At 45.0% G+C, this 72,089-nt stretch overlaps 1 protein-coding gene and 2 pseudogenes across 3 annotated transcripts; 1 reads left to right on the forward strand and 2 right to left on the reverse strand.

Annotated features, from left to right (window-relative positions):
- Window positions 1-11,137: 11,137 nt before the first annotated feature.
- LOC309870337 (voltage-dependent L-type calcium channel subunit alpha-1C-like) lies at window positions 11,138-25,055 on the reverse strand (the record flags this gene model as incomplete). The annotated part of the gene is made up of 8 exons (XM_082742476.1): window positions 11,138-13,176; window positions 14,999-15,333; window positions 17,832-17,935; window positions 18,223-18,329; window positions 23,215-23,565; window positions 23,656-23,722; window positions 24,427-24,448; window positions 25,011-25,055. 8 exons carry the CDS (start codon window positions 25,053-25,055, stop codon window positions 13,170-13,172), a joined length of 1,038 nt encoding a protein of 345 aa, XP_082598602.1. The 3' UTR covers window positions 11,138-13,169.
- Window positions 19,089-23,107, forward strand: LOC309868855 (thymocyte nuclear protein 1 pseudogene; annotated as a pseudogene). The gene is made up of 3 exons: window positions 19,089-19,103; window positions 20,286-21,058; window positions 23,013-23,107. The product of its transcript is annotated as a thymocyte nuclear protein 1 pseudogene (transcript).
- Window positions 25,056-37,039: 11,984 nt separating the features above from the next.
- On the reverse strand, window positions 37,040-37,878 carry LOC309870338 (large ribosomal subunit protein eL8 pseudogene; annotated as a pseudogene). Its single transcript has one exon. The product of its transcript is annotated as a large ribosomal subunit protein eL8 pseudogene (transcript).
- Between the last annotated feature and the right edge of the window lie 34,211 nt (window positions 37,879-72,089).

Raw genomic sequence — 72,089 nt, forward strand, 5'->3', positions numbered from 1 at the left:
TGGGCAAGGGGGCCACATGCCGGCCCTCCAGTACTGGCCTTTCTCCTCCTCTGATCTCTATAACTGGAAAAATAATAACCCTCCTTTCTCTGAGGATCCTGTCCGCATAACAGATCTAATTACCTCTCTAATGAACTCCCATCAGCCACATGGGATGACTGCCAGCAGCTGCTCTCAGTCCTCCTCACCTCTGAGGAGAAGGAGAATGTCCTCCTGAATGCCCAAAAGAATGTGCCTGGCCCCGGCGGGCAACCTACCCAGCCTCCTAATCGGATTGATGAATATTCACCTCTGATGTACCCTGACTGGGATCCTAATCTGCCTGAAGGTAGGAGACAACTCGAAATCTATTGCCAGACTCTAGCAGCGGGTCTCAGGGCAGCGGGCCGAAAGCCACTAATTTGGCTAAGGTAAGAGGTATGACCCAGGGCCCTATTGAAAGCCCCTCTCTATTTCTAAAAAGGCTTTTTGATGCCTACCGGAGGTATACTCCCTTTGACCCTCAGTCGGAGGAACAGCAGGCGTCAATAGCCATGGCTTTCATTAGGCAGTCTGCAGTAGACATAAGAAGGAAAGAGAAAGAGGAAAGAAAAAGAAAGGAGAAAGAGGAAAGGAAGGAAAGAAAAAGAAAGGGATAAAAGAAGGAACAAAGAGTTGACTAAGATCCTGGCCGCAATGGTAGAAACTGGTAGAAAATCAGATACTAAGACTTCAGGAAAGATAGGGAACCTGGGCCACTCTCCTAGGTGATGCCCGAACTTGGCCTCAGACCAGTGTGCCTACTGTAAAGAGCGTGGACACTGGGCTAAGGAATGTCCTAAAAAGAAGAACAAGCCACCACCCCGCACTACCAACCTCCTGGCTCTTGAAGATGATGATTAGGGGGGACGGCGCTCGGACCCCCTCCCCGAGCTCAGGGTAAAATTTCTGGTGGAGGGGACTCCTATCGATTTTGAGGTTGATACTGGAGCTGTTTATTCAGTCTTGCAGCAGGCCCTAGGGCCCCTCTCATCCAAATGGGCCCATATCAGGGGGGCAAATGGGAGCAGGTACCGCCCCTGGACCACCAAGCGGACGATGGATTTAGGGAACGGGAGGGTGCACCACTCCTTTTTGGTGCTCCCTGACTGCCCTGCCCCCTGCTGGGGAGAGACTTGCTGACCAAATTGCAAGCCAGGATTACCTTCACTGATTCCGGGTCTTTGATAGATTTTCTTAACCCCATTGTGGGCCTACACCATTCGGATAAGGATCTTTCCCCTCCACTAACTCCACCTGTAGTCAATACCCTGACCGTCACCCTAGAAGATGAGTACAAGCTGTTTGAAGGGCCCAACCCTACCGGCCACCTCCCGGATCTGGAAGGATGGCTACAGGACTTCCCTGAGGCTTGGGCTGAAACTGTGGGATTGGGATTAGCAACTGCCCAACCCCCTGTAGTGGTGGCACTTAAGACCTCTGCCACCCTTATCCAGGTAAAACAATACCCAATGAATAAGGAAGCTCGAGAGGGCATCCGCTCTCACATCACCAAGCTCCTTCAACAGGGAGTCTTAGTGCCCTGCCAGTCAGCCTGGAGCACTCCCTTACTCCCTGTAAAGAAACCTGGAACTAATGACTATCGCCCTGTCCAAGACCTAAGGGAAGTGAATGCTCGGGTGGAGATAATACACCCTACGGTGCCAAACCCATATAATCTCCTCAGCACGCTAAGTCCCTCCCGAGTCTGGTACACTGTGCTAGACTTAAAAGATGCCTTCTTCTGTTTGCGGCTGCATCCTGACAGCCAGCACATTTTTGCTTTTGAGTGGACCGATCCTGACGCGGGAATTTTGGGTCAACTCCCCTGGACGCGGCTTCCCCAGGGTTTTAGAAATTCTCCCACCCTGTTTGCTGAAGCTGTGCATAAGGACTTGAAATCCTTCCGGGAGACACATCCCACTTTGACTCTTTTGCAGTATGTGAATGACCTCCTACTGGCTGCTGAGACCCAGCAGGAGTATCTCCATGGGACTAAGGCCCTGTTAAGGGCTCTGGCTACCCTGGGATATCAAGCCTCTGCCAAAAAGGCTCAACTCTGCCAGTTAGAAGTGACGTTTCTAGGCTATAAGATCAAGGAAGGTAAACGGTGGCTCACGGACGCAAGGAAAAAGACTGTTACTCAAATACCACCTCCTCAGACTAGAAGGCAACTAAGGGAGTTCCTAGGGATGGCAGGCTTCTGTCGCTTATGGATACCTGGCTTCGCTTCCTTAGCTGTCCCGCTTTATCCCCTCACCAAAAATGAGGCCCCCTATGAATGGGGAGAAGGAACAACAACAGGCTTTTGATGGGATAGAGTGGGCACTGCTTTCAGCCCTCGCCTTGGCCTTACCAGATGTAGAAAAACCCTTCACCCTGTACTTGGAAGAAAGGAACAGGGTGGCATGAGGAGTACTGACCCAATCCTTGGGCCCCTGGAAGCGCCCTGTAGCCTATCTATCCAAAAGATTGGATCCTGTTGCTGGCGGATGGCCAAGGTGCCTGAAAGTCATAGCCGCCGCAGCTTTACTTGTCAGGGATGCTGACAAATTGACTTTGGGACAGAAAATCACTCTTATTGCCCCTCACACTTTGGAAAGTGTGATCCGGCAACCCCCAGACTGCTGGCTCTCCAATGCTCGCATAACCCACTATCAGAGCCTCCTGTTAGACAAAGACCGCATCTCTTTTGGCAATCCAGTGCTCCTTCATCCCGCCCCCCTGCTGCCAGAGGAGCCAGATGACCCAGTAATCCATTCCTGCCAGGATATCGTGGCTGAAGAGACAGGCGCGAGGCCAGACCTCAAGGACAGACCCCTGCCCCATGCTGATGTAACTTTGTTCACGGACGGGAGCAGCTTCCTACAACAAGGGGAGCGACGGGCAGGGGCGGCGGTGGTTGGGCCTTGAACTGTGGTTTGGTCAGCACCCTTAACTCCTGGAACTTCTGCTCAGAATGCAGAACTTATTGCTCTAACCCAAGCCTTGCACCTGGCGACGGGCCAGCAGGCTAATATCTACACAGACAGCCGCTATGCCTTTGCCACTGCTCATGTACATGGTGCCATCTACCGGCAGCGGGGGCTTCTCACCTCCGCTGGGAAAGAAATCAAGAACAAACGGGAGATTATAGATCTCCTTGAGGCTATCCACCTCCCAAAGGAGATAGCCATCATACACTGCCCTGGACATCAAAAAGGTGAAGACCCAGTTGCCCAGGGCAACCGTTGCGCAGACGAAGAAGCAAGAGCGGCCGCCCTGCGTGACCCCCCGGTAGCAAACATCTTGACTACATTGGAAGAAGTCACTAAGTTAGAGACCCCAGAGGAAAAGGTAAATGAATTTTTACTTTTCACCCACCGCCTCTCCCATCTAGGTACCAGAGTGCTGCTGGAATTATTAAAGGACCAAAATCTACCGTCCCTACCTCTGGGTAGGGCAAAGGAACTGGCTCAAGACATCGTTTCATCCTGCAAAGCCTGCACAGTGACAAACGTGCAATGAGCAGACGGCTCCCCCGGAACCAGGGACCGGGGAAACCAGCCTGGAATCTTCTGGGAAGTAGACTTCACCGAGGTAACACCAGCAACATATGGAAATAAGTATCTGCTAGTCTTTATAGACACTTTTTCAGGATGGGTCAAGGCCTTCCCCACCTAGAAGGAGATGGCCATGATCGTGGCCATGAAGATCCTAGAAGAGATCTTTCCCCAATTTGGGCTGCCTAAGGTAATAGGATCTGATAATGGACCTGCATTTGTGACCCAGGTAAGCCAGGGATTGGCCAGGGTCTTGGGGTTTAATTGAATTGGAAACTGCATTGTGCTTATAGACCCCAGAGTTCAGGGCAGATAGAAAGAATGAATAGAACTATAAAAGAGACCTTAACCAAATTAGCTATAGAGACTGGCTTGAAAGACTGAATGGTGCTCCTTCCTCTTCCATGCACGTAATACCCCTTCCCCCTCTAGGAGGAACCTGACCTCATTTGAAATTCTCTATGGGGGACCCCCTCTTTTAAAACACATGACTGAACATGGATATGGGACATCTGTTACTTCCTCCGCCATGCTGATACCCAGACTTAAGGCTCTGGAGGCCATCCAGAAATATATCTGGAAGGGCCTATCAGAGGCCTACCAACCGGGTACTGTTACTCCCCACTCTTATTCTGTAGGTGATTGGGTCTACGTCCGCCGACACCAGGTATTCAACCTTGAGCCTCGATGGAAGGGACCCTACTTGATCCTGCTGACCACGCCAACTGCTGTCAAGGTCGACGGCATCGCGGCCTGGATCCATGCTAGTCAGCATTACACTCGGATGATCTTCACAATCTCTAAGGTTAGAGATACCCACAAGAAGAAGTGGGGAATGAAGAGATCCAGAGCTGAAAGAGTTAAATTGTGTGGAGCTTCTGCTAACTTGCTTTTCTGTAACTGCTCTGCTGCTTTGCCGGTTGAACCTTGAGAAGTAACACCTGGACAATAATATATGGCTAACTGAAAAATGTAAACTGTGCAGAGCATACCAGGAACTGTAACTATGTAAAGAGGTCACTGTGATTGTGGCTTTGTGACAAGCCTTTGTCTAAAAAAAAGTATAAAAACCATATGCTCCCCTTGATCAGGGCTCTCAGCCTCTGCCTGATCTTCGGGTATGTTGCAGAGCCCCAGCATGCTGGAACAATAAAGCCCGTGCTGTTGCAGAAAGAGCTGCCTTGGTGTCGTTCCTCTGCGCCTCCCTAGGTTGAGGTCTTCTCGACCCTAACATGCTCTCCCAATCTGCTCCAGTAGCTACACTCTCCAGCCTTTCCACCCCTGTTATTCTCATGAAACCTTAGACTCCAGAGCTCGGGGTTTGGGTGATAGGGTAGGGAGGATGGGCTCTGAAGAAGCAGGGAGGTTGGCTGATGTCCTGTAATTCCTAAAATGGACTTGATCATCCATGGGGAGAGGGTGGGAGGGTTTCTCTTGTTATAATTGCATTCAACTAAGACACATGGATTTCTGGGACAAATTATTTTTACACAGGGAATTATTCTGGAAGCTTTGTCAGAGCCAGTTTAATAATAAAACAAAACAAAACAAAACAAAAAAGGACCTGGCATTTTTAGTCTTTAAGTTACTTTAATATACATAATCTTATCTCCCTGCTCCCTCCTTTTCTCCCTTCCCCCTTCTTTCCTTCAGTTATTCAAAACCAATTTTGTGCCTTTCCAAATACTGGGTGTGGGGGGGATCTGTTCTTCTGTTTTGTAGATTATCCATTCAATTCCTTCTATTCTATCTCCTTGTCAACCTTTGACCATTTTTCTTTAAGGAAGGAAGAGGTGGGTAAATTGCTGATAAAAGGTTAGAGATTATCACTGGATTCAGATTTCACCTGTTTTTCCCCATCTCCCTCCCCTTTGGAGGCTCTGAGAGGGGAATATGGCAGTTCAGCATATTTTTGTAACCTCTAGGAAACAGAAGAAGAGGAAGGATGTGGAAGAGGGAAGATACAATTAAACCAGGGTAGACATTGTTAAGAAATTTGCAATGTTAAGAATTATTTGCAATTCTTGTTTTTTGTTTTTGATTTTTTTTTGTTTTTTAAATAACATCATTCCTTAGATAAAAATGCAATCTTACAGGAATATACATAGCGTCTCACACAGAGATGACCCTGAAGCTCCTCTCGAAAGGTTACCCCTTCTAGATTCCCTGGCCTTTCTCGAGGGCGAGAAAGCGCAGCAGGCGAGGCCTTTGACAATGGGATTATTTGATGATTACAAACTGTACAATAGTATTTACAACAGTAAGACCATGAAGTCATGGAGCCTGGAGAGGGAGGTGTGGGGTGTGCAAGGGTGTGGGAGTGGTGACAGGCAGTGGGATGACAATGGAGGACTGTCCATCTTTCTGCATTGCGCTGAGGGCAAGCATGATACAGACTGGTTTGGGGGCATGAAGATGGGCCTGAGCAGGAGGACATGAGGAAAGAAGGGAGGAGGGGCTGTTTCTGGAGCCTCTGACGGGGACCCAAGTTCTGCTTGGCAGCTCTAGGGTATTAAAATAAAACAAGCAGATGATGAGAGTAATAGACATTCTAGTGCGTCACCAGCTGGGGACCCGCCACCCTATTTCTTAACGAACTTGTATTTCTCCACAGGTTTTCTCGACTACTACCATAATGGACATGTCCAGATTTGTTTATGCCTTTGATAGCCATGGCCTGTTTGGTCCTAGACCTTATTCCCATGAAGCTCTGGGAGAACAGCACATATTCTGGGCGGGACAGGAAGTGGCTATGGGGTAGTGCATAACCTTGTTGAGAAACCAAGGGGTGGATTACGAATTTGGGAGAATGGGATGCAGCTCTGATGCGTGAGTGGTGTGACATGTGCAAGCGGAAAAGTGCCCGTAACATTTGAGTCACTGGAGTGGCCTTATGAAGGAGCCCTTTGCACAAGGTTGTTTGTTTACAACTGTTGACCCTCCTTCCCAAGTTTTTTTTTTCTTCTTTTAAGCCTTGATGTCATTTCTCCATGTTGGGAAATCTTAGGGGGAGGAGGCTTGGAACAGGACTCAGTGACCTGTTCCTCTTTTGTTCTTCCTATGACTCTATAGAAGGGAGCCTTCTCGTTCCCCTCCCAGTGACAGGCTCAGGGGAGACTTCCGGCAGAGTGTCTGAGATCTGCAGTCTTCAGCCAGTCTTGGCTGTTACTCAATGCCAAGGCTGGTTTCCCGCTCACTGTCATCTTCCTCATCCCTCTGCTTATACGCTTGAGGGCTCCATGAACATCAGAACAAGAGTTCTCCAGGCTCGAACTGAGAAAAAGAACCATCCTGTCCATTTCTGTATTTCTTCAACATCGAAATGACCCTTCCTTAAGACGTACAACCCCTTCCACCAAGAGACTTCTTTGATAATGACCTAGGTGAAACATTCTTATGTATGAAGTACACGAGTAATTTTTAGATGGCAAATTTGTAGGAAATATCTGATTTATGGGAGATTAAATATCATGCTGGAATTCTTTCAAAACAGTAGGATTTTATCAAATCAGTAGATTTTATCAAATCTAGTAGATTCTGGAATGTGGGGTGCATGGGATGTCCCCTCAGAGAGAGCACAGCTATGAGGAGGACAGCATGTGATCTGAAGGGAGAATATTTGACTTGGGTGATGTAACATTTCAAGCTTTTGTTTAATTATCTAGTCTTTGTCTTAATTCAGTAGAGAGAGAGGGGATTTCTGTGGAAGTCCCGACTCTGACTCCACTTTCAGTGTTGAATGGATTTGTTCAACTCAGCTCAATATATGCTGCTAGCAATCTCTAATTTCCTTCCAAAGACCGACCAAAAGGCTTTTCTAGTACACTGGAGAGATGAAGAGCCTTCACTACTGCATCTTCTCTGGAGGAAGTCTCTGGAAATCACGTGAGGGAGAAGTCTGCTTGCAGAAGTGGTTGTATTTCTCAATGCAGATAAATAATATTTAGATCACAGTAATAATAGGGTTAGATGACACTAAATTCTACCCCAGGAGGTTACTCTGCTTCACTCCCCATGTCTCTCTGTATAGTGCTCAGTCCTCTGGGAGGAAGACCTCATTTGTGCAGAGCTCAACCTTAGCACTAGCCCCTGTCCCTTAAGGAAGTGTATGTGTGTGCCTGTGTGTGCATGAGGATGAAAGTGTGTATGTGCATGTGTGAAGTTCAAGTGTCTCCCAACCATGTGGGAGTCTGGCAGAAACCACCTGTTACCTTGGTATCTGGCTTCACAAAGCAATGGTTCATTGTTTTGAAATTAAAAAAAAAAAATAAAAAAGAGTTAAAACCAGAACTAGAGTCACAAAGAAACTGTTAAGAATCTGCACATTGGACTCCTTTCAACCCTCTGTTCTTTTGATTGGACTGGGGGAGGAAGGAAAGTGGGGGCCAGGCAGGAGGCTGGAGTAGAGAGAATGGCTTGGGGAAGGGGATAATGATCCCATATCTGTTGTAGTGACGTGGTCCCTTGTCTCTTTTCCTTGAGTCTCCTCCGAGGGAGCGGATGCGGAGCCTGGATGTGGTGACTAAGAGCTTCACTGTGAGCGACATTAGGTTTCCCATCATGCCTTCTGACTAGCTGGAGCTGATTTTAGGTGGCCTGACAGCTAATATGAGGAGAGAACACTAGCAGGGAGGAAAAACAGGGTGGCAGCTATTCCCCATCTAGCTAGATAGGTTAATTTGTCTGGTAAAACAATGATTGAAATTTCATTCTTCTCTTTTTCCGAAGTTGATGCCTGAGGCATTAGCCTCTCCTCTGTACTGGTCATTTCCACAAAATAGGAACAGATGCACAAGAGTCAAGACATGCCCTTTGCGTTGCCTGCACTTTCCCTGCAGTTCCCTCTGTGCCAACAGTTTCCCCTGACCAGAGCCATGTCTTTAAAATAAGAGAACTGGCCTGCACTCTTATCAGCAAGTACGTGTTTTACTAAATTGAGGCTTAAAGAAGTCCTCTTGAAACCAGATTGCCCTTTTCTGGCCTCTTTGCTAAATGGTTTCTAACTCTTAGACAATGATACTTCATTTTTTCTAGGTCCCTCAGGATTAAGATGCCTTCACCCTCCTTACCAACATTTATAATTATGGTTTGATGAGGCTAAAAATGTGACTACCAGGGTTATTCTGTATGGCTAAACTAGCTTCTTGTTACATGTCTTGACCTTTAGGAAAGATAAAACCCTTTTGATGACTTCCAGACTCTTCATTTTCAGGGTTTTCTTATTTCTCAGGCATTGGAAGGTATCCTTCACCTGTGTTTGCTTTACTATATATAGCTGAATGATCAGGAGATGTTCTGGAAGGAAAATGGCTGTGAGAAAACAATAATTCACTCTAGAAAACCTCCTGAGGTTTGGAAGAAGGGTCACAGGATCAAGATGGTAAGGAAGCCTTGTTCCTTTGTCCTTGGACCTCCTAGTCAGAGTCAGAAGGTTTGGGGCAGGGAGACTATAATAGCCTCTGAAGCAGAGCAGAGAAAAATTCATGAAACAAGCAAAATATAGGAAAAAATTGTCCTCTTTCTGCCTCAAGACCAAAAAGAAACTTCTAGAAACAGGCAGAAAGAAGACAACTGAGAATCTCTCTGCTTAAAATAGCCAGGCATGTCACTAGTTATTAGAAAGCCAAAGTGTGGAAATAGAGGAGTCTGGGCCATTCAGAGGACAGATAAATACCATGTTTATCAACCCCCAGAACTTACATGGCATTTCTTCAAGTCCTGTTGGTCCTCAGCCATTGGCTGCTTTCTCTTGCCACTCAAGGGTTCTCAGAAGATTCAACAGTCATGGGCAAAGTTCTGCTCTAGATGGGGGGTAGACGTCACTTAATACACTGCAGAGGAGGTTCATGATTTCATGATGGATTTTTCCAGTCTGCATGATGACAGGTCTCCTATGTCAGTCCTCTTCCAGTCAGTCATGAGGTCAGGCCAGAAAGACCCATCACCCTACACGGGGAACCTCCGTCTGAAACTCCTTTCCTTCCCAGTCGCATGGGGCCAGGTGCTCCTGTCACTGCTGACATTGTCCTTGTAGGGTGCAAGGCTAGCCGGTCTTCTGACAGAGCTGGCTAGGAAGAAGTAGGGACCCTGTAAGTGTGAGTGGTGAAGGGGAAGGGGCCACACACAGGCAGGGCTCTAGGGGTTGCCCATGCCACTGGCCAATGAGATCTGGTGATGCAGAAGACAAGCCCAAAAGGAAAAAGAAAGCAGCATGAAGATTGAGTGAGTGTGTGAGTGTGTTGGGTGTGTGTGTGTGTGTGTGTGTGTGGTCAGTTAAGATTCCAAATTCCTATCCAGGGACCAAATGTACAGCAAGAACCAGATAATCAATCCAAAAGGGCTCCCCTCTCCATCACAACTAAAATCTTAGCAGCACACTAGTACACATCTTGGGAAACTGGACAGAGTGCATTCATGGCACTGAAAAGAAACCAGGAAGGTTTGGATGGGTTGGGCTTGGAGAAACAGGAAGAAACCCTCCTGCTTCTCGATTGTAAGTTAACCTGGGTGTATCTGGCATGTTTCTCCACTTTTTTATGGATCAGTCCTTGAAAGTGAGACTCGACTTCACTGGGGAATAGACTTTCCCCAACTTTAATTCCTAGGTTGCTCACATAAGGAAGGGCTGAGAGCGCACCGGGAATGGAAGACATTCCAGTCTGGTTAAATCCTGGTTAAATCCTGGATGAATGTTTGGGTCTGTTTTCCCCAAATGACTTCCTTTTCAACCATCATTGTTGAATCTATCTGAAGGAAACAGCACTGATAAGCTGATGTTCTAGGCAAATGTAACCAGGTATAAGAGATGCTCCCACAGAGTCTCTAGTTCCACTATCACTGTGATCCTCTAATGGATCCTCCCTGGTCCTGGTCCCCTTCGTGGCTGCCACACACACTAGGATAGATCTGGAGGAAATCCTGCTTCAGAGCCAGGAAAAGAGGAAGTAAGACAGAGCTGACTTTTGGATGGACAAAGGTTTTACCTGGTGGCTGTTCTCTGGCCCCTGCTGTCTGAGCTTGGGAAGAGCACTTGCCAGAGGGAGGATTCCCTGCCCTCCAGGCAGCCCAACTCTAGTTCCATCCTCTCAGTCAGTGTACGCTTTTCTGAGGAAACCACTGAGGAAAGTTTGTGGAAGTGGACAGAAAAGCCAGCCACCTCTCCTGTGGGGGATGTTGATGCTCATGGTGCAGGACTGCCCCTAGACAAAGTCCAAATCAGAGAACTGGAGCAGAGTGGATAGAATGAATACAGGAATAAGACATGTCCTGGTCTCTCAAAGCAAGGCGTAGTATGAATATACTTATCATGTAGTTTTGGAAAAATGGAGGGAAACAGAAGCGAACACAAGATATGCAAAACAGTAATGTCCAAACCTGTTTGTGGATCGCAGAATAATGATTTACACTGGTGATGCTTTTGCTCATTGTACAAGTTAAAAGAATATCCGTTCCCTTTCCCCCAACCACATATAGAAAAGCACTTCAGAGTTCAAGGGTAAAGCTTGTCCAAATACAAAATGATTTACTTACATGCAGCAAAATATACAAGAAGTGAATTCAAAACCAAACTTAATTCAATTCATTATATTTGCTTGGCACAATTGCAATTCAGTTTAAAAAAATATATTTGTAAAATACTGAAACTGACTTGAATTCAAGTATAAAAGTTTCTTCAACAGAAACATTATCAATGCAATAAAACATTGCACAGAATATATCGAAGCAAAACGCCTTCTTGAGTTTTTCCCTTAAATTTCTCTGTGTGTTTTTTTTTAAATACAGTTTTAATGCCAACACAATGCACAATTGTATTTTTAAAATGAATATTATTGCATTGTTTTTGCATATCTTGTGGGACAGAAAATGCAAAGAGTTACTGATTCCCATTTCAGAAGCAGAGACAGTGGTTTGTTTTTGCTTTCAAATGGCCCCAGATTCAGATCTCCCCACAGTTAGACCAGAAAGGGGGAGGTACACACTCATTCACGCATGGGCGTACTGTGTAGGTGTACATACCCACAGATGACAGATGCCCAGACAACCCATCACACACACACAAACACACACACTCAGACTCTCTCATCCAAGCTTCCTCTCTCTGGCACCCGGAAATACACCCCGCATAAAAAAGAACCCAACTCAATCACCCACATGTGCAAGACCATATCAAATGCATTACCTTTAAATTATAAAACCAAACCAAAAAAATTTTTGTTACTACCTACGGAAATTATAACACATTATTGCGCATACACAATGGCTGGTAAAACTTGCCTACAGCGCCTCCACTGAACCTACCAAAGGAAAAGAAAACCACAACCCTTTAAATAATCAGTAAAACCAAACCCGATTTACAGTTGCAAAGGTGAAAACAATAAGGTGGGTGGCTACAAAGCTTTGTAAACACTTCTTCCTCCCCTCCCCCTGGGAAAACAAAATTAAAATGAAACCAAAACAAACAACCCCCCCCCAAAAAACACAAAAACAAAACTGCAACACGCTATCAAGAAAAACGTCAAACCACAAAACGAAAGAGCACTCAACAGAAGCTCAGCACCACCTCCTCTCGTCAAGAGCGGGCTGCTCCTTCCCTGGCAGGCGGTGCCAGCGCCCCCTCGTCCTGAAGTAGGCTTAGCAGCTGGTCTGGAGCTCGGTGGGCCTGTGCAGGTACCGGGATACTGACTCAGACGCGTGGCGGGGGGGGGGGGGGGTGGCGGTGGCCGCGGAGCCTTGGCCTTGAGGCTGCCACCGCTGGTTGCACTCTTCTCCCACTGGGGTTCCTGAACTCCTGCCGCCGCCTCTTGCTTCACTCTTCACTCTCCAGGACGCTGCTGGGTCCTCGCTGAAGTCACACCCTTCTTCCTTCTGCAAATCCACCGGGCCCTGGCTCTATGGAGACAGTGAGGCTCATACAGAATATGTGCAAAATGATTTTTTTTTTTTTTACAAGCAAAGTTGAAAGACACCCGTTTGACATAGGGTCCTTTTGGTGAGGGCTACCGCAGGAAGCTGAGGTTCTCCTTCATGCCCGGAGGGGAGGGCAGGCGTCTCTTCTCTTTCTCTCCCTCCCTGATCCTTCCACTCCTCCTCACCACTCTACCTCTGTGGACACAGCACTAACTGGGGTTGCTGCCTTCTTTCCCCCCGGAAAACACTCTGCACACCACCCAACTCTGTGTCTTGTCCCAACGAAATGAATGAAGACGCTGTTCCGGTTAACTCCAGGTCTCGAGAACAGTGAGGCACTTCTGAAACGAACCCATTAGTAACATTGAAACAAATAAAAAACCCAGCGTCTCCCCAGCCCTAGCAACTACAGGCTGCCGGCGTGGGCTCTGCTGTCCTGGCGCTCCTCCTCGCTCTTCCGACACGCCCGAGCCCCAGTGCAGCTCATGCCCTCTTGGCCCCCCGCTCTGTCCTGCCCTGGGTCCCTGCAGTTAACAAAAGGTAGTAGGGTGCCGTTGGGGCTCTGCTGGGCGCCCCCACTGAGGATGTTGTCAGCGGCGTTCTCCATCTCCTCTATGGTCATGTCACATGCGTCAGCCAGCTGCTGGGTTGTGACCTCGATAAACTTGGGATCTTGAGCAAACTGCCTCAGTCCTTCTGAAATCAAGACCTGAAGTGGGGAGAGGGGGCAATGAAGAAGAACCAAAGAGGAACGTTATTCCTGGAAGTCAACTCTTTCCTTGTGGGCTGGAGCAAGGGGCCTGTGACTGGGAACTTTGGGAAGGGAGTGTGTGCACCCATGCCAGCGCATGTGGGCATGGGAGGGTGGGGAGGGGTGAGTTGGGGAGGGGTGCTCCCAGAAGGGAGGTGACCTGGAACATTGTCCAAGGAATCAGGGGTGTGTTGGCTGGAGGAGAGCTGTTTTGGCTGGGATACTCAAAAACTGTTGTCAAATTCCTGAAAATTTGGCTCAGAGTGGCCAAGGGGCTGCTGCCGAGGCAGAACGCGGCCTGCCCTATATTTTCTCCTCTCTGGCACCCTTAGTGCCCCCATATTATTTTTGCCCAGAAATCTTCACTCTCCTTTGGGGAAACTGTTAACTTGTGCCCCTTGCCCAGTGCTGGCTGACTGCCTTTGTGGAGGTGAGGATCCTGGTGTAGGATGTGTGCAAAACACCATGTCTGCACCTGTCTCTGCTCCAGCTCCAAGGGACCAGCCCAAGGTCCCAGGGCTGCTCCCTCCTTCCTAGTGGCTGCTTTAGTGACTGGCTCTGGGGAAACCAGCTACTGAGCCAAGGGCAGGGGATTAATAATGAAGCCTGGAATGCCTTTCTCCCAGAGCCATTTGTCCTGCTCCCATCACTCTTTATTTCCTGTCCTGCTTAAGTTTTCTTCAGAGATCTCACCCTGTGGGACACACTACATTCATGTTTATTTGTGATCTGTCTCTCCTCATCCTGGCATGGGCTCTTGTGAGCAGAAATTGTTTCTCAGTTGTTTTCCACACCTACAACAGTACCTGTACCTGGTCGGCACTCATTTGGGATTTGTCAACTGAATGGGGATAACCAAGGTGATGGTGGGCTCACTCCTTTATGGGAAAACCCTCCTCATTTTGGGAAAGCTCTGTTGGAAAGGTCTTCCTCATGGAATCTGAAATCTGCCTGGTAGTCAGGTTGATCTGTCGCTCTAATCCTGCACTTGAGATCCCCTGCCCAGGACATGAGGGAACTTACGATAGAGGTCCTCCTAAGCCATCTTCTACTGTGGCCTCCTAAGCCATCTTCACTCCCTGTTTGCTTTCCTGACTCCCTCGACCAGTACTCACATAAGATCACTTCTAGGGACCTTGTCAACCCTTTGCTGTGTCCCTTTGGACTTGTTCTAATTTGTTGAAGTCTGCTAAAATGTGGTGCCAGGAACACATTGGCCAGATGCTCTGGCCAGGGCAGAGGATAGAGAACCTGGAAGCATTCTTGTTCTAGAATAGTGATTCTCAACCCTGGCTGTGCATTAGGATCATTGAAGGGCTTTAAAAAAAATACCCATTTACTGTGTCCTAGGTTTCCAAAGCGTCCCATGTTATTCTAATGCGTCCCAGGCTGGAGCACCACAGATCCTGAATTTTCTCTGTGTGCAACACAGCCCAAGCCCACCCCTGCACCTGGAGCAATCAGAGCTCCCCTCTGGCTGTACCCTGGAGCTGAGGCCAGGGGAACATTTCCTGGCCTGGGCAGGGATATGCTGCTCAGTCCTTTCTCTCTCTGTGCAGGCCCTACCCAAGCAGAAGCCTCTAGCATCTTGTGTGATCACAATTTTCTGCACACCATGCCCTCCGTCCTGGGAGTGAGAGTCTTTCTGGCCAAGAGAGTTGACATGCACTCCACTGGAAAAAGGACCAGAGACTCCCGTCCCAGTTGTTCCTGCGAAGTCCCCCAGGGCTGCCCTGGGCTTTCCCCTCCCCCACCAGCCAGGCGGTCCAGGGTCACTTACCGCTCCCACCAGGCTGCTGGCACTGCCGTAGAACGGCCGGCCCCGGGCCCCAGCCTGGCTGGGCACAGTGAGGGACACCGGCGGGCTCTCCGCAGGGCGCTGCTGCCCCCACCGCAGGGCGCGGGCTCCCCGGACCAGGAGCTGCAGTGGATGGTCGGGAAGCTGCTGTTGAGTTTCTCGCTGGACTCGGCCCCCTCCAGCCGCAGGGTGGGGATGGGCTGCGGGGGCCAGCCTTGACTGCCGGGTGTGGCTGGGGGCGTGGCGCACGGCCTGGGGAACGTGCTCGGGGAATGGCTTCTCTGGAGGAGGGGGCTCAGGCCCGCCACTGCCAATGCCTGTGGACACACAAAGAGCACGAGTTACCGGGAAGGGCGGGCCTCTGCTTTCTGAGCAGCTTCTGCCCACCGCCGCCCCCGCCTCCCCAATCCCCGCGGGTTCCACCCTGCCAGAGCCCGCGCGCATCGCCTTCCTGAGACGCTGCGTTCGCTTCCGCCACCCCAAAATAGATTTTGTGAACGTGCCAGTCTGAAGGGATCGCTTTCTTCTCTAAATTCGGAAAGCTGGGATGCAGTGGAATCAAGAGCGTCCCCTTCTCAGCGCCGGCCCTATCACCGGCAGCTGCCAATCCTCTGGCTTTTAGGTTTCTCATCAGTAGTCTAGAAAGAATGCTGCCCTCGTCGTCTGTGAAACCAGGACACTGATGCTGTCTCCCTGTCTTGTGTGCTTGACATAAGGTCTGTGGACAAGGACACCATGCGCCACAAAGATGTAGACAACCCGTATTTAGTTTTAATTTTTACCATTAATCAGGCCATGAACCATGTCCTGCTGATCTTCAACTCAGCACCTCTCTGAACTGAGCTTTTTTTTTTTTAAATTAAAAAAAATTTTTTTAATTAAAAAAATTTTACTGCTTTTTGAATCTTACACTGTACTGTGATTAAACCATTTATACACTGTGTCCTCAGGCCCCCACTATGCTTGAAAATCCTGAGGCTGGGGCAGGACACAACGACCAGCTCTGAGCTGGTGTCCGCCGGAGGGTGGCACTGGACGGTAGGAGAGTCCAGCTGGTAGGTAGAGGGCCGGAACGCTGCAGCATGGGTTGGTGGGGGCAGTGGAAATGCACGAAGTGGGGGGGGGGGAGTGTAAATAAAGAAGAGGTTCTTGACCGCAGCATGATAAGAACACATGGGTGAAACATTGTTGGTGGGAATGCAAGCTGGTGCAGCCACTCTGGAAAACAGCATGGAGGTTCCTCAGAATGTTGAAAATAGAACTGCCCTATGACCCAGCAATTGCACTATTGGGTATTTACCCTAAAGATACAAACGTAGTGATCCAAAGGGGCACATGCACCCGAATGTTTATAGCAGCAATGTCCACAATAGCCAAACTATGGAAAGAACCTAGATGTCCATCAACAGATGAATGGATCACGAAGATGTGGTATATATACACAATGGAATACTATGCAGCCATCAAAAGAAATGAAATCTTGCCATTTGTGACAACATGGATGGAACTAGAGCGTATCATGCTTAGCGAAATAAGTCAAGCAGAGAAAGACAACTATCATATGATCTCCCTGATATGAGGAAGTGGTGATGCAACATGGAGGCTTAAGTGGGTAGGAGAAGAATAAAAGAAACAAGATGGGATTGGGAGGGAGACAAACCATAAGTGACTCTTAATCTCACAAAACAAACTGAGGGTTGTGGGGGGAGGGGGTTTGGGAGAAGAGGGTGGGATTATGGACATTGGGGAGGGTATGTGCTTTGGTGAGTGCTGTGAAGTGTGTAAACCTGGTGATTCACAGACCTGTACCCCTGGGGATAAAAATATATGTTTATAAAAAATAAAAAATTAAAAAAAAAAAAAGAAAACAACATAAAAAAAAAAAAGAAATCTTTAAAAATAGAAAAGAGCACACCCAGTGTCCCCCCTCCTTCCATCCCAACCAGCCTGTCATCCTCCTCTGCCCTCAGCTCTTGATGGACCCCAACCTGGAGTCCCTCGTTCCCTGGAGATCTGAGGGAAGTATAAGGCTGTGCTCAATATTCCAGAAAGCCCAGTAGGAATCACCTGTATGCTGGCCATGCCACAAAAGCTAAGCAAAACGGTGAATACTTTGAGCTGAAATAATATCAGCTTAGTTGAGCCACACTGGCCATCTTACACCTATTATAATCTTTGATTGGCAGTTGAGTGTCTTTGGGTATTAAAAAAAAATCATCTAATTCATAGGCGTGTGGTGAGGGAGTATACATTTGGAGAGGAAAAAACTTTGGGAAATTTGGACCCTAATTTTCCTAGAGATAAAGGACTGGCCTTTGATTCTTTGGGGCTTCCATTTGTTCTCAGATACTGAGAATATGTTAGATGCAGATGACTTGGATTTCACTGGCTCAGCTGGAGTCGGCCATGCCAAGAGCTATTTCAACTATCAGATTTCTCTGGACTTGTTTTCCTGATCATGTCGCTGGCAGATTCTTTGATCTTTTCTATATCCAGATATCCAGGTAGCTTGCAACTCTAGGTGCTGATGTCTGTGGAGGGAAGGTCTGTGCCATTGTAGGAAGAAAGGTCAGACAGAATCCTGGAGCTGCTGATCCTTCTGTACCATGTGAGGAGCTCCTTCTCACCAATATTTCCTAGGTGTCCCCCCTCCCCAAACGACAGACTTTGTTAAGGTTCTCACGGGCATGGACGAGCCCCCTCTTTGGGGGCTGTTAGGGCCAGGGGCCAGGGGTCTTGGGATTTGCTATAATCATGGGGGGGCTGTGTAGCCTGCCGGGTGCTGCCCAGTGATGCCTCTGAAAGTCTGGGCTACCTGATGATGAACCAGATGCAAGGGCAGGACTGTCTTCTGAGAGATGTCTCCGCCTTGATTCTTCTGTCGCTTCAGACATTCCAGGTGGAAGGAGGCCCTTCGACCTGCAAAGCCAGCCAAAGAACTGTGATCAGTACCAGGAAAGGGGACCTAGGTCTGTGAGGCTCAGACTCTGAGGGGTACAAGGAGCGGTGTGAGTGGCCTGGAGTAACCTCCTCCCTACCATTTGCCTCCCACAGCATGTGGATGCGTCCCATCTCCGCAAGCCCTGCCCTGGGAATCCCATCTCACTGCTCGGGAAATCTTCCCAGCCCCTGCGTGGGGCTGTTGCAGCCAATCACCAGAGTCCCTGGCCTGTCACACCTGGAGAGAGAGAGGTGTGAGTATTTACCTAGTGAGGCAGAGCGGAGGAAACCCCTCTTTGGAGATTGCCGGATGTCTCTCTTGTCCTCCACAGGCGGTGTTAATTGCCGATTTTCATCATCCTGATAGGAGAGCCTGGAACAGAGAACTCTGGGGCTTATTTGTGGGGTCAGGAAGGGCCACCCCATAAGGACAGTGCCACCCCTTAAAGTCAGTTTGCTTTTTTCTTTTCTTTTCCTTTCTTTCTTTCTTTCTTTCTTTCTTTCTTTCTTTCTTTCTTTTTTTTAAAGATTTAATTTATTTATTTGACAGAGGCAGAGAGAGAGAGAGAGACGGAACACAAAAGGGGGTGGGGTGGGGAGAGAAGGAGGCTTCCCGCTGAGCAGGAAGCCCAATATGGGACTCGATCCCATGACCCTGGTATCATGACCTGAGCTGAACGCAGACCCTTAATGACTGAGCCACCCAGGGGCCCCAGTTTGTTTTTTTCCTTAATGAAGGAAACCCCTGCTTTGTGCTTCCATAAAGGTTTGGGAAGTGGGCAGCAGGAACTCACCACCCCAGCTCCCAGCACCCAGGCTCCTCCTGTCACAGAAGTTTCCAACTCCCCATCCACAGCTTCTTGGCTCAGAAGCCTCACATTTCTGATTTACAGCAGTAGAGGCACTCTTGAGTCAAAGTTGGTGAGCAAGTTGGCAAAAAATTTTAGGTCCACAGGAGTCTTTCCAGGAAGAGCCTAGGCTCTGTTTCCATATGTGGATGCTATTTTACCATGACCACTCCCGACTTCAGCCCAAACTTCTCCCCCTGTCCTTAATTTCTCCCTGCCTGCCCACCTTCATCATCAAGACATTTCAGCAGCTATGTACGGACAAACCTCCAGTCAGCCAGTCAATGGAGAGCAGAGCTGTAAGGGGCCTTCGGGAGCATCTGTCTACCCAGTGACTGGATGAGTAGTCATTCTGGATGGGACTCACCGTGAGAAAGAGACCGGACATCATCCCATTTACATACACACCTAATAGAACTCAACTTCATGAACCATACTTAACTTTTTTTGCATGCCTTGTCCTCTGGTGGTTTCTATTCTACTTTAGTCTAGTCTATTTCACTAAATAATGTCAGTTGCAATCTGCTAAATTGCTTTCACAGTCTGCAGGAGGAATAGCCTGCAGGCCAAGAAGACCAAGGCTTTCTAACCCCTTCGTTCTACAGATGAGGCCCCGGACTCTGTCCCTGGTGTGACTCCACATGCTTTGAGGACAGAGAATGTGCAGCCTTCCCTGCTTCGAGCATACTGGCTTCGACCCTTGGTACACATGCAGGAAAATTTCTGACCAGAGAACCTCTAAACCTTTCCTTTCATTTTCAACGTGGTAAGCTTTCCTTATTGCATTTTCTTCTTCTCCAAACTGTACCCACTCTTGAAGACCCAGTTTCTGTTGGATCTTGTGCCAGGAGTCTGTTATGGTCACTCTGACCTCTACCTCCTCTGAAGGTCCGTCCCCTTCATTGCTTGTATCACTCTGTGAGTGAACGTCTCCATGTTTTTTCCCTCATCTGAGACAATTACTGGTTTGTAAAATATCTTTGAGTGCAGAGACTGGTTTAGTCACGATCTAGTAGAGTGCCTGGATGCACAAGAACCAAAATGGATGGAAGCATATGTTTTCCCTGATTTCTAGGGTATGTGGCCATGTAAATATTTGGAGTCTCTAAAAATCAAAACGCTGAGGGGCTGGTCCTTCCTTATTAGAAGGTGCTTTTAGGAAAGCTTCTAAAACAATGCACCTTAAGCTTTTTGAAGAAAGACATTTTATGAGACTGAGTACACACACGCATACACACCCACATACACACCCACATATGTAGACAATTAAACAAATATTTCACTAAATAATACCTCTGTGACATTGGATACACGATTATCTATTGCCTTATTCTAACTTATGCTATTCTGTATTATGCTGTTCTGTCTTTTAAAGCGCTTATCACGGCCTGGCCTTCTGGACCCTGGGCGGGGGGGGGGGGGGGGGGAGGACTCTGGAGGCAGACACAGAGTTGCCTCTCATACGTCTCGGTTAATTCCAGAATCCTCTGCTCTTCAGCCCCTGCAGGGAAACCATGCCTAGACCATGGAAGAGGCTGACTGGGGCTGTCGAGCCTGCTGGGCCGAACAAGAAGGGACTAGTAGGAAGACGTACCAATACTAAGAACCCAGTGGGGGCATCAACTCAGTGGATCACTCCAGCCCTCAGGAGGCTTCAGCCTCTAAAAACGGTGGGAAGAATCTAAACAGTTACTGACTGATGAGGTCAGAGCCAGGGAGCCCACTAGACAAAAGTGTAGAGGTGAAGTTCAGGGCTGGGGATCTTAGAGCCCAGCCTGAGCAGACTCGCAACTCCCAGCCCCAGAACTTCCTGGGACCCTGAAGTGGGAGGAGGAAGGCTTCTACCAGAGCAACTGCGAAGAACCAGGCCTCAAAGGACTTGGGAAGCTTGAGAGGGAGGCTTCCTCAGACCACACACAGTTTGAGAAAAATAATTCCCATTATGATCCCTCCAGCAAAGAAGACAACCCCAAATGGCCCAAGGTCAACGTATGGTTTGTTCAGATGATGAAGTTATTTCATGACCCTGGTGCCTGAGCTCAAAACCCATCCCCAAGCTCACAAAGCCCCGGGAGGTCCCTTAAAAAATAGGCTCTCTCCACTTGCCAGAGGCTCTCCATTCAGCCCCTGACCCGAGAGGAGTTTGATTTTATTTTGAGGCTGCAGGAAAAGGAACCAAGTGAACTGGGACACCGTTGCTGGAATGGGCAAGACAAGACTCCAGAGAAGTCAAGCTTTTGTAAGACAGAAGAAGGTATGAGGAGGCTTGCTTGTTATGTCCACCTGGGGCTGTGTACATGGGTGTTTTTCATGTACCTTTTTCAACAAAACATTAATATAAAAAAAAGTGGTGACCAGAATTAAGTAAATGTCACAGCCTTTGAATGGGTCTCGACTTGCAGTTAAAAAACCCTTCTCTTAAAATTTCCAGCACTGACAAAATCTCAGCCACTGTTTGCCAACAGTGCCCTCTGCTGACTGGCTTTATTATAAGTAGTTTCGCGTGTGTGTGTGTGTGTGTGTGTGTGTGTACTGAGTCTCACTATAAAATATACTTATGACAGTTGGTTTCAGTTAAAAAAAAGTTTATGAGACAATGTTTTGAAGTCTTCCTGAAAGCACCATATCATGAGGAAAGGTCAAACTAATCCAGGGACCATGTGTGTATATGTGTGTATATGTGTGTGTGTACACGTCTGTACGTGTGTGGGTGTGGGTGGGGGCATGCATCCATGTCCCTCATGAGGTGACAGGCGCTTTGCAGGCATTCTTCTTATGTTTGGTCTCCCCTTCTGCAACTTTGCTTGACTTGTTCGTCCTCACCAAGCTGAAGCTTACTGCCTTGAGGGTCACTTTTCCCACTGTGCTGGGAAGGAGGGAGCCAATATTTGGGGAGCATTTGCTATGGGCTAGGCCTTGGGGGAGGCGCACACCACAGTTTAGGGACAGAGATGCCAGTGGGGAGAGGAGGAAAATCCCCTGATGTTTCTCCCTACCTCCACTCTCCCTTCATTTAATACAGAACACGTTTTCAGAGAAAAATATGCTCTGAAGGAGGTATTAGCTCACCCTGAGATGCTAAGGATGGACCCAATGAACCTTCCTAAAGATGAGGTTTGGATAAGGGGAGCAAGGGAGAACGTGACACTAGGACTGAGTACCTAAGAGTTGTAGGAGGTTTTCGGGAAAGGGAGGGGCTGCTGAGACACACATGGGCCAGCCACTTGAACTCTGATACTCCCCTATGCAAAGCTAACCTTTCAGGTCAGCATATAAAATCCAGAGCTGGCATGCTGTACTGTGTATAGAAGGCCTCGGTAGACATCTCTTGAGTAGAAAGACTCACCCGACATTGCTTTTGAGTGGGTTCACCAGCCATTCTTCCATGCAGTGAGGTAGACTGATGGCCAATTGGACTTGGCTGTTATCAGACACTGTTAAAGGCCCAGGCCACACAGGCGTCCACGGGGCCACTTGAAAGTGGGTATTAAGAAGGGAAGTGAAAACTGGGGGGCAGATAGGCAGGCTCCTTAGATGAAAGAAGCTTCAGGACACTTGTCCAGAAAGATGCTCACACATCGTGATTATTTTCTAAGGTCGTGAGCTTGAGAGATTTGCCCAAGAACATGGCATGTGGGTGATCTGCCCGGCCTGCTGTGGTGGGGGTGCTGTCCACTAAGGGTGAGGGGGCACGGTGGCAGGGAGGCAAGTCCTCTCCCACCTGGCTTTGGAAACCCAAAGCTGTTGACAGAAATAGGGATGAGATCCTTTAGGCCCATGCTGTGTTTCCGGAGGCCCAGAGCATGTGGGTGCTTATCACCCTGGTATACCATAACAATGGATCCCAGAGCCCCAAGGAGCAGAAGGTAGGGAGAAAAGCATGCGTCAGGCAGTGGGAGAGCAAACTACCAGGAACGATCCCGCACTGGGGCAGAGTGGGCAAGAGCTATGGTGAAGGGCCTCCCACCACCAAAGTGTTCCTCCCAAGAGGGTGGAGAAGGGTGTGAAGAAGACGTGGTAGCTCCAGTCAAAGGCCAGGCTTGTGCAGATGTGGGAAAGGCTGGGGGAACAGTCTGTTGTGTTGCCAGGATGCTGGGGGTCAGGGGTCTGGGCTCCTCTGCCTGGGTAACAGAAAGAGCACAAGAGGCTCTGTCCAGAGGTGTGGTCAGGACACTAGATAGCCATTGGGGCTGTGCTGCCTTCCCCAGGTGTGGCTGCCACATGTAACCAAGGGCAAGAATGGGCGGCAGCACTGGCCTATCTCTTGATGGGGTCTGGGGCCACAGCCTCCAGCCCTGCTTGAGGGGGTGAGTGGTAGGCCTGTGGGCCAGACTCCACCCCCCATCTACTCAGGGCTGGAGCATGTGGGGCCCCTGTGCACGGGCCCTGGTGCCCCACCCTCCTGCTTACCTCTTGGAGCTGAGCTTCCATGCGGCCTCCTGTACCCGGACGGCAGGAGACAAGGGGGGCCCGTGGCCCTCCACGGTGCTGACTGCGCTGGGGTAGCCAGCGGGGCGGGGGAAGCGGCCCAGGGCAGTGTTGTTGGCATTGTTGATGTTTGCGTTGGAGCCAGTGGATGAGTAGCTGCTGGGAGTGAAAGTGGAGTCCACCAGTTTCTCGTGGGATGGCGATCCGGTGTCGCCTTGGCTGTTAGCTGCCTTGTTGATGTGCAGTGGGCGCTGGGTGGTGAAGGTCTGGGGGAAGGCGCTCCGGCCGTCACTTTGGTAGTAGCTGACGTGGTTTCCGAACAGGCCACCGGCCCTTTGTAGGTGAGACAGGAGGGGTGGATGGAGGAGAAAGCCCTGTCGGCTACCTCTCCTTCTCTAGGCCAAGCCACGGAAGGCTGTCCGCCTTCCAGAGAGTGCAGCCACGCTGGGCAGCGACACGCGGCCCACGGGGAACTCCTCATCCACGTGGCCTGGAAGCCGGAGAGGGAGGGACCTGGACAGTCCCCTCTGACTCTGCTGGGGGACGGGTGAGGGGCAGGACCAGTCAGGCAGGAAGGCTGCTGCCCTGGGACTTTCTAATGAAGCCCCCGAGGACTGGGATCAAATCTCCAGGAGCAGCGCAGGACCGCAATCCTTGGCCGCAGCCTTCGCTCTGCTTGGTAGCTGTGAGGGCTGGGGCAAGGGACCAGGAGATTCTAACGAGAACTTTAAAAAATGGGGGTCCAACTGGCTCACTGAACTAGAAATGACATTGGCCAAAAGGGTTTTAGAAATAAGGAGGAGGCATTGACTCCATTAATTATATTATGGGCTTCTTTCCTCCGGGGCGATTCTTAGAGATTTCAAATCAGGACCCAGTGTTTTTCTCCAACATTGTTTCCTTGTCCTGGAGTGAGTGGGCATGTTGCTGTCTGTAAGTTGGTCTGTGGGGTCTTGCTGGGGCAGTGTTAGCCTGTGCTGTGTCCCTGAGGCCATTCGGTGACAGACATTTCACAGTGATGAGGATGAGGATGGTGATGACAGGGCAGCCACAGGCAGGGCAGGCCGTCCTCCCTCCCGGTGTCTCCAAGCTCAGGACCCCTGTGTGGGGGCTGGCAGGGGCAGCTGAGAGGGCCCCCAGTGTGATACTGCTTGGTGGCTTCTCCCTCACTCTGGAGGGATTTTAGCCAAATACCTTTGGGGATAAGCAGGGACGACTGAAGGGCGAGAGCGGGATACAAGCATTGCACTATTCTGGCAGAGTCAGGTTTGGGGTCCACTGAGAATGGATGCTCAGCCTCCATAGCCAGGAAAGGAGAGGGAAGGAAGGCCGGAGGGGACTTTTGTGTCTGGGAAAACACAGGCTTTCCCTCAAGAAGACAGTTGCCCCTGGGCTCCACTCCCCTGCTGCCATGTGGGAACACAAGCCAGAGCCTCTGATTTTTTAAAGAGAAGTCAAAGGTCTAGGTTTTTAGTTGAATGTGCCATATTTCTGAATAATAGGTTTGCAGGTTAGATGTGGCCAAAAGGGGCCCCATGGCTTTGCAGTTTCTAATGTAGGAGGTTCTCCTAGGGAACATGTCCCGAGAGTCCAAGCTTGAGATAGAGTCAGACTTGGAGAAGGTAGAGGTATGGGAAGTAGCTGAGTTGGAAGAGCTTGGAATCTGCCAGAGAACTCAGGACTTTCTCCCTGGATTCTCTTGGCAGAAAGGCAGCCCACCCTCTTGCCTCCAGCTGGACTTGTAAAGGTAAGAGAGTGCTCCTGCGGCGTCCACCTACCCAGAAGATATCATCTTCAGAGGCAGCAGACACAGCCTCCTTCATGGCCTTGTCCAACTCCTCCTCAGCCATCAGATCTCCAGAAATGGCCCGTCGGATCTCAGGCCCGATGTCATGCAGCGTGCGCAAGCCAGCCTGAAACCCAGAGGGACACCCAGCTGCTTGACCCACAGCCTCTCTGTAGGGCAGGCACGCCTGCCAAGGGCTTATCTGTGCCAGACTGCGAGAATCCATTTCTCCACCCAGGAAGCATAAAGGCCTGTTAGAAGGGGCTGTGAAGCAGGCAGGACTAGGGAAGGCAGAGTGTGTGGGAGGCAGTGTATTGCACCCTCACATACACACACATTTGGAAAGGCCTGGAGCTCTCCAAAAGTTTCCTTCTGGAGGGAACTGGCCTCCAGCCCACTGCTGAGAGACAACCCCAGGCCAGATGTCAGAAGAAGGTGACCAAGCCCTTCCTTATTGTGTGGACCCCCATTCTTGTCCTTTACCTGCAGGGATAGGGCGTTCCTCTGGGAGGGTTTGCCCACCAGGCCCTGCTCTTTGCGCTTCTTGAATTTCCGGAAGTACTCTTGGATCAGGAAAGTAGCATAAAACTTGCCAACTGTGACCTCGTCATCTGAGACAGGAGAAGAGAAGACAGAAGGGAGGTAAAGGGGAGAATTCAGCTTTTTATCCCCCCAGCATCCAAGTTTCCTGAAGTTTTTTAAACTTTTTTTAAAGTTTTTTTTTTTAAGCCATTCACATGGTTCAGAAAGGCAAAAATATATTACAAGGTGTATAGTGAAAAGTCTCTCTCTCACCCCTCCTCCATCTGCCAAGTTACTACCTTTTAATAGATAACCTTTCTAAAATTAGCTTCTGGAATATTTTTCCAGAGAGTCTTTCTGCAAGTGCTTTCTGCAAAGAAGCAAAAATATTTTTAGCTCCTCTTTTTTTTTTAACAGTAGAAGCAGCCTATTATCAAAATTATTTCCCACCTTGCTTTAAAAAAAAAGCTTTACAAAGTTAAAAAAAAAACCTGACATTGTTAACTAATTTATATTTGATTCCAAAACTTGAGGTGCCCATCATAAATTGATCAGTCCCCTAAGTGCAAACAGTTCTGGTTTAAGATGGAGTTTGGTGGAAGGAACACCTTTCTTCTCTAAGGTTGGGTTTCGTTTTCAACCAGACAGATTGGGTTTTCTTACCATGTGATTTGGCTGGGTTCCTGCTGGGCTAGACCCCCAAGTTACACATGGCATAGTCAGCCTCTGTGTTGGGAATGAACCAGGAGGTGGAGAAACAGAAGAGTTTCCAAGGAGAACATTGCCTCTTGGCTCCATCTTCTTCTGAGGGAAATGGCCCCAGGAGACAGCTGGTAGGTTAAGCATAGGGGCCTGTGATGTTTCTCCTACTTCTAGCTTTCCCTTAAGAATAGCCAAGTCCACCAGTGGTGACCTTCCACCTGGCGAATACCTCATTCCCTTGTGGGAGAGGAAACCCAATTTCCCCTTCTAGCCAGTCAGCAAGAGCCACAGGGCAGAAAGAGCCTGGTGTTCTGGTGTCCCCCAGACCTGGGTTTGAATTTTGAATCTGCCACGTACTCACCTGATAGCCCTGGGTCAGCTACATAGCTTCTAAGAACTTCAGTTTCTTGAGCAAACTTCACAGCAATGTTATAAGGATTAAATAAGGTATGCAAAACATCTCATGGGGCTTGGCCCGTCTAGGTGACACTTCCCTGGGCTGCTTCCCTTTGGGAAGTGATTCTCAACAGGGCTGGTGTCCCATTTTAAGGAGTGTTTTGGGAATATGGGGACATTCCTGGTTGTCCCAGTGTGCTACAGGCATTGGGTGGTTCCAGATGTGTCCCTTAAAACACAGGCATGTTTTGCATACATCTGCACTTGGCTAGATGTCCATGTGGGGAAAGGACCTGTTTATAATGACCTGAGCTAAGGACCTAACTTCATTTTACATATGAACAGAAAATAATATTTTTTGCCTGGTTTTAATATATCCAGAATTTCCAGGTATATATCTGCTAGGTAAATTGACAGGAAACCATATTTTGCTTTGTTTGCACTTGACCAAGAGGGCTTTACATTTTGGAAAATTGAATCCCTGATGGCAATGCCCACTGTAGTATCTGAGTCACCTGTTGCATCTGACACGCTTATATTAGTCTGTATTTGTTCTATGTTTGTGCATATACATATGTATACATACACATGTGTATATAATTTAATATATTTAGTTATCCCTTACTTCAAAATGACAAATACAAAATGTCAACAATAGTCAATATTGTCTTAGTTCCTTTAAACACAGACTTATTCATCATAAGTGGATGCATGAAAGTATTTTATCAGTTAACTATAACTTCTGGCACAGTGCCATAACCCATAGTGCCTGAGCATATATATATTGAAAAGTATTTGACTTTAATGTATTTTATATTAAAGTTATATATATATATATCTATATATAGATATATATATAAAAGATTTTATTTATTTAGTTAAGAGAGAGAAAGAGAGAGAGCATGGGTGGGAGGGGGAGCAGGGAGCCTGAAGTGGGGCTTGATCCCAGGACCCTGGAATCATGATGTGAGCTGAAGGCAAACTCTTAACTGACTGAGCCACCCACATGTCCCAAGTTAAAGTGTTATATTAATATTTTGGAAATTATAGCTGTAGGAAAGTTATTTTCATTTATGATAATAGTAGGGGCATTATAAACTATTTTCTAGGAAAGGGGGTTCTGGGTTTGAGAGGGTAGAGAAACACTACTCTAGATAAGACAAAAAAAATTCAACCAAGAGGGATCTCAGGGGATTCTTTTTCCAGGTCCCCATTACTTCCAGAGCAACAAGCCTACTAATTTACGGGGGAAACCTATACTTTGCAGAGTTTCTTGAAAATTTTGCCAAACTTCTAAGCATCAAGGGGCCTTGTCTGGTCTATGAAATGTTATGATTGAACCAGGTTTCCAGTCTAATATCCTGTATCTGAGTTTGTGAAGGTGTGGCACCCTCAGCTCTTCCAACCAATAGGGCCTTCAAGACCCACAGGAGAGGCAGAGTGGGGTGGGGAAAGCAGGCTTCCCATGAGCCTCATGGACTCAGGAGTCATGGGTGTGGAGATCCTGGGAGTACTTACTACCCGCTGGGGGCACCACTTGGTCCAGCAGCTTCATGCTGGTCCGCTTCCTGATCTTCTTGATTATGGCCCGCAGTTCCTCATTGGCTTGTTCTAGGTTCCCTGAGGGGAGGGAGATATGAGGCTGAAAATGGTCATCAGCCCCTTGAAGGTCCACCCCAGAGGGACCCATGGGGTGGAACCCCTGCTCAGAGTGGGAAGCTGTAGCCCCACAGAAAGCCCTGGTCCATCAGCTTCACTTTCTTTGTCTCCAGTCTGTTGAATGTCACCTCCACCTTCTTTTTCTTTGTATTGCTGTCCATGCTTTATTCCCCCTCCCTCCATTCCCTGTCCAGTGCCGTCCTTTTTCCCTTCCTCCCTGCCTGCTGCTCAGACCACCAGTGGCAATCCTTCATCTCCACATGCTCCTTCCTTGTGAGTGGCCTTTGGGGAGGACCAGACAGGCTGACTCAGCTGAGCTCAATGGCCACCTGATGGAGAGCAAGAGGGGCTGCTCTGTGCATGGCACTTCTCACGGGGCTCCATGGGTGATCAAATTTTCCCCCAAACAAAGCATCTGTACACAGGGGGACCTTAGTGTCAAAGCTCTTTGCTATATCTCCAGTGGGGAACCGGTAGCAAAACCTCAGTGTAGAAGCAGGAATCAAAACACACGGGGTTCTGTTTTGGAGCTTCTCTGGGTCTGCTTTCTCCAGTTTTTACCACCTAAATTGATGCCTATCCTGTGCAGCCTCTGGGACAGTGGTCATATAGCAGCTGTAAGAAAAGGTGCGGTGGGCAGTAGTCTAAGACCCCCGGAGCTGTCTCCCACCAGCACCAATCCATACACACCCTGCATTGTCCTTGGTGTGTCCACGGTCCCTGGACTACGATGGATTTTTACCCCTATGATTAGATCACCTTAAGATGGGGAGATTATCTAGATGGACCTGACCTAATCACATGAACTCTTTAAAAGTAGAGAGTTCTCAGGTGCAAATTCCAGTTAGAAAATAAGTAAATCATGGGATGCAATGTACAGCATGATGACTATGGTTAATAAAACCATACTGCACGTTTGATAGTTGTCAAGAAAGTAAGTCTTAAAAGTTCTCATCACACATAAAATTGTAACTATATATGGTGACGGACATTAATCAGATTTACTGTGGTGATCTTTTCTTAATATATACAAATATGGTTTATTATGTTGTACATCTGAAACTAATGTTATGTGTCCATTATACTTCAATACAAGGTAAAAACAAAATGAATAAAAAAAGTACTACATGAAGGAAGTCAAAAGATAAAAGTAGAAAGTTGTCCCTAGTTGAGAGCAGAGGAATGAGAGGGGACTGCTGTGGCCTGGGAAAAAGCACACACCAATGCTGTGAACTGAATAAAGAGAGGCAGCCTCTGGGGGCTCAGTGGTCCCCACCTGAGAGCCCTACAATGGCAAGACATGAATTCCTCCAAAATCCTGAATGAGCTGGGAGCCTCTGGAAGAGGGCACATCCTGATCAGTATCCTCATTTTGGCTTTTTAAAACCCCTAGCAGAGAACTCAGCTACTCCACAGCTAGACCCATGACCTACAGAACTGTGTGCTAGCAACTAGGTGTTGTTCAAACAGAAGAATCTGTGGTAATTGGTTCCACAGCCATAGGAAACCAATACAGGGGTGTTTACTGCTACTATACAGGGCAAGCAGTATGGTTGAGAGCTCTGGTTTTAGACTGTCTGAGGTGAAATCTTCCCTGTGGCCACACCAGAGAGGCTCCCAACAGAAGGAAGCAGAGGTGGCAATGGAGGAAGAGTGATGGACTCCTGAGTCGCCTGTTGGATCCAAACAGTACCTGGCACCAGAGGATGATCCTGGGCAATCAAGTTATGGAGGCAATCCTGCATGGTTTAATTCCCTTCCTGGGTAAGGTAGTTAGTGGTTTCTGACATATGCAATGAAAGAGTCCTAATTAAAGTAATGCTCAGGGACGCCTGGGTGGCTCAGTTGGTTAAGCAGCTGCCTTCAGCTCAGGTCATGATCCCAGCGTCCTGGGATCGAGTCCCATATCGGGCTCCTTGCCCCGCAGGGAGCCTGCTTCTCCCTCTGACTCTGCCTGTCACTCTGTCTGCCTGTGCTCGCTCTCGCTCTCTCTCTCTCTGACAAATAAATAAATAAAATCTTTAAAAAAAAAAAAAGTAATGCTCAAATATGTTTATCTTCTGTAGTGAGTTGAAAAGTGTTCCCACCAAATTCCTGTCCACATGCAACCTTAGCATGTGGCCTTAGCATGTAGGGTCTTTGCAGATGTTATCAGTTAAGATTTATTAGAGTGAGCCCTACATCCCATACTACTGGTGTCTGCATAAGAAGAGGAGAAGACACACAGAGACACACAAGGGAAGAAGGCCATGTGAAGATGGAGGCAGAGACTGGAGTGCTATCACTATGGCCAAGGAATGCCAAGCACCAAGGAATGCCGGGCCCCACCAGAAGCACGGAACAGCTTTTTCCTTTGTTTGTTCTTCTGGGAGAAACAAACCCTACCAACCCTTTTCCTATTTAGTAAGTTGTCTTTTCATTATGTTGGTTTCCTTCACTGTGTGAAACTTTAGTTTGATGTAATCTCATTTGTTTATTTTAGCTTTTCATCCTTGCCTGCGGAGACTGGTCTAAAAATATTGCTAAGACCTATGTCAAAAAACTTACTGCCTATATTTTCTCCTAGGAGTTTTATGGTTTCAAGTCTTACATTCAAGTCTTCAGTACATTTAATTTTTGTGTATTTTTGCATATGGTGTAAGATAGTGGTCCAGTTTTGTTCTTTTGCAGGTAACTGTCCAATGTCCCCAACACTATTTATTGAAGAGACTTCCTCATTGTATATTCTTGCCTCTTTTGTCACAGGTTAATTGACTCTATATGTGTGGGTCTTTTCTTGGGTTCTGTAGTGTGTTCCATTGATCTATGTGTCTGTGTTCATGCCAGTACCATACTGTTTTGATTAATATAGCTTTGTAGTATAGTTTGAAATCATGGAGCATGCTACCTCCAGTTTTGTTCTTTTTCAAGGTTGCTCTGGCTTTTGAATTTTTTTGGTGGCTCTATACACATTTTGAGTTGTAGTTCTGTTAAAAATGTCATTGGTATTTTGATAGGGATTACACTGAATCTGTAGATTGTTTCGGTAGTATGGACACTTTAATAATATTAATTCTTCTAATCCATGAGCAAAAAATATCTTTCCATTTATTCATGTCTTCAATTTCTTTAATCAATGTCTTTTTTTAAATAAATATCTTATTGATCTATTTGAGAGAGGGAGAGAGAGAGAGCACACAAGCAAGGGGAGGTACAAAGGGAGAGGGAGAAGCAGACTCCTTGCTGAGCAGGGAGCCTGATGTGAGGCTTGATCCCAGGACACTGAGATCTTAACCTGAGCTGAAGACAGACATTTAACCGACTGAGCCACCCAGGTGCCTTTTTAGTTTAAGTTTTAACAGTTTAAACTGTATTCAGAGTACAATTCTTTCACATCTTTGGTTAAATTTACTCTTGGTATTTCATTATTATTATTATTTTTAAATACATTTTATTTATTTATTTGACAGAGAGAGATCACAGTAGACAGAGAGGCAGGCAGAGAGAGAGAGGGAAGCAGGCTCCCTGCTGAGCAGAGAGCCCGATGCGGGACTCCATCCCAGGACCCTGAGATCATGACCTGAGCCGAAGGCAGCGGCTTAACCCACTGAGCCACCCAGGCGCCCGGTATTTCATTATTTTTGATGCAATTATAAATGAAATTATTTTCTTACTTTCTTTTTCTTATAGTTATTAGTGTATAGAAACACTGATCTCTGTACATTAATTTTGTATCCAGTGATATTGCTGAATTCATTTATTAGTTCTAATAGATTTTGGTGGAGTCTTTAGGGTTTTCTCTATATAGGGTTTTCTCTATATAGTATCATGTCATCTGCAAATATGTCTTTTTCCTATCCAGTGTTACTTTTTCCTGTCCAATTTGGATGAATTTTATTTCTTTTTCTTGTGTAATTGCCATGGCTAGGATTTCCGATACTATGTTGAATAAAAGTGGCGAGAGTGGACATACTTGTCTTATTCTTGATCCTACAGGAAATGCTGAAAGCTTTTCACTGTTGAGTATGATGTTAGCTATGGGCTTATCATATATGGCCTTTATTATGCTGAGATACATTCCTTCTATACCTACTTTGTTGAGTTTATTTTCTGATCATAAACGAACGTTGAATTTTGTCACATGCTTTTTCTGTACCTACTAAGATGATCATATGATTTTTATCCTTTGTTTTGTTAATGTGAGGTATCACACTGATTAATTTGTGGGCGTGGAACCATCCTTGCATCTCTGGAATAAATTTCACTTGATTGTGGTGTATGATCCTTTTAATGTATCATTGAAATTTTTTTGCTAATATTTTGTTAGGATTTTTACATCTATATTATCAGATATATTGGTCTGTAATTTTCTTTCTTGTGGTATCTTTGGTTTTGGTAACAGGGTAATGTAACCTTGTAAAATAAGTTTGGAAGACTTCTTTCCTCTTCAGTCTTTTAGAATAATTTGAGAATAAGTACTAACTCTTCTTTAAATGTTTGGTAGAATTAAGCCATGAAGCCATCTGGTCCTGGACTTCTGTTGTTTTGGAGTTTAAAAATCACTGTTTCAATTTTATTACTTGTAATTGATCTATTCGGATTTTCTATGTGTGTGTGTGTGTGTGTGTGTTTCAGCCTTGGAAGATTATGTATTTTTAGGATTTATCTATTTCTTTTAAGTTTTCCAATTTGTTGGTGTATAATTGTAGTAATGCCTTAGCCTTTGTATTTCTGTGGTGTTCGTTGTAACTTTTCCTTCATTTCTGATTTTATTTATTTGGGTCCTCTCCCTTTTTCTCTTGAGTTTGGCTGTTGATTTCATTGATCTTTTCAAAGAACCAGCTCTTGGGATGCCTGGGTGGCACAGTCTGTTAAGTGTCTACCTTCGGCTCAGGTTATGATCACAGGTCCCTGGGATAAAATCCTGCATCAGGCTTCCTGTTCAGTGGGGAGCCTGCTTCTCTCTCTGCCTGTTGCTCCCCCTGCTTGTACTCTCTGACAAATAAATTTTTTAAAAATCTTAAAAAAGGAGAAAAAGCTCTTACTTGTATTGTCTCTTCTTCTTCTTCTCCCCCCATCTCTATTTCATTTATTTCCACTCTGGTCTTTATTGTTTCCTTCCCTTTACTAATATTGGGCTTTGTTCCTCTTTTTTTTTTTTTTTAAAGATTTTATTTATTTATCAGAGAGAGAGGGGGAGAGAGTGAGCACAGGCAGACAGAATGGCAGGCAGAGGCAGAGGGAGAAGCAGGCTTCCCGCTGAGCAAGGAGCCCGATGTGGGACTCGATCCCAGGACGCTGGGATCATGACCTGAGCCAAAGGCAGCTGCTTAACCAACTGAGCCACCCAGGCGTCCCTGTTCCTCTTTTTTTAAAAGTTATTTTAGGTATAGAGTCAGATGGTTTATTTGGGATTTAAAAAAAATTCTTCCTCCATGTTTTATTTTATTTTATTATGTTATATTAGTCACCATACAGTACATTATTAGTTTTTGATGTAGTGTTCCATGATTCATTGTTTGCATATAACATCCAGTGCTCCATGAAATATATGTCTTCCTTACTACCCATCACTGGGTGAACTCATCCCCACCACCCCCACCTCCCTTATGAAACCCTCAGTTTCTTTCCCGGAATCCCTAGTCTCTCATGGTTCATCTCCCTCTCTGATTCCCACCTCCTTCATTTTTCCTTTCCTTCTAATGTCCTCCATGCTATTCCTTATGTTCCATATATAAGTGAAACCATATGATAATTGTCTCTCTGCTTGACTTATTTCACTTAGCATAATCTCCTCCAGTTCTATCCATGTGAATGCAAATGGTGGGTACTAATACTTTCTGGTGGCTGAGTAATATTCCATTGTTTATGTGGACCACATCTTCTTTATTCATTCATCTGTGGAAGGGCATCTCAGCTCCTTCCACAGTTTGGCTATTGGGTACATTGTTGCTATAAACATTGGGGTGCATTCTCCCCTTCCTTTCAGTATACCTGTATCTTTGGGGTAAATACCCAGTAGTATAATTGTTGGATCATAGGGTAGCTCCATTTTTAAATTTTTGAGGAAACTCCACACTGTTTTCCAAAGTGGCTCTACCAGCTTGCATTCCCACCAACAATGTAAGAGGGTTTCCCCCTCCCCACATCCTCTCCAACATCTGTTGTTTCTTGCCTTGCCAATTTTTGCCATTCTAACTGGGTGTAAGGTGGTATCTCAATATGGTTTTGATTTGAATTTTCTGGATGGCTAATGATCTTGAACATTTATTCATGTGTCTGTTATCCATTCATATATGTCTTCTTTGGAAAAGTGTCTGTTCATGTCTTCTGCCCATTTTTTGACTTGATTTTTTGGGGGGGGGTGTTGAGTTTGAGAAGTTCTTTATAGATCTTGGATACCAGCCCTTTATCTGTAGTGTCATTTGCAAATATCTTCTCCCATTCTGTGGGTTGCCTCTTTGTTTTATTGACTGTTTCCTTTGCTGTGCAGAACCTTTTTATCTTGATGAAGTCCCAAAAGTGGAAAAAGAAAAACAAAGCTGGGGGCATCACACTGCCTAATTTCAAGCTATATATTAAAAAGCTGTGCCACGGTACTGGCACAAAAACAGACACATAGATCAATGGAACAGAATAGGTTTCTAAGCATGCATTCATTTCTTCTAGATTACTTATTGGCATATAACTGTTAATAAAAATTTCTGATGATTGTGTCTATTTCCTTGGTGTTATGATATCTCCCCTTTCATTCATAACTTTATTAATTTGGGTCCTTTCTCTTTTCTTTTGGATAATCTGGCCAGTGTCTCATAGATCTTATTAATTCTTTCAAAAAATCAGCTTCCAGTTTTGTTGTGTTCTACTGTATTTTTGGTTTCTAATTCTCTGCTCTAATCTTAATTATTTCCTTCCTCATGCATGGCTTAGGGTTAATTTGTTGTTGATTCTCTACTTCTTTAAGGTGTAAAGGTAGTTGGAATTTTTCTATTTTTTTGAGTGAGGCTTGGATGGCTATGTACTTGCCCCTCAGGACCACCTTTGCTGTATCCCATAGGTTTTGGACTGAAGTGTTTTTGTTCACTTGAATTGTTTAAGTTCTTTGATTTTCTGGTTGATCCAAACATTCTTGTGCAGGATGGTCTTTAGCTGCCAAGTGTTTGAATTTCTTCCAAACTTTTTCTTGTGATTGACCTCCAGTTTCCAAAGCACTGTGGTCTGAGAATATGCATGGAATAATTTCAGTCTTTTGGTATCAGTTGAGACTTGATTTGTGACCCAGTATGTGGTCTATTCTTGAGAAAGTTCCATGTGTGCTCAAGAAGAATGAGTAGTCTGTTGTTTTAGGGTAGAATATTCTCTGTGTATATATACATACACACAAACACACACACACACATATATATGAGACACACTGGACCAGATAAACCATATATATATATATATATTTCTTTGTTAATTTTCTGCTTAGATAATCTGTCTGTTGCTGAGAGTGAGAGGGTTGAGGTCTCCTACAATTAACATATTATTATGAATATGTCTCTTTATTTTGGTTAACAGTTGGTTTATGTAGTTGGCTGCTTCCATGTTGGGGGCATAGATATTTACAATTGTAAATTATAGATCCTCTTCTTGGATAGACCCTTTAAGAATGGTATAGTGTACATTGACTTTGTATCCTGCCACATTACTGAATTGCTGTATGAGTTCTAGTAGTTTGGGGGTGGAGTCTTTTGGGTTTTCCATAGAAAGTATCATTTCATCTGCAAAGAGAGAGTTTGACTTCTTCATTGCCAATTTGAATACCTTTTATTTCTCTTTGATTGCTGTTGCTAGGACTTCTAATACCATGTTGAACAAGAGTGGTGAGAGTGGGCATCCTTGTTGTGTTCCTGATCTCAAAGGGAAGGCTGTCAACTTTTTTCCATTGAGGATGATATTTGCTGTGGGTTTTTCATAGATACATTTGATGAAGTTGAGGAATGTTCCCTCTATCCCTATACTGTGAAGCGTTTTAATCAGGAACAGATGCTAGATTTTGTCAAAAGCCTTTTCTGCATCAATTGAGATGACCATGTGGTTCTTCTCTCTTCTCTTATTGATTTGTTCTATTGCATTGATTGATTTGCAAATGTCAAATCACACTTGCAACCCAGGAATAAATCCCACCTAGTCATGATGGATAATCTTTTTAATGGACTGTTGGATTCTATTAGCTAGGATCTTGTTGAGAATCTTAGCATCCATATTCATCAGGGATATTGGTCTGAAATTGGGTGAGCCTGGTGGTGGGTATTATGGAGGGCACGCATTGCATGGAACACTGGGTGTGGTACATAAGCAATCAATTCTGGTACACTGAAAAGAAATTTAAAAAATTTAAAAAAAAATATATATAAAATAATGGTATAATGTCCTTCTGTATCTCTAAGTACAGTCTTTAGCTTAAAATCTAATTTGTCTGATAAGAGAATTGCTACTGCAGCTTTCTTTTGCGGTCTGTTGGCATGAAAATTGCCATCCTTTCACTTTTAGTCTGGATGTATCTTTAGGTTCAAAATGAATCTCCTGTAGACAGCATATGGATGGGTCCTGCCTTTTTATACAATCTGCAACCCTGTGCTGTTTTATGGGAGCACTCAGGCTGTTGATAGTGATTATTGAAAGATATGATTTAATTGTCATCAACAATTAATACAATTAATTAATTAATTAATACAATTAATACAAGCCATCAGCTTCAGACGTAGGACCGTTGCCTCCCTAGTGGCAGCAGATCTCATAAAATCTGTCATTGTAATTGGTCCTGATGGCTTCCACCAGCTTAGCCAGAGCTCCTTTGTCTTCTGAGTTAACCCGTGTGAAGGTGACAGTGGTGCAGTTCTTCCCATTGACAGAAGCCCTGGTTTGACCTTCCCCTTGATAATGCAGTAGGGAAGCCCCATCTTACGACACAGGGCAGGCAGGAAGACAAGCAGCTTAATGGGATTCACATAATGTGCAATCACTACCAGTTGAGCCTTCTTGTTTTCCACCAAGGTGGTGAGAGTAGTAACCCTTTAAGGCTTTAAGGACAGGTGGCCTCTTAGGGGGGACAACTTCTTTGCTGGTAGCTTTCTACTCAGCTAGGGCCAACAATCTCTGCTTCTTCTCTTGCTTTGCCTTTGGTATCTGTGGGTCTGCTTAGGCAGCTGAGTAGCTGTTTGGCAGGCCAAGGCCTGAATGAACTGGTTAATCCTGGGAGGCACTTTTAGACGTTTATAGAGAATAGCCCTTTGCCGCTGCAGCCGGATGTATGGGGGCATTTGACAAAGTGGGTGAGGTCCCTTTTGGGCTGCATGTCCTGTCTGATGCCAAAATTCTTGAGTCTTTTCTCAAACAGGACACTGACTACCTCCTTGGCCCCTGCTTCTTCACAACATCAGGAATTGGGGCCCCCTTCCTCCCCTTCTCCTTCTTTCCTTTTGGCATCTTGGATGGCTGGAGAAGAGAGAAAACACCCCTGCTGCTATTACTGGTTGATGATGGACTGGAGGGAGTGGTTTTTGCCATGAAGAAGATGAGAGAGTCAGAAGATAAGGAAATAGTCTCTGATTGACTGGTATTTGTCTATTATCTCCCTGTATTTTCTGCAAGTGTATAGTCTCAATGAAAGAAGGAGGGCCTGGGAGTCATTTTTTGCCTGTGTCTAGAAAGCACCTACCTCAGAGCAGATGATCAACAAATATATTTTGAATGAACTGTTGAATAAATGTGTTCGCTGAGGTTTAATAAGTCTGAGAGAGATTTTTATGTGCAAGAAAATTATTTATAATATTGGTGTCTCAATTATTACTCACTTAAACTGAGTTATGAAATTTAAGTCCCAATTTTTCCTCAAGCTTTTAAATTAAACTTGGAAATCTTGCTAGTACATGTATTAATTTAGTAATGTTCCTTTAAAATAAGAACTATCACTTTTACTTGTTCTTTGATTCATGTGCAGTTAACTCATAAATTTAAGCTTAAGTTGCCTTTAAACATTTAACAGTACTCAAAACTTGATTAATTATATTTACTTAGATATTTCAAACCATATTACAAATTTTATGTGTCTGCTTCTCTTAAACATTTCAAATGCTAACTAAGTAGGCTTAAAAATTTGACAAACAAAGCATTTCTAAGCATTTAAACAACACTTGCAAATCTCATTGTTAACAAACTCTAAGAGGTTATTGCAGTAATGGTTCATATCCTGATTTCTTCATACCTTCTTGAGTAATCCTCTCTCACTCTTACTCTGAGCATGATCATTGGAATTGCTTTGACCAATGGGACAATAGCATAAGTAACACACTGTGGTTTGCTCTCTCTTGCTGTGTTTGGAATCTTAGACTCCCACGTAAGGAAGTCCGGGCTAATCTAGTGGAGGATGAGAGACCATATGGAGTAACCTTTCAACCACCTGACCTTGTTCTTTCTTTTATTGATGTGTTGTATCACATTGACTGATTTGCGGATGTTGAACCAACCTTGCAGCCCTGGAATAAATCCCACTTGGTCGTGGTGAATAATCTTTTTAATGTACTGTTGAATCCTATTGGCTAGTATTTTGTTGAGTATTTTCGCATCTGTGTTCATCAAGGATATCGGTCTATAGCTCTCTTTTTTGGTGGGATCCTTGTCTGGTTTTGGGATCAAGGTGATGCTGGCCTCATAAAATGAGTTTGGAAGTTTTCCTTCCATTTCTATTTTTTGGAACAGTTTCAGGAGAATAGGAATTAGTTCTTCTTTAAATGTTTGGTAGAATTCCCCCGGGAAGCCATCTGGCCCTGGGCTTTTGTTTGTTTGGAGATTTTTAATGACTGTTTCAATCTCCTTACTGGTTATGGGTCTGTTCAGGCTTTCTATTTCTTCCTGGTTCAGTTGTGGTAGTTTATATGTTTCTAGGAATGCATCCATTTCTTCCAGATTGTCAAATTTATTGCCGTAGAGTTGCTCATAGTATGTTCTTATAATAGTTTGTATTTCTTTGGTGTTAGTTGTGATCTCTCCTCTTTCATTCATGATTTTATTTATTTGGGTCCTTTCTCTTTTCTTTTTGATAAGTCGGGCCAGGGGTTTATCAATTTTATTAATTCTTTCAAAGAACCAGCTCCTACTTTCGTTGATTTTTTCTATTGTTTTTTTGGTTTCTATTTCATTGATTTCTGCTCTGATCTTTATGATTTCTCTTCTCCTGCTGGGCTTAGGGTTTCTTTCTTGTTCTTTCTCCAGACCTTGACCATTCAGCCTGACCATTAGCATAGCTGGAACCAGACCAGACCAGAAGAGCTGTTCAACTGACCCACAGAATGAAGAGAAATAATAAGAGATAATTTTAGTCACTAAGTTTGGGTGTTTCTTAGTGTTGCAAAAGCAAACTGATATTTAAACTGAAATCCTTCTTATTTGTAATAGGCCTTTTCAGGCCAGAGTTTTCCCCCTGAAACTGGGACTGTGCTCACTTTCTGACAGAATCTCCTTCATAGCTTCTGTTCTCCTGATTTGAGTTGATGAGGTAATGAACCCTGCATCCAGATTGTAGCTAATTACTCTACTGCTGGATTGGATTCCACACCCTTCTAATATTTCTTTCCTTTATCAACTCTCACTTTGAAGTCATTTGTAGGTATCTCTCCTATGATCATTAGGGTCAGTTACCCTTCTAACTATAAGGTTTGAGCTTTTTATTTATTTTATTAAATTAAAAAAAATTTAAGTATTCTCTACACCCAGCATGGGGTTCAAACTCACAACCCTGAAGTCAAGAGTTGTGTGCTCCACTGACCGAAACAGCCAGACACTCCAAGTTTGATCTTTTTATTTTATTTTTTTTAAGATTTTTATCCATTTATTTGACAGAGAGAGAGAGACAGGAAGAGAGGGAACACAAGCAGGGGTGGAGGGAGAGGGAGAAGGAGAAGCAGGTTTTCTGCTGAGCAGGGAGCCTGATGTGGGGCTTCATCCCAGGACCCTGGGATCATGACCTGAGCCCAAGGGAAACACTTAATGACTGAGCCACCCAGGCACCCAAGTTTGATCTTTTTAAACAAATAAATGCATTTAACAATTTCTTGACATAATAAACAATGTCAGTGCAATACAATTAATATTAATGCCAAGGTGATAAGAAAGAGAATAACACAACCATCACTATAAAGGTCATTTTCATGAGTTGAAATTTTCTCCTAGGGCACTTCCTGTTTTTCTCCTTCTGGAGTATCATTATAGGTTCATGATTTTTCTCAGATTTGTTCCAATGAAATGTAATGATTATTTCCTTTTTATTCAAACTGTCATATCTCAGCCAACGAAAGATCCTTTAAACTTGCTCTTGTCTCCTCAGTGTTGCCCCAAATGGTCTGAAGCATCTCATTACCTGGAAATAAAGTATTTTAGACCACAAAGATGGAATCAGCTACTTTTCACCAAACGTTGGTTGTTTCAGTGATATATTAGAGACCCCATTCAGGGACTGTGGTCCAGAAACAGATAATCCTTCTTCTGAAATTTGGTCAGAAGGGCCATAGTAGCCTGACATTTTTTTCTAAAAAGATTTTATTTATTTGAGACAGAGAGAGAGAGTGTGAGTGTGGTGGTGGGGTGGAGGGAGAGAGGGATAGGGAGAAGCAGACTCCCCATTGAGAAGGGACCTTGATGCAATGTGGGACTCCATCCCAGGATCATGACCTGAACTGACGGCAGACGCTTAACTGACTGAGGCACCAGTCGCTCAATAGTAGCTCGACATTTTATCTCAATGCCTGTGTCATTTCCCTCATTTCATCTCATCAAACAGGCATTTTATCATCTCACATCAACACAAGAAGAAGAAGAGTGAGTACAATAAATATTTTCAAAACTTTTATTACAGCATATTGTTGTAATTGTTCTATTTTTATTTAGCTATTGTTGATAATCTCTTACTGTAACTAGTTTATAAGTTAAACTTTATCATAAGTATGTAGAGGAAAAAATAGATACATAGGGTTTGGTACTACCCTTGGTTTCAGGCATCCACTGGGGGTCTTGGAATATATCCCTGTGGATAGGGGGGAGACTATTATACTTTTTAAAAGTAGGAGTTCATAATGATGTCTTCAATACAATTTCCACTTTACCTAATCTTTAACTGTTGTTATGACATTAAAATATTTTATTTGCAACATATATTTTTAAATTCAATACAGCATTTCCAACTAAATTTAGCAGAAGAGTTCAAAGTTGTTGAGCATATTGGTCACATTTTATGGAGCAGATTGAAAGATAGAGAAATACTACTTAAGCAGAGAGTTCCATCAAATTCTATAAATGATTAGCTTTGATTTCTGCGAGGCAGAAACAGATGTACTGGGATTTCTTGCCTTTATCACTTACCTTCTAGGCAGAGGAACTTCCCAGAATCCCAATCATCAGAACATACCTGCGGGATGTCAGCACCATTCTTCTCAGACGCATGTTCTTAGCAAGGATGGAAATTGCTGCTTTCCCTCTATTTCTAAGACAGATTCAAATTAGAACAACAAAGAGTTATTACCAAAAAAATGGTTTTTTAAAGGCATTCAGTCCAGGGATTGTTAAGCTAAAGTCCATAGATAAGTTCTAGGAAGTTTATAAACACTCAGAAATAATTTGCAAAATGTTTATTTGTTTATGTCTCTTTCCCTGGAAAGGGAATTCATGAATTTCATCTGATTCTTAAGGGGATTTTAGTATTAACAAAACAAAAATAAAACCACCACAAGCACAACAACTAAACCACAACATTGATTTAGTCTAATAATCTTTTCCCTTAGCGGTAAGTAAACTGACCAAGTGAATCACTGGTCTGAAATCACAGTTTGTGACAGAGCCTAGGACAGAGGGAACCAGGTGGTAAGCTTGGTAAAGAAGTTAGAAGTTCTGAACACCTCGATGAGGGTTCTTTCTCTTACATGAAGCCAGAGCAGGGAATCATTACATCTGAGGATAATTGTTTAATTTTTATTTTAAAAAGGGAGCATTGAGATTTGAAGAAAGAGAGGGAAGGGATATAAATGATGGAACAACAATAATTCTGGGGGAAATTGCACAATATGAGTCAAAAGAATCAGAGGCTTAGAAGTCATTGTCATTTATGAGTGACAGAAAGATGTGATGAGAGGTATAGAATTTTGTGTAAGTGCTTGTCAATAACATGGGTAGAGAATAGTGGTCATAGTATAGGAAGTAAAATATAAAAACGTTTGCAGAATATTTCTCATTCTGAATCCACGTAGGCTTCTTTATGGGGATTGACAAGTTGATTTATTAAAATTTATATGGAAACTCCAAGGACCCAGAATATCCAAAGCAGTCTTGGGAAAGAATAAACTTGGGAAACTTATACTCTTGGACTTCAAGACATTTTCCAAAGCTACAGCAATCAAAACTGTTGGTTGGTGCTGGCAGAAGGACTAAGAAATAAGTCAACGGGACATAGAGATTCCAGAAATCATGCACACTTACATGGCCATTTGATTTTTGACAAGATGCCAAAGCAATTAAATGGGGAAAGGAGTCTTTTAAGGAATGATACTGAAACAGCTGGGGATCTCTATAGAAAAGAGTGTATTCCCACCCCACTTACACCATACATAAAAATTAATTCAAAAGGGATTGTAGATCTAAACCTAACAGCGAAAATTGTACTGCCTCTAGAAAAAAAACAGAAGAGAATGTCTTGGTGACTTGGAAATAGATGAAGGTTTCTTAGGATGCAGAAAATAATAACCACAAAAAATATATGATAAATGAAATATAATGAAAATTAAAAACTTCTATTTATTAAACACACTGTTAAGGAAATGAGAAGATATGACATGAACAGGGAAGTATATTTTGCAAGACATACATTTGACAAAGAATTGATATTCAGAACATGTAAAGAACTTCTTAATAGTAAAAAGAACTCAATTTTTAAAAATAGGCAAAGCATTTCAATAGACACTTCAAAAACTAAGGTATGTATGAGTAGCCAATAAGCACATGAGAAAGTGCTGACCATCCTTATTCATTAGGGAAATACAGATTAAAGCCACAATGAAAAACCACTATATACCTACCAGAACAGCTAAAGTTGAGCATACTAACAATACCAAATATTGGCAAGGTTAGGTTTAAAAATATTTTGGAAATCATTGTAGCAATTTGTATGTATTGTTTTCTTTCTTTCTTTCTTTCTTTCTTTCTTTCTTTCTTTCTTTCTTTCTTTCTTCTTCTTTTTGGTCTGTGTTCTTTCTTAAGGAATTTGAAATTTGTAGGAGAATGTCGTGTTAGAGAGTCTGACATAATCTACTTGCTATAGTGATTTAAAACCTCTAAGAGAATTTGATATCAATCTTGTGGGTTATTTTGAAATATGTAAAGAGTTGAATGATAATAGATTTGGATAATTTGAAATGTGTTTAAGAATCTGATTGCTGGGGCGCTTGGGTGATTTAGTGGGTTAAGCCTCTGCTTTCAGGTCAGGTCATGATCTCAGGGTCCTGGGATCGAGTCCTGCATCGGGCTCTCTGCTCAGCAGGAAGCCTGCTTCCCCCTCTTTCTCTGCCTGCCTCTCTGCCTACCTGTGATCTCTCTGTCAAATAAATAAATAAAATCTTAAAAAAAAAAAAATCTGATTACGTTCGGGGAAGCCTGCGTGGCTGAGTCAGTCAAGCATCTGACTCTTAGTTCTGGCTCAGGTACTGATCTCAGGGTCATGAGATGGAGCCCCAGGTCAGGCTCTGCACTGAGCAGGGAGTCTGCTTGAGATTCTCTCTCTCTTCCTCTCCCTCTGCCCCTCCTCCTTGCTCACAATCTCTCTCTCAAATAAATAAATAAACAAATCTATCTTGAAAAAAAAGAGTCTGATTACTTTTGTAATGTGTTTAGATTTTAGATAATTTGATTTATGGAATCTTTAAGACTTACCAAGGTCTAGGAAAGGAGTTTAAGTGCTTTGGATGGTTCGGTTGGAAAGAAATGTAAGTCTGTTTTTTTAGGGGTTTGATGAGCGTAGGTACTGTTTTCATGGCTGGAGTTCAAGATGCCTAGAAAACCCAGGTATCCAAGCTTGTGAATATTATTTTCCCAAGACATAGATTTTAATTACTCTTGAAGAATTCTGTCCTTAGTTAGCAGAATAAAAATTTAAGAGAATATGCCATTACCTAATCAAATTGATTTCCAGAGTGGGGAAAGGTCCTGTCTGTTTGTTGGCATCTTAAAGATTTTATGATGAAATAGATTTTTAAGAAAGTTTTGAGATTGAGAGAGTGGGCAGGACAGAAGGGCATTTTAGCACAGGAAACACTGAAAGGAAAGGCATAGAGTTTTTCCAGGGAGTGCAAGCAATCAAATGTGACTGGATCATGTAGGGGTTATAGTGGGAGAGTCAGCCTGCTTCAGTCAGTGCAAGAAGCCATTGGGAGTGCTGTGCAGGGAGTGCCTCTGTCTGAACTTTGCCTCCACTGACTCATCTGACAGTGCCATAGAAGGTGGGCTGGAGCGGCAGGGCCTGAGTGCTAGAAGACCTGCCCAGTCCTTCGTCTGCTTTTTTTGTTCATCCATCCATCCTTGCATCCATGCATCCATCCAATCTTTCATTTAGTTGAGATTTCTTTTTTTTAATTTTAAAATATTTTATTTATTTATTTGACAGAGAAAGACACAGCAAGAGAGGGATCATAGGCAGGGGGAGTGGGAGAGGGAAAGGGAGAAGCAGGCTTCTAGCTGAGCAGGGAGCCTGATGCGGGATCATGATCTGAGCCAAAGGCAGACATTTAATGACTGAGCCACCCAGACACCCCTTAGTTGAGATTTCTTGACCATTACACTGTGCCAGGCTCTGTGTTCAGGGGACCCACAAGTGGAGGGATATAGTCTCTGCCCTCTAGGAACTTCCTGGTATGTAGGGAAGACAGACAATGGGAAGACAGACAATGACTAGATGGCAAGGAGGGCGGTGCCTGCTCTAGCAGCAGCCATGTGCTCAGAAGGCTGCAGGCTACCAGTTCCTGCAGGTGTGGATGGCTTGCTGTGCGGAGAGATGAGGGCCAGTGCCCCAGAGAAGGTGGCTCTGTGTTCATGTCACCCCTGTCCACCTATGAGGTGCTGAACTATCTAACGTGGTGGCAGGGAACAAGGAAAGGAAAAAATGAAATAAATCACTCTGTTCTGCATTTTATTACAAAAATTCAAACCTAAGAAAAAGTTGAAGCATAGTACTACTAAGCCTGTCCCATTCCCCACCAGTTCAATACTTGTTAACCCTCTGTCATATTTGCTTTACCTCTCTCCATGTATGTTTAGAGATGTTTGGCAGGTGGAGACATCATGATAGTTGGACCCCAAATTTTTCAGCAGAAACCTCCTTGGAGTAAGGACAGCTCACTGCATCAACGAAATGTCTTTATGACACCTAAGATAGTGAACACTAACTCCTTAATATTCAGATCATGGTTGAATTTCTCCAGTTGTGCCGCTAGATGCTTTTACCGAGGTTTTTTCAAAATCTTGGTTCATTCAAGTTTCACATATTGCATGTGGCTGATCTCTTTATATCTGGAACAGTTCCCTTGACTTTTAAAAGATTACATTGAATATTCCACATTAAAAAAATATTTTATTTATTTATTTGAAAGAGAGCACAAGCAGGCAGAATGGCAGGCAGAGGAAGAAGCTGGGGCTCAGTCCCAGGACCTTGGGATCATGACCTGAGCTGAAAGCAGACTGCTTAACCGGTTGAGTCATGCAGGAGCCACAGAATATTCCACATTTTTATATTTGTCTTACAACTTCCTTGTAGTGTCTCTTAGCATGATATTTATTTATTTACTTATTTTGATTTATTTATTTGAGAGAGAGAGAGAGAGCGAGCAAAAGAGTGGGTGGTGGGTGGCAGAGGGGGAGAGAGAAGCAGACTCTTCGATGGGCAGCGAGTCTGACATGGTACTCAATCCTAGGATCCTGGGATCATGACCTGAGCTGAAGGCAGACGCTTAACAGACAGCCACCAAGGTACCCTGCATGATTTATTCTATTCCTCACACTTCCTGTAAACTGGAAGTGAGGCCAAAAGGCTTGATTTTATTCAGGTTAAATCTTTTGGTCAGAATAACCCCCAGGCAATGCTGTATGTTTTATATGACACTGCATTGGGAAACCCAATAAGGTCAGGTTGTTCCCACTATTATTTACTTTATTTTTTAACTTTTATTTACTTTTTCATAGCTTTATTAAGGCATTCACAGACCATACAATCCCCTATCTAAAGTGTACAGTTTGTGCTTCTCCGTCGTCCCAGGGTTGCATAACTGTTCCTATTACCAATGCTAAGCGTGGCCACCTGGTTGAAGTGGTGATATTCAGGAAAGAGAGACATCTGAATTTACAAAGATTTCTTGAGCTCTGTGAGTCAAACTCCACGTGGAGCACTAGACTCAGGAAGGCCAACTGACTGAGAGTTCAAGGGGTTCCCCGTGACCTTGGAGAATACAGACGTGGGGTGGGTTGTGGGGACAGAAGTCAGATCCCAAGAAGAATGTGGGTGCTGGTGCTGTGGAGCTCCCACAGGGCAGACTTAATTTACGAGGTCTTAAAATCACAGGAAAGCAAAGACTTGGGAGGTGGCTTGAAGGGGTACCATGCTGAGTGGAACTTGGGGTGGCTGCCACCCCTTTCCTCCACCTGCCATAGACCCGTGTGTCTGTACGCTCTGGCCCACTGCTCATCGACTGTAGTTCCAGGTTTGTATAGAGCAGCTATACAAACAGACAAGTTCAGGAAACCCAAAGGCTGGGTAGGAGCAGATGGGACTGTAAATGGAGTTTGCCGAGTGCAGACCAAGTGCCAGGCCGGGGCCTGGCTTCCCCCAGCTGTGTCATTTAATCCTTATAGCACCCTGTGAGGTGGGCATGTCATAGAAGAGCTAACAAGTTGGGAGAGATTACTAATTTTTTGCTTTCTTTTTTAAAAGAGAGAGAGCATATGAGAATTGGGTCAAGTAAGGGACAGAGGGGGAGAGAGAGAGATAGAGAGAGAAAGAATCACAAGCAGGGTCCATGCTGAGGAGCGAGACCTAGGGCTCCACCTCACAGCCCTGAGATCATGAGCTGAGCCGAAATCAAGAATCAGACACTTCACCGACTGAGCCATCCAGGTGCCTTGAGAAATTGCTAATCTACCCAAGGTCACATAGCAGGGTTTTGGGGGGCACATGAATTGAGTATATCAGTTTTGAAGCATGCTCTCCATGCCTCACTGCCTCCTGGGGCCTTTAGTCCTTGAGTCCTCCTGTCTCCCAGCCTCCCAGACCAATGGTCTCCCCTTCTCTACCCAGTCTGAACTCCAAGGCGGTCGCTAGGACTCTGAGCACTGAGCCAGGCATCTCTACGGAGCTGGGTTGGGGACCTCGACACCGAGCATTGGATTCACCCGGGGTCGTGCTGTGCATAATGCCCAGTTCCAGGAAACACTATCAGTACTAGAATCTCGGTGAATGGCGCCCCCTGATGTTGTGCAGTGCACAGCATAAGAACCTGTAAGCGAGGTCCCAGCTAAGGTTTCTCCATCCCACCCTTCCTCCCATTCTTCCTTTTTCTGTTTCCTTTTTCATGAGGAAACAGCAAGGACAGGTGTGAGATCAAGGTTACAGTCAGTGTGATTAGACTCGGCTACCTGGTGCCTCCTTGTTCCTGGTGGAGTCACACCTGAAGTTCATTATTCTCAGCAGTCAACAGAGAATGAGGAATCTTCCAGGCTAGGGGTGGGAGGAACATAGGCCTGCTTTCTATACTGTTTTTAGGCTACCAAACCCTGAGAACCCAGAACCTCCTGTTTTGAGTTCATGTGTGGGGGCTGGGATGGCCTAGCCATCCTTCTGCTCTCCAGAAGGTGGGAACGTGAGATGCGTTTTGCCCCATCCACAGTTGATCAGGGGACGGCTGTTTGGCCTGCCTTTGTGTTTGCCTGGCAGTTTCCTTGCAGGAACCTGAGCATGACTTTTTCTGTTTCTGTGCATTTCTTGGAGTGTTCCTCCTCAGCCCTCATGGAGGGGGACTCCCAAGGGCATGCCCTTACAGGTCCCGAGCCACCTGTGAAAATCGACGCCCACCTCAGGACACTTTGGCAGGAGAACCAGGAGCAGCACAGGCCCGGGCGTGATCTTCTACCTCCCTCCCTAGCATTTGGTCTTCTGGAGCCATAGTTGGTAGTGACCGCTCCCCCTGCAGCAATTGTATGATTTTTTTTTTCCACCTCATATTGTCCTTGACCTTTCTCAGCCACTCGTTGTACATTCTCTTGGTTCTCTGAAATTACCTGATTCCGCCTATTCTTGGGTCAGATATTAGTTGGATGTTAGTTCGGCTGGGGCAGAGACATCCAGAAGAATGCTGACTTAGACACTGTTTCTGTTGCCTGTAGAAGTTCAAACTGGTATGGAAACTCTGTTTCGGAAGTCCTCAGGAGGCCAGACTTCTTCTATGCTTCTATTCCTGGGGGAAGGCCCTTCTCTGCATCTGGGGACAGCATTTCAGCGAGTGAGAACGGGGAAAAGGAGAGGGAAGGAGGATCAGGAAGTTGCCACCTCACCTGCTCACATCCCGTTGACCGGAGTGTTTCTGACAGCAGGAGAGGTTGGGAAATGCAGTCTTATTAAGGGAAGCTGTGTACCCAGCTCACAATTCTAGTCCTATGAGAGAAGAGTGGGACGGCAGTGCCTGCCACACATGGGCTGGGCTCTCAGGACCTCTGGTTCCATAGGACAAGGCTGTGGGAAGTGGTGAAGCAATCCTCCCACCTGCTCCTGATTGTCTGCAGGAGTTTCCTCCTATCACGTGCTGCTGTGTGGCCGGAGTTCAGACTGGCCCAAACCCATGCTACAGGGAAGGTGACTCTGAGATTATGGGATGCTTGTATTCTGTCCAGAGTCCACCATTCCCTTAGACAGGGCAGTGGACCCTAGCCTCACAGATCCCATAGGCACTGCTGCTGGAGCAGCGTCTCCATCCGTCCCTGCACCCACCCCTCCATTCCGAGTCAGAGGTTGACTTGAGGATGCTCCCTTCTTCCTGTTGATGGTTCTTGTATGTTCCTGTTTTGATAGAAAGCATGTCCTCTGGTTAGATTGTGGGTGTGGTGTATATTTGCTCCTCTGGCGGTCTATGCCATATTTTATTTACTTCCCTTGCCTCCTATAGATGCTATGATGGAGAGAAAGTCTGGACTGTGTCCTGAAGGAGTGTCAGCCTCACTCATCAAGCCAAGGGCAGTGACATAAGTTCCTTCGTCAGAGTAATAGCTGCGGTTCTCCCATATGCCAGCACTTGGTTGTTGGCAAGGACCCTCATCGTGCAGCAGCAGTTGCCATTCAAACATGCCATGCCATGATTATGGTCGCTTCTGGTTCAGGTACATTGCTTGTATATATACCACACCGTTCTAGTACGATGGGCTCACACCTGCTATGTAGCTATCAGACTGGTGCATTATTCATGGGTCAGATGAAGACCTATTTGGGTCCTGACCTTGAGGGAGCATCACAAGGGGAAGAACAGCAGTCAAGATGCATCCTCACGCTGTCACGGCTTCATCTTTCGATGCTGGATCATGATCTCATGCCCAGAGCTGCATGGCAACATGCCTTCAGTGTCCAGATGCCTTATGAACTACAAGTTCTCCAGGTGAGATGATCTGCCTGCCTATTTCGGGGGCTCAGTGGTGTTCTTGTTAGACAAGTGCAGACCTGCTTTTAAATAGGAGGTATCAGTTTGCTCTTTGGTTTCCCCACAGCTCCTACCAGACAAGGAATTCCCCTTGATGATCTTGAGGGAAATGCAAGGAATGGGGAGTTTTCAGCCCAACTGTAGCAAAAGGGACTGTTCAGTAGTGAAACTGATGATGAGCAGGAGGAAATGGAGACTGGGTCAAACCCAACACCTGCAGCCACTGCAACAACATGTTTTTTATGAAAAAGAGAAAGCTGAGAGGGGTCCCTCTGCAATCCAAGGGCCCCCTGCAAGACTTGCAAAAGCTCAGAGATGAGTCTTCTTGGCTCCTGAGCACTCTGGCATCCCCGTTGTGACAGCCTTGGAATTTCTGTAGCTATTTGGGTTATGACCTCCTCCTGGCTGCTGTTTCAGAAACCAGGGGGCTTATTGTCTGGGCTCTCCATTTGTGAGAGTACACACTCCTATCATAGTCCTAGGTCTTGATCACCTCGTTTATTTCTGGGGCAATGTGTGGCATGATTTTATTTAATTCAAGCTAAGGCGGTGTGGAATGCATCATCTTAAACACCTCTCTTCGCCCAAGTGGGTTATTACTTAATTACTTACTTATTCTGCTCCTTCAGGTCCTAGGGATGCCACAAAGAAAAGAACCAAGTTCTAATGTAAACCAGTGTCACAAACCTCTTGTTCCTTTTTGTCTTTGATGATGTGGTTTGAAGGGTGTTAACCACTTCTGATGGGTGGGGCCACCAAGGGTTTCCAGGGCAGTTTCTGCACCGCACACAGGGTGGGCCTCTGTACCTCCCTCAGTTTCCAACACTGTTCAGCTCTGTCTCTTTCAACTGCTCTGCTTCTGTGGCAGTGATTCGTTGCTTTTCTCACACTCATGCACTCTGACCCTGAAAGGAGGGAGTGAGGGGGTGTCCTGATGTCCTTACTCTGAACAAAGACCTGTTTCTGTGATGATGGATGTCACCTGGAACACCTGAATTCTCATCCATGGAGCTCAGGGGACATTGTTTCCAAACTCAGCCCACTTTATGAGTACCTTGACATGGACTTCCCATCTCCTGGCTGTCCTGGGGCTAGGGCCTTACCCCCAGCAGCACACATATCTCTGTGCTTTTGCTAGTCTTGTTGGGGGCCCTTGGGTTGCAGAGGGACCCCTCTCAGCTTTCTCTTTTTCATAAAAAACATGTTGTTGCATGTCGGGAGCCAGTACAGGAGGCCTACTCTAAGAGCCGTAAGGGACTGAATATGATTGGCTGTTCATTTAGGTCCACTCTCGCGGGAGGTGCATGAGCATTGCATTTTGATTGGTTAACACTGCCTGTATAAAAACGCATGCGCCGAGGGTAAAGGGGGAGAAGAAGAAAAAAGCGATTAAAGAAGAAGGTTCGCCGCGAGTCTCCGAGTCGTTCTTGCGGGCCGAGAGCGACAGGTGGTGCCGAAACCCGGGATTCTCATCGTGAGAGACGCACGGAGTCGGCGACGATCAGGTAAGGAGTGCACCTATTTCTGTCTAGTGAGCGACAGGGAAAGTTCCTAGGATAAGGACGAGAGTAAAGCTTTCCGGGATGGAAAACGAGATGGCTGCATATAAAATGTTGGGGCCGCTAACTGACGTTCTTAAAGCAAATGGGACCCCTTTGAAAAATAAGAAGGCTCGCTTATTTCTAAAAGAAGTGGGTCAAACCGCTCCGTGGTTCTTAGAGGAGGGATTGATTAATATTCCCCAGTGGGAATATCTAGGGGAGGACCTCAGGCGCGACCCGCGCGCTACTCCGGGAACTCTCGCTGTTTGGTCCTTAGTGAAGGTCTGCTTACTATCATCCCGCGAACCCATACGCAAGGCGGTTCTACAGGGAGGAGAGATCTTAGAACAGGTAAAAGAGGAGTCTTGCAAAGGATCCTGGAGAGATTCCAGTTCTGAAAGTAAAAGCTCAGAAGAAAGCTCGGATGAGGAAAACGCCCGTCCGGGTGATAAGAGAAAAGTGACGGGAGGGGGTCCCTCCGATGATCAGAGAGTGGAAGAAATGAAAAGAGAGCTTGCAAAAAAGGAGGAGGAACTAAAAAAGGCTATGGCGCAGCTCAAAATGCAGGGGGAAGTTATGGCGCAGCTGAAATTAAAAGTGAAAGAAGGAGCCATGGCGCGGTTACAAACAAAGGAAGTGGTAGATAACTTAGATCTTATGCCCATGCGCCCAGCCCCAACAGCGCCACCTTACGAGGAGCCTCCTCCATATAAACCTTGCTACGCCAAGGCCTGCTATTGTGCGAGCTGCACCGCACAGAATTGGAGAGAAGTATTAGGGCCAGAAAAAGGGTTTTTCCCCGTCATGGAAGATCAACATCAGCAAAGATATCATCAGCCCTTAGACTTTAAACTCGTAAAGCAGCTGAAGGAAGCAGTTATGTCCTATGGGCCTCAGGCTGCTTTTACGGTTTCTTTGGTTGAAACGCTAGGTAGCCTTTACCTCACTCCTGAAGACTGGAGTAACTTGGCTAGAGCAGTTTTATCTGGTGGGCAATATTTAGAATGGAAGATTCAGAATCAGGACAATTGCCAGGACACGGCGCGAAGAAATGCAGCAGCAGGTAACCCACAGTGGAACCTAGACATGTTAACAGGTGCGGGACAATATTTTGGGTCACAGGCACAAAGTAATTATCCGCCAGGGGTATATCACCAGATAGCAACCGCAGCTTTGAGGGCATGGAAGACGTTAAGGGGTGCTGGAGATTTGCAAGGACAGTTATCCAAAGTGCTACAAGGGCCGAATGAGCCCTATGCAGATTTTGTGGACAGGTTGATACAAACAGCTGGTAGGATGTTTGGGGACGTAGACCAGGCTATGCCCCTAGTTAAACAATTGGCTTTTGAAAATGCCAATAAATGGTGCCGAGAAGCCATTAGACCCTGGAAAGCGAAATACTTGTCAGCGTATATCAAGGTCTGCAGGGATATCACAGGACCTCTAGTTCAGGGCCAGGTCATGGCTGCTGCTTTTGCACAAGCATTGCAAGGTGCAAATGGGGCTAGGACCAAAGGGTGTTTCTTATGTGGGCAAGAAGGTCATATGAAAAAGGACTGCCCACAGCGCAACAGCCAGGCACGAGGAGGAAGACAGAGTCAACCAGTCCAATTTGTGAAGGTGGAAGAGGCGCATCCAAATAAAGGTTATGGAGGACCGAAACCACAGCTATGCCCCAGATGTAGAAAGGGGAATCACTGGGCTAGCGATTGCCGCTCAGTCACTGATATGGACAGAAATCGGCTGCCACCAAATAATTGGGGGAGTTCAAAAAACGGGAAGCAGGGCCTTTCCCCCCAGGGCCCGAACCAAATGTACGGGGCGGTCATGGCGCTGCTGCAGAAGGCGAGACAGATGTTTCCCCCTACGGACCCAGAAGAGCCATTACAGGCTCAGCAGGACTTGACCTGTGTGCCACCACCCGAATGGTCTTAACCCCTGAAATGGGTGTGCAGGCGGTGCCCTCGGATTTCCATGGGGGCCTGCCAGAGGGCACTGTGGGATTACTTCTGGGTAGAAGTTCCACCACTCTTAGAGGTCTCGTTATCCACCCAGGGGTTATTGACCCAGATTTTTCAGGGGGAGTAAAAATTTTAGTTTCCTCTCCAAGAGGCATCACCATTATCAACCCTGGGGATAGGATTGCTCAACTCCTAATCCTGCCCAGCCACCATGACAGATATAAGTCTACAGGAAGGTTGCGAGATGGAGGGCTTGGATCAACAGGAAATGATTTGATGTGTCTGACTATGGATATGAGCAACAGGCCCATGACAGTCTTAAAAATAAGAGGAAAACCCTTCTGGGGGCTGTTAGATACAGGGGCAGACAAAAGTATTATAAATTTAGCTGATTGGCCAAAACAATGGCCCCTTGTCAAGGCCAATCAAACATTAAGAGGACTAGGAATTGCTCACAGCCCAGATGTCAGCGCAGCATCTTTAGATTGGGAAGATGATGAGGGTCATAAAGGAGTCTTTCAGCCATATGTTTGTTCTCTCCCTGTAACCCTTTGGGGACGAGATGTGTTAGAGCAAATGAATATAGTATTAACTACTGAGAATCATTATAGTGAAAATGCAAGAAACATGATGAAAGCCATGGGATATGTTCCAGGCCGAGGTCTCGGGCCCAAGGGACAAGGGACCCCTAACCCAACACCCATGGGAGGTCAGGGTTTTCCCCAGCGGCCACTGAGGCAATAAAAATAGATTGGAAGGAAAGTACTCCACGGTGGGTGCCTCAGTGGCCGTTAACTACAGAAAAATTGAGGGCTGCTAGACAATTAGAGAGCAGGTTGAGGCAGGGCATTTACGTGAATCAAGATCCCCATGGAACACCCCTATATTTGTGGTAAAGAAAAAGTCAGGCAAATGGAGATTATTACATGATCTGAGACAGATAAATGATCAGATGCAAATAATGGGGCCTGTTCAGCTAGGCCTCCCCGTTGTTACTGCCCTGCCCAAAGATTGGCCTTCTATTGTTATAGATATTAAAGATTGCTTTTTCTCTATCCCGATCCATCCGGACGACATGAAGAGGTTTGCTTTTACCTTGCCAGCTGTTAATCATTCCGAGCCTGACCAACGGTATGAATGGACAGTGCTCCCTCAGGGTATGGCTAATAGTCCCACTATGTGTCAGCTCTATGTGGGCAAGGCTCTTTTGCCAGTATGGAATAAGTTCTCAGATGTTTGCTGCTACCATTATATGGATGATATTCTAATCTGTCATAGCAATACATCGGTTCTCACCTCAGCATTCACCTTTCTGCAGCAACAGTTAGTGATGTGGGGGCTAATTGTTGCTCCTGAGAAAATACAAACAGCAAATTTAAAGGACTATCTGGGCCTACAACTCACTGACTCCACAGTAAAGCCTCAAAAGGTTCAAATTTGCAGAGATCATTTAAAGACCTTAAATGATTTCCAAAAACTCCTGGGGGATATCAATTGGATTCGTCCCTATCTGAAACTGACAAATGCAGAATTAAAACCATTATTTGATATTTTGCCAGGAGACTCCAAATTGGACTCTCCACGGGCGCTCATGCCCGAGGCTATAAAGGCACTACAATTGGTTGAGGAAAGATTGGCTTCAACTACAGCAGATAGGTGCTATCTAGACAAACCAATTTATGCAGTTGTTGTACCATCCCCAGGTTCACCCACAGGAGTACTATGGCAAGGTGGGCCTCTTCAGTGGGTGTATTTACATAATAGTCTTGCCCGAATCATCACCCCTTATCCCGTTGCTGTGGCAATAACGGCAGGCAAAGTTATCAAGACTGGCATACGAGTTCTCGGGAAGCTACCCGACTCATGCATAGTCCCCTATGACAAGAACCAGCTATCCACCCTTGTGAACACTATAGATGAGTGGTCCATCCTGGCGACATCCTATCCCATACCGTTTGACAATCATTATCCATCACATCCATTGATTGAGTTCTGTAAAGATACACATCTTATCTGGCCAAAAATTTGCAAATCAGAGCCCTTGGCCAATGCCATCACTATATTCACTGATGCCAGTAAGAAAGGAACAGGCGCTTATGTGGTTGAGGGAGAAGTCATAACAGCGGTAGTACCAGGTGAATCGGCACAGCGAACAGAACTATTAATCATTATGCTGGTTCTACAAAGGTTTCACAATCAAACATCAATATATATTCAGATAGTAAGTATGCAGTACTAGCCGTTAGGCAGATAGAAACAGCAATTTTTTCAGCAAGCCAATCACCTATCGCCTCCCTACTAAAAAACCTCCAAGAAACGGTGCTGGCAAGGCCAGCCCCCTTTTATATTGGGCATGTGAGGGCTCATTCTGAGCTACCTGGACCAGTAACATCTGGAAATAGAATAGCTGATAATAATGCAAGGTTTGAATTCTGTGGTGCAATAGAAGAAGCAAAAGATTATCACAGGAAATGGCATGTGAATTCATTAACGCTAAAAACAAGATTCAATATATCAAGAGCAGAGGCCCGTGACATTGTAAATAGCTGTGGCAACTGTTGTGTTCATCTTCCGACGCCTTCCTTGGGTGTAAACCCTAAAGGCCTTATGCCCAACCATCTTTGGCAAATGGATGTAACTCATGTGCCCTCGTTTGGTCAACAACAATACTTACACCTTACCATCGATACTTGCTCCGGAATCATCATGGCTACCCCTTTAAGGGGTGAAAATGTAAAAAATGTAATGAGCCACTGCCTACGCAGCTTTGCGTGCTGGGGAATACCTAAAAGTCTGAAAACAGATAATGCCCCGGCCTATACCTCAAATACCTTTAAAAATTTTCTAGCATGCTATAATATCCAACACAGCACTGGCATACCATATAATCCCCTAGGTCAAGAAATTGTAGAACGAGCACACCTAACATGGAAAACTACCCTACAAAAAATAAAAAAGGGGGGAATAGGGGAGAGATACTCAACACCTAATGACCTCACAAACCTTGTAAATTTTATTTTAAATTTTTTAACGCTAGATCAAGATGGTCTCTCTGCAGCAGAGCGACACTGGGGGCAACAAAAGCATATGCAAGCAATGGTAAAATGGAAAGATATACTTACGGGCCTATGGAAAGGCCCAGACCCGGTGCTTCGATGACACCGAGGATCTCTTTGTGTTTTCCCACACGATGCGCCATCACCCATCTGGGTGCCAGAGAGGCTCACGAGATTGGTGGCCATGGAGCCCATGGATCCTGTGGATGACGTCATCTAGTCTCTCTTGTGAACCCCGACAACCTGCCGGTGCTGCTTCAACATAAACGAGACTTTGGAATAACAGCAGCCATTATTGCAGCTATCGCAGCATCCACCGCCACTGCTACTGCTGCTGCAGTGGCATTGACAACCTCGCTACAGACAGCAGCTGCGCTCAACAACGTCACAGGAATGGTCGCTGAAGCATTGGCTATGCAAGAACAAATTAACGGACATTTGCATGCTGGGATCCTTATTGTAAATCAAAGAGTTGATCTAGTACAGGAACAAATAGATGTCTTAGAATCTATAATCTCAACAGGATGTATACATAATATGGCGGGACTTTGTGTTACTCCCGTAGCTTACAATAACTTGTCAGTAGCGGCCAATCTGTCTCGACAATTGGGAAGAATGCTTAATGGTACCTGGAACTGTCAATTTCAAAATTTAACTAGGCAATTACGAGCTCAAATTATATCCATAAATTCTACCAAAGTAACTTGCACCTGTTAGTGAGTGGAAAAAAATGTTACAGCAATCTGTTTCATTCTTCAAATAGTGGGCCGGACTTGGTGCCATGGCTGTTCTCTTAATCACAGCTAACATACTAATGTTACGTTGGGTGTGTGGCCGTGTCCGTCGCAATCAACGACAATAACACCTCATGGTTCAAGCCATGATGGCTCTTGAAGCTGGTACCTCCCCCCAGATATGGCTAAGTATGCTAGATCGGTAGTCAAAGACGGGTAAGACTGATTCCACACCATAGCAACCTAAGACAGGGGCTCTTCGACCAGGGAGAGTACCCGATGACGGGTAAGCATGTGTGCTGAGGATTGGCAACCTAAGACAGGCACGATCTCAGCCATTATAAATAAATAAAAAAGGGGGAGATGTCAGGAGCCAGTACAGGAGGCCTACTCTAAGAGCCGTAAGGAACTGAATATGATTGGCTGTTCATTTAGGTCCACTCTCGCGGGAGGTGCATGAGCATTGCATTTTGATTGGTTAACACTGCCTGTATAAAAACGCATGCGCCGAGGGTAAAGGGGGAGAAGAAGAAAAAAGCGATTAAAGAAGAAGGTTCGCCGCTACGTGAGTCTCCGAGTCGTTCTTGCGGGCCGAGAGCGACAGTTGCATTGGCTGCAGGTGTTGGGTTTGACTCAGTCTCCATTTCCTCCTACTCATCATCAGTTTCACTACTGAATAGGCCCTTTTGCTAGAGTTGGGCTGAAAACCCCATTCCTTGCATTTCCCTCGTAAATTCCTTCTAAGCTCACCTGTCCCTCCTTCCCTCATTGTCAGCACCAGATGTGTCAAAGCTAGGTAGGTGGCATCCGGTTAAAGATTGGATTGAGAGAGGGATGGGCCGTTCCACGGGAAAAATCCCTTTTAAACTGAGAGGCCATGGGCTCCAGAAGCTGCTTTCAGCTCCCAGCCCTGGGCTTGCAGGTTGTCCCGATGCACAGAGAGTGCTACTTGCAATTAGTTCACCCGGGCCAGGGATGCTAGCCAGCTGACCGATTCATGGTAGTCTCACCCCGAATGTAAAGAGTACCCATGTTGAGAGCCCTGCACCTCACTCTGCTCCTGCTCTGAATCAGCAAGCAGCACCCCAGGAAAGACTGACTTGAACCGCAGCCCCTCCCTGCCCCTGAAAATCCAGCTCATCTAAGACTTGGGGTCTAGTCCAGCCCACAGTGGCACATCCCTACAGAGCCCACAGCTGAGGGCCTGAAAAGGTAACATGGTGTAGGACCTTTTGCTCACTTTGAACTTACCTTGTTTGTGTCTTGAACCACAGGTCTTTCAGACAAAATCCTGCCAATATCTGCTGCATGGGATCTGCTGGCCACTTACAGTGTTCTTCCTCTGTTCTTTTGCTGCTATTCTGCACCACCCACTTTCACACCCAGATAGGATATTAGGGTAAAGTGAATAGTAGATCATGACACTTCTCTACTCGAAATATTTTGATGACTTTCTATTATTCTTTTTTAAAGATTTTATTCTTTTTAAAATATTTTTTAAAGATTTTATTTAAATTTTATTTGACAGAGATCACAAGTGGAGGCAGTCACAGAGGGGGAAGCTGGCTCCCTGCTGAGCAGAGGGCCCAACGTGGGGCTTGATCCCAGGACCTTGAGATCATGACCTGAGCCGAAGGTAGAGGCTTTACTCACTGAGCCACCCAGGCACCCCAATGACTTCCTATTCTTTTTAGGATAAATCCAAACTTTTGCCAGGCTCCCAAGGGCCTTCATTGTATCTTCTGCTCTTACCTGGCTCTCTAGCCTCATTGTCTACCAACCCTACCTTCTTCTCTGACTCAGATGCCTCTGGGTTACTGCCTAAGCTGCTCTGCCTGTCCACACTCGTCTGCTACCCACACCCTTGTACCATTTTTCAGATCTCAAGTGCAAAGTGATACCATCCAGAAAGTCTTTATTAGAAGATTAGGTGGGGTACCTAGCCCACGGGCTCACATTCTTTCTGTCCTAATAGCTGTCTCCCTATGTTGAAATCTCCTTAGTTATCTATCTTTCTCTTCAAGCTTCAAGGAGGTGGCCGAACATGTAGATGGTCTTATTTATTATTGTAGTCCCAGCATCTAGCACAGCATCTGGCACATAGTAGATGCTCAATAAATACTAGTTGAATTAACTAATTATCTTTTAAAAACCATTTTTGATATTTGAATACCTATGTTTATAGCAGTATTATTCACAAAAACCAAAAGGTAGAACAACCCCACTGTTCACTGTTGGTTGAATGGATAAGTAAAACGTGTATAGCCATACAATGGAATATTATTCAGCCTTAAGAAAAGAAAGAAATTCTGACACATACTACAACATGGATGAACCTTAAGGACATTATGCTAAGTGAAGTAATCCAGGAACAAAAGGACAAATACAGTATGATTCTCTTATATGAGGTCCCTAGAGTCATCAAATTTATAGAGACAAAAAGTAGAATGGTAGTTGCCAAGGACTCAGGGGAAGAGGAAAGTGGAGTTAGTGTCAAATGGACACCGAGTTTCAGTCTGGGAAGATAAAAAAGTTCTGGAGATGGATGGTGGTGATGGTTTTATAAATAGCATGTAAATGTATTTAATGACATTAAACTGCACGCTTAAAAATGGTTAATATGGTACATTTTATGTGTATTTTGCTACAGTAAAAAGAACTATGCTAAAAATCACTTTTATAAAACTTCAAATGAGAAAAATAAAACCTCCAGGTAATGTTGGAGAGAGAGTGAGAAAGAGAGAATGAATTAGGGGCTCATGCTGGAGAACTGTGGTCAAGATTCAGGAACCCATAGCAGACCAGGTTTATAGCCCTCGTAAAGTGTCCTTGCATAGCCAGCCTCATGGTCTCTGGATGTGCCTCAAGTTACCCTCTAGCCTGCTCAAGACTGCTGCTGCTCATTTCTTTGTTCATTTCAGCTGAGATGATTGGCATGAACACTTGAGGTTTTATATACCATTGTCCTTAGAGTCTATTCCACCAGGCAGGGGACCTTAAAAGATGTTTCTTTGCAACTTTGGGAATAAAACATTATTCAAGCACTCAGTGGCAGATTGTTCTCCAAAGATGACCACAACTGTATCTCCCATCTTGCATTCTTTCTGCAATGACACCCTCTTGCCAGGAGGGGCATCTATTTCTGTGTCCTTGAATCCAAGATGGCAGAAGTGACATTGTGTGGTTCTGAGGCTAGCCTCTAAGAGGCAGTGTTGTTTCTGCTTTTTTGCTCTCTGGAAGAGCCAACTGCCATGCAATAAAGAAGCTAGAGATAAAATACTGAGTGATGAGGTTGCCAGCATGTGCAGTGAGAGAGGCCATGTTGGGGAGCTGAACATGTGTTATGTGAGTGAAGCTTCTTGGACCTTCCAGGTCAAGCTTGCCACCATTAGACCACAACTTCATGGACACCACTTTTGGAACAGAAGAACCAGCCAACCAGGCCCTGCCCGGATATATGACCCACAGAATTTTTAGAAATAAATAAGCCATTGCTGTTTTAGATTACTGAATTTTGAAATGGTTTGATTTGTCTCAAGAGACAACCAAAACCCCATCTTCTACCAAATTAAAAACGAGAACCTATAATTGTATTACAGAGCATTCTATACCTCCACTCAGTTTGTATTCACTGTAAAAATATTAAAATAAATAAAAAAGAAAGAAATCCACCCACAAATCCACCATGCCAATGCTTTCTCTATTTCCACTTATCTGCACATTGTTCATTAGTTTAAGATAGGCATACATAGCTAAACAATGTTGTGTTTATTGAGCACATAACATTTTGCAGTTTTTCCCTCTCTTAGCATTGCATTTTTCATTCACATATTTAACAAGCATTTACTGAGATCTGCTTTATGTCAGCCACTGAGAATTTAGAGCTAAATGACTACATACTAGTTTTTCCATATTTTAAATAATTTATGTAATAATTCCTGTGAAATTGCTCTTTAAATCAAACCCAAATTAATCCAGGTGTTTCTTTTCTTGTCTATTTATAATTTTAGCTCTGAAGAATTTGTGTTAATTTACAATATGAACTATAGTATCAAACCATAAAATTAAAATTAAAATTATCAAGGAAGGAAAATAAATATGCCATGAACCTAGTCAAATAGAATTACTGTAATTGAACATGTAGTTCTGAGATTTCAGGCAAGGCAAAAAAAGAACAGTGAAGCAGTCATTTTCATTGCTTGACTTAAAGCAAGCTCATCATTCTTCTAATGGGGACGGAGATCCTGACTTCTTTACCCAGGAGGGGCTGAAGACAGCATAGGTAGAGGAGGGCCAGCCCTCCCAGGAACTTGGCTGGGAGGAAGAGTAGAGAGTGTTGAAGCTAGGTAGGGGAAATGGGATGTTGGTGGGAAGATTCTGTAGAGAGGCAGAAACCGAGGATTCAGGGAAGACAGGGTCTGACTCATGGGTAGGGTCTCTCAGAAGGTCTGGGAATCATGTGGAAAATGAGGGAGTTTCTTGGCTGGCAATTTGTTTTTGTTTTTCAATTTAAACAAGTTTTTTTTTTCCAATTTAAATAAGATGAGGGTTTAGGAGAGTGGGGTTGAGGGTTTGAGGAGAATGGGAAAGGTATCAGGTATTCCTTGTTGAATCTGCTGATAGACTACTGGGGATCTGAATCCAGGAACAGACAGAAGGCAAAGGACAGATCATGACACAAATATCACCAGGGCCTGGCTCCTGACCCCATACAAACTCTTCCCTCTACAAGGTAGGGGACTTGATCTGAAGGTTCTTCTACATCTGCTTTTCTGAGAGTGATGATTCGTTGCAGCTGTGAAGATAGGCAGATGGCAGAACCAATGGGGCAGCTAGCTGGGAGATTCTAAGGAGTGGAGCAGTTGGGGAGGAAGGAGAGGTTTCAACCCCTTGAGTGCCAGGTTTTACATGGGAAAGGACAGAAGAGACAGGGCTTCAGAGCTGTGGCAGCAGAAGCAGGGACAAACCTCCTGGACAGACAGGCTCCACTCCTCCAGTTGCCTGCGAGTTTAGTCCCTACTCAACACACGTTACTGGAGATTTGATGCTTTAATTTGAGTTGACTGGGATTTGGCTACCAAGTTGTCTCTGAAGGAAGAAAAGCGAAGATCTGTGGGCCTGGACACCAACTGCTTTATTTCCCACAAGAGTTGGCAGGTGAGAGTTCAGGGGCCCACCATGGCCCTCCTCCTTTCTTCCCTGTCACCTCTGGGCCATGCCCTTGTGAAGCAGGTGAAGTCCAAAGTTCAGGCTGCCTGGTTTCTAATCCTGGCAGCTCCATGTGCTTGGCAGTATAATAATCATGGAGGAGTTTCTTAAGCATTCTAAATCTCAGTTTTCTTCTCTGGAAACTGAGAATACTTATCTCATAAAGTTGTTCTAAAGAATAAATGAGATAATGAACCACGTAACTGTCTACTTATAGTAGAGTGCCTAGCAGATAATAAGTGCCCAGAATATGTATCGTTTTCCCACTGTCCCGTCTACCCCTTTGGCTCTTTTCCTTGATCAACCACTGCCCTTAGTAGGCTGAACAGGTAGTCCTGCATCCACCAGCTTACTCTGGAGTCTGCCTCTCATGATGCCTGTGTATGGGCTGTTTGAAGGATACTGAATGAATGATGTGACCTGATACTTGGGAGTAATTTAGAAATATTGCTGAGTCTCAGGCACCTTTGAAGGAGACTTTTCAGCACTAACCGTGACAATTTTTCAATAAAAGTCCTAAGCATCTTAAAATTTTTTATTTATTGATTGAGAGAGAGAAGAGAGTGAGGGAATGTGGGAGAGGGGCAAAAGGAAAGGGAGAGAGAGAATCCCAAGCAGGCTCTGTCCCCAGTGCAGAGCCTGACACCCTGCTGGATCTCACAATCTTGAGATCATGGACCTGAGCAGAAATCAAGAGCTGGATACTTAATGGACTGAATCACCCATGTGCCCCCTAATGCATTTTAAAAGCCCTCAGAAAATAAGTGTTGGTAAGGATGTGGGGAGCCTGGAACACTTATGTATTGCTGGTAGGAATGCAGATGGCACAACAGCTGAGAAAAGCATCATGGTCATTCCTCAAAAAAGTTAAACATAGATTTACCATGGTATCCAGGAATTCCGCTTCTCATTATATAGTCGCGAGAAGTGATTGTAGAAACTCAAATGTATTTGTACACCCATCTAGTCGCTTTATACACAACAGCCAAAAAGTGGAAATAACCCAAATGTCTATCAATGAGTGAATATGAAAACATGTACTTTATCCATACGGTAGAATATTATTCAGCCATCAAAAGGAAGGACAACTTGACACTTGCTACAACATGGATGAAACGAAGACATTATGCTAAGTGAAATAAGCCAGACACAAAGGATAAATATGGTATGGTTTCTCTTAGAGGAGGTTCCCAGAGTATTCAAACTCATAGGGACAGAAAGTAGAGTGGTAGTTTCCAGGGAGTGGGAGAGGGTTGGGGGCAAAGGGGAGTTACTGTTTTGGGGCAGAGCTTCAGTTTAGGAAGATGAAAGTGTTCTGGGGGTGGATGCAGTGTACATGTGCCTAATGCCACAGAAGCTTATGCTTAAAAATGGTCATAATGGTAGATTGTATGTTAATGTGTATTTCATCGCACACAAAAAAAACCACAAAGAAATTTGTTAAATACTCATACTCTAAACCTTAAGTTATGATTGATCACTGTCATGTGCAAGAACATATTTAACACATTTTACTCTTCTGTAATGTATTTAATCCAGTGGCACAGGGTTTGCCATATATAGGTTGTCAATAAGTAGCCGGTGGGTTTTTTTTTTTTATCATTGTTACTGCTATTATTGTTTGTATTATTTATTATTTATGTCATTATTGTTTATTATTATTATAATTATTATAAATAATGTATGGTGCTAGGCACCTCTGAAGAGTTGTGGATGGAACAGAATCATGGGCAAGAAAGAAAGGAAATGAATGCACTTACTATTCTTTTCCTCTGTAGTCCTAGGGCATCTCCTGGGAAAGATACAAAGTATAGAGATTGCCATAGGGCTTCTAGAACAACCAGACACACCTGAATTGTTAAATTCACCGATTCCTTCCACCCTTCCTTTGTTCATTTATCAAGTTTAATTAGGTCCTTAGATGTAATCATTCATACTGGATGATATGGCTGTTGTACATGTAATAAAGTTTGATTCCTTACCTCCGGAAGCTGATAGTCTAGTAGGAGAGATGGGATATGTAATTGTAGTGCATTTGGGCATGTCCTGAGTGCACAGCCTTTATCAGAGGCTGAAACATGGAGAGATGAATAACCACAGCATAGGAGTACAAATATTACCCATGTGTAAATATGTGAAACTAATTGCTGGTGGCAGATCTGAACTTGAGCCAATCAGTCCCTTGGATGTCCTCAGGGTTCTTGGCACCCGCTCCCACATTCTAACACTGTGTTCTTTCTGTTTTTGCCTTTCCTGAGGTGCCGTGGAGAGTTCTCCTGGTCTCGGATTCCGTGATCTGTTGAGGGTTTGAAGAGATGGCTGCAGCAGTGGTAGCTGGACTGATCCCTGTGCTACACTCGGTGGCTGGTGACAAATCCAGCTACTACATTGGGCGGCAGCTGTGGTTTGGCTTCATTGCGGTTTATGAAGTGGTGGTATACATGGTGCGCATGCCGTGGGCCTCCGTCCATGAAGATTTCTGGTGCCACGGCAACATCACCAATCCTTGTTTGATTGAGTGTTTTGAAAAACAAACTTTTAGAAGTCCTGTAGTGGGAATTTGGTACTTCTTTTTCTTTATTTTTTTGGCCCTTTTCTTCCTCATGGAATTTTTCTTGGCTCAGATTCAGCACAAGCAGATCAAAGTCAAATTAGTGGAGTCCGTGGCAAGTGAAATAGAGGAAGGCTCTATGGTGGGGATCCAGGAACATGTCCCTTCCCCGAAGAAGTCCATCCTGAACTTCCACCAGGAGAAGATGCTTTTGCTTTTGTACCTTCTTTACTTCCTCCTGCAGGTTGGTGCACAGTGCGTGTTTTCTTTCCTTCTCATGTTCCAACACCTACCCCTGGTGAGTCAAGCGATCATTCACTGCAGCACCGACAGCTGCCCCGGGCCCTATTTCTGCCTGATCAGGGGTACTATGGAGAAGCGAATGTCCATCTACACCCTCGTCACCTTGTCCTTCATGATCATCCTCTTCTGCTCAGGTTTCTTCATATACAGCATCCATCATTACCTGTTAAAAGGCATTGCCAATTCAACATAGTACTAGAGGTCCTAGCCTCAGCAATCAGACAACAAAAGGAAATTAAAGGCATCCAAATCGGCAAAGAAGAAGTCAAATTATCACTCTTCGCAGATGATATGATACTATATGTGGAAAACCCAAAAGACTCCACTCCAAAACTGCTAGAACTTATACAGGAATTCAGTAAAGTGTCAGGATATAAAATCAATGCACAGAAATCAGTTGCACTTCTCTACACCAACAGCAAGACAGAAGAAAGAGATATTAAGGAGTCAATCCCATTTACAATTGCATCCAAAACCATAAGATATCTAGGAATAAACCTAACCAAAGAGACACAGAATCTATACTCAGAAAACTATAAAGTACTCATGAAAGAAATTGAGGAAGACACAAAGAAATGGAAAAATGTTCCATGCTCCTGGATTGGAAGAATAAATATTGTGAAAATGTCTATGCTACCTAAAGCAATCTACACATTTAATGCAATTCCTATCAAAGTACCATCCATCTTTTTCAAAGAAATGGAACAAATAATTCTAAAATTTATATGGAACCAGAAAAGACCTCGAATAGCCAAAGGGATATTGAAAAAGAAAGCCAACGTTGGTGGCATCACAATTCCGGACTTCAAGCTCTATTACAAAGCTGTCATCATCAAGACAGCATGGTACTGGCACAAAAACAGACACATAGATCAATGGAACAGAATAGAGAGCCCAGAAATAGACCCTCAAATCTATGGTCAACTAATCTTCGACAAAGCAGGAAAGAATGTCCAATGGAACAAAGAAAGCCTCTTCAATAAATGGTGCTGGGAAAATTGGACAGCCACATACAGAAAAATGAAATTGGACCATTTCCTTACACCACACACAAAAATAGACTCAAAATGGATGAAGGACCTCAATGTGCGAAAGGAATCCATCAAAATCCTTGAGGAGAACACAGGCAGCAACCTCTTTGACCTCTGCCGCAGCAACATCTTCCTAGGAACAACGCAAAAGGCAAGGGAAGCAAGGGAAAAAATGAACTATTGGGATTTCATCAAGATCAAAAGCTTTTGCACAGCAAAGGAAACAGTTAACAAAACCAAAAGACAACTGACAGAATGGGAGAAGATATTTGCAAACGACATATCAGATAAAGGACTAGTGTCCAGAATCTATAAAGAACTTAGCAAACTCAACACCCAAAGAACAAATAATCCAATCAAGAAATGGGCAGAGGACATGAACAGACATTTCTGCAAAGAAGACATCCAGATGGCCAACAGACACATGAAAAAGTGCTCCATATCACTCAGCATCAGGGAAATACAAATCAAAACCACAATGAGATATCACCTCACACCAGTCAGAATGGCTAAAATCAACAAGTCAGGAAATGACAGATGCTGGCGAGGATGTGGAGAAAGGGAAACCCTCTTACACTGTTGGTGGGAATGCAAGCTGGTGCAGCCACTCTGGAAAACAGCATGGAGGTTCCTCAGAATTTTGAAAATAGAACTGCCCTATGACCCAGCAATTGCACTATTGGGTATTTACCCTAAAGATACAAATGTAGTGATCCAAAGGGGCACATGCACCCGAATGTTTATAGCAGCAATGTCCACAATAGCCAAACTATGGAAAGAACCTAGATGTCCATCCACAGATGAATGGATCAAAAAGATGTGGTATATATACACAATGGAATACTATGCAGCCATCAAAAGAAATGAAATCTTGCCATTTGCGACAACATGGATGGAACTAGAGCGTATCATGCTTAGCGAAATAAGTCAAGCAGAGAAAGACAACTATCATATGATATCCCTGATATGAGGAAGTGGTGATGCAACATGGAGGCTTAAGTGGGTAGGAGAAGAATCAATGAAACAAGATGGGATTGGGAGGGAGACAAACCAGAAGTGACTCTTAATCTCACAAAACAAACTGAGGGTTGCTGGGGGGAGGGGGTTTGGGAAAAGGGGGTGGGATTATGGACATTGGGGAGGGTATGTGCTTTGGTGAGTGCTGTGAAGTGTGTAAACCTGGTGATTCACAGACCTGTACCCCTGGGGATAAAAATATATGTTTATAAAAAATAAAAAATTAAAAGGCATTGCCAATGCAAAGTTTTGGCTCGACTAATTTTGGAAGGTTTTATTGTGAGTCTTTCCTCCCTTGCACTAGGAACTTCGTATTCCTTTAAATACTGTGTCTGGGGCAGGGCTTCCTCCTGCTAACTTTCTTTGCTTTAGTCCTTCACGAAATAAACCTTGGATGTTCTGTTTCCTTCTTCTACAACCAGGCTCAGATTGTCTAACTGTGGAGTGGGTGGTACACACTTGATAACATTTCAGAGTTTTCTCAAATGTGTTATCTAATCTGCTTCTCCCCAGAAGCCTTTGGCATCGAGCTTGCTACTTCATTCTTCCAGAGTCTTCAAATCAGGAAAAGTTGTCATCGTCTAGGAGCTAAGAGTTTTAAAGTTTCAGGGGTGACTGGTTAACTTGTACTCTGGCCTCCCCAGTTTAGGTTAGGTTGTAAATATAGAGAAGGTAGTTCTTTTCCACAGGAAAATTCTCAGCTGGAATGGCAGAGCAGGTTCCCCAAGCTCCTAGATGTGGGCCCAGTCTTACCACCTCACTGAGTCTCCAGTGAGGACTGAATATATCTGGATGAATCCCCCTGGGGAAAGGATGAGAGAGTGTGGCTAGGGTAGGAATGAGATTTTGTGGAAGCAGTGCACTGGGTTTCTCTGTGTCCAGAATCTTGCCTTACTCCAAGACCTGATTTATCTTGAGTTATGTTGAAACCCAGCTCAAGCCTACACATAGGTGACTTACTAACTGTAATTTGGGCTCCCTGCTGAGTCCTGTTGTCTGCAAACACAAGGTGGTTTGACCAGCTATGGCGAAATCTCTTCACATCTGGAGGGAGGCAAAGATAGGGATCAGAGTGAGTCTGTTATAGAGAAGGTATGGCTGATTACCTCATCCTGTGCTAGGCAGTCATCCCTAGAAGTAATTTGAATGACCTGAGGCTTGGGCTCCCCCCAGGTGCTTGGTATATGATGTAGAACAGGGGGCAGTGCCAAGAGCCCCACCTTTTTGGTACAGTCTGTCTTATCCAAGCAAGCATGGTGTTCCCAAATAATTTAGTTGGATGTAGTTGGAATTTTCCTGAGGCTGACCATGGCAGACATCTCATGGTGGCCCCCAAAGATTTTCTGCCTCCTGGCATCCATGTCTTTGTATAATCCCTCCTTTATGAATGCAGGTAGAAACTGTGACTTCCTTCTAACCAAAAGATGTTACTCCTGGGATTATGTCATATTATATATTATCCCATTTTATCAGGTTAGAACAAGACTTTCCCTTGTTGGCTTTGAAGAGGCATGCTTGGCAGGGAATTACAGGCAATCTCTTAGAGCTGAGAGTGGCCCCCAGCTGACTGCCAGCAGAAAATGGGGTCTTCAGTCATACAACTGCAAAGAAATTAAATTCTGTCCACAACTTGAATGAAGTGTATTCCTCCCCAGTCAAGCTGCCAGATGAGAATGTAGCCCAGCTTACCTTTAGACTGAGCTTTGGGAAACCATGAGCAGAGGGCCCATGCCTGGGCTTCTAACCCACAGAAACTGTGAGATAATATGTGCATATTGTTTTAAGCTGCTAAGTTTGTGGAGATTTGTTACATAGCAATAGAAAACTAATGCACTGACTTCAGGGGTCCCACAATGGTACAAGAGCCAGGGGGGGTTGAGTGGTCTCAGCATTAATGCATCTGTGGAGGCTTTTCCTCCATCCTAGGAAGCAATTCTGTTTTGCTTTCTTCCAGCAGGTGTTTCAGGCACAGTTTAAGGGACTCGCATGAGTCTTAGCAGGGAGTGTCAGAGACTGATGTGACTGCTGCTTCTGTCCCCTATCCCTAGCCAGCCCTGGGAAGATTCTCACTGTCCTGAATGATCCATCTTGCTCTTCACTGGACTCAGAAAAGTGGGATCTGAGGTCCCAGCACCTTTTGTTGCACACACAAATAAATACGTGATCTTGCTGGGCTCACACAGCCCCCACCAGGCACAAAGCTTGGCAGTTGGAGTTGCTAGATGCCACCTTCGACTCTCATTCCAGGCTGGGCATCTTTGTTCATAAGTGCAGGGGCCTCTGAGGCCCCAGTTTGAAACTTAGCTGGGGGTTGTGGGGAAGCCACATCCTGTGGATAAGGTTTTACCCAGTGCAAGCTTTGAGTTGTGTAGAAGAAGGGTTACCTTTGAGAACTGTGAAAAATTTCAGTGGTGAGTCAGAGCCAAGTGTTGCTGTATACCAGTGCCCTGAACAGTGTTTGGTACATGGTAGGGAACCAGTAAATACTGTATGGACAGGGGCACCTGGGTGGCTCAGTGGGTTAAGCCTCTGCCTTCGTCTCGGGTCATGATCCTGGGGTCCTGGGATCGAGCCCCACATCGGGCTCTCTGCTCAGCAGGGAGCCTGATTCCCTTCCTCTCTCTCTGCCTACTTGTGATCTCTCTCTGTCAAATAAATAAAAATCTTTAAAAAAATACTGTATGGACAAATGGAGAGTATAATCAGGTGCTCTCAGAGAATCTTGATCCTATTTGCAGGGCTTGTGGGTAGTGGTAAAACTTCACAGGCAGGTTTGTTGAGAGTCAAAACTCAAAGTCTGGTTTATATCACAGGTAAACCTTGCATATCCCCTTCCCCTGTGCTCATCCTGGTTGCATGCAATAGTGCCCAGTGGTTGGGTCTGTGCCATTTTATTTCAAAGAATAGATAAAGGCTGTGTCAGAGGCTTCAGGTTAGCCACTAAGAAGGACAGTCTAGGCAGTAATAACAGTCAGTCAACCACTGTATTTGAGGAAGTATTTATCCAGATGAAGGCAGAGGGTGGTGTATTGGTCAGGGTTCAATCAGGAACAGAAACCACACCAATAATTTGAACAGGGAGAGTTTGGTGCAAAATATTGGTAACTAGTCAAATAATCGACTACCTAAAGGGATAAAAGAGGACTTTAAGGGATCTGGAATTAGCAGTTGCAGAATGCAGCCTCTGTCTCCAGGGCTGAGGGAGCATGAACAAGGAGGGAATGGTATGACTGCTACAGGAACATGGAGCCAGTGGGGATGAAAAAACCTACTAGAGCGTGACAAGCTTGGGTCAGAGCTAATCTGTAGAAGTAGAGTGATTTGTCAGAAAGTGGAGGTGGAGCCAGTCCATAGGGCTACTTAGGTGAGTGCTACCAAGTCTCTCACACACAGAGCACCTGCTGCTGCACCAAGTTATAGCACCTTGGAAGCAATTCCCTTCCTTCTACTAGTGCCTTCTAGTGTCCTTCCACTATTACCTATTTTATCTAATGATAAATCTGAACATCAAGCCATCTGGCAGAGGGGAAATGTTTATAGGGTCCAACCCCAGTATCAAAAAGCCAGACAAAGGGAGAGAGAGAGAGGCAATACGTTGATACCTGGCACAGTCTACAGTGTGGCAACTCAGCGTCCATGTGTATCCTCCTACCCACATTTGAACTTTAAAACAACAATGAAACAACTCTGTTTCCACCCAACAATCTTTAGCTGTCCTTCATACAAGGAAGAAGTGCTCACACGTTCTCCAAAATGGAGACACTCAAAATAGATATTATACCCATTGCTGACGGTATTCAGTACTTCCAAATTCAGCCATAGTTCCACTGAAAATTTTGCTACCTAATGGTTAAATTATCAAGTTAATTTTCAACAACTTGTGCATGTAAGATGAAAAGGGAAAGAATAAAGGAGAAGAAAATTACTACAGTTTACAAATAAATATATACACAAAAAGAAAATGTGCAAAACTAATGCAATTCTTGTGACTGGTCACAAAGTCCTAGTTGATATTTCTCCCTCCTTTACTCAATTTTTTCTTTGTCCTGAGCCAGAAACTTAAGTGGCAGGGTGACCCTACTGGTAGGGTGATCCAAACTGTTATTTCTGAAGCATCAGACTCTTCAAGAGTCTTGACTTTTTCTTTTGTTTATTATAGTTTTCAATTAACCTTTACTATTGGGCATGGGAAGTATTCTGGGTTCCAGAAATAGTCTTCTTTGCCCCCCACTGTGTAGGGACAACTCAATTTCCCATTGGCAGTTATGATCAATCACTTTAGCCTATAGAGTAACTTTTTTTTCTTGCCCATTGGCTCAGGGTAAGGAGCCCCAAATAGCCAAGAGGCAGTCTCATCTTCCAAATCAATGGGACCACTGTGTCCTTTAAGAGAAGCATTTCCTTATTGGGAAATAACACCTCCAAACCAGAAGAGCTCATGGTTGCTGGGTGAGAAGTGAAAAATTCTGCCAATGTTTTTTTAGGTATAATAGTGAGAGGAGCTTCTCTCACTTCCACCGTTTGATTTAGAGGCTACATATATTCTGGCTGATATAATGATACATATATCATTATATAGATAGCACTATATAATGGTCTCTGGTTCAAAATATATACTGCAGCCTGTTAAAAGCTCGCACCCATCACAATTGGTGTTGCCTC

Source organism: Mustela nivalis (assembly GCF_964662115.1).
Source record: "Mustela nivalis genome assembly, chromosome: 7".
Classification (NCBI taxonomy): Eukaryota; Metazoa; Chordata; class Mammalia; order Carnivora; family Mustelidae; genus Mustela; species Mustela nivalis.